The 70,829-nt window shown below is 48.7% G+C and overlaps 2 protein-coding genes and 1 long non-coding RNA gene across 4 annotated transcripts; 2 read left to right on the top strand and 1 right to left on the bottom strand.

The window, feature by feature from the left end:
- Positions 1 to 14,981: 14,981 nt before the first annotated feature.
- Positions 14,982 to 33,710, top strand: CXCR5 (C-X-C motif chemokine receptor 5). 2 transcript variants are annotated; one of them, XM_036747394.1, is made up of 2 exons: positions 14,982 to 15,071; positions 30,458 to 33,710. In XM_036747394.1, the coding sequence occupies exons 1-2, from the start codon at positions 14,988 to 14,990 to the stop codon at positions 31,535 to 31,537; spliced, it is 1,164 nt and encodes a 387-aa protein (XP_036603289.1). In that variant the 5' UTR covers positions 14,982 to 14,987; the 3' UTR covers positions 31,538 to 33,710. The 2 variants fall into 2 exon arrangements, with proteins under 2 accessions (XP_036603289.1, XP_036603290.1); XM_036747395.1 differs by lacking the exon at positions 14,982 to 15,071 and adding an exon at positions 29,748 to 30,080.
- Positions 33,711 to 36,053: 2,343 nt separating this feature from the next.
- Positions 36,054 to 68,381, bottom strand: BCL9L (BCL9 like). Its single transcript, XM_036747081.1, has 8 exons — positions 67,859 to 68,381; positions 45,787 to 46,163; positions 44,883 to 45,002; positions 41,772 to 41,976; positions 41,473 to 41,557; positions 39,001 to 41,314; positions 38,116 to 38,382; positions 36,054 to 37,244 (listed from the first exon to the last, which is right to left on the bottom strand). The coding sequence occupies exons 2-8, from the start codon at positions 46,085 to 46,087 to the stop codon at positions 36,136 to 36,138; spliced, it is 4,401 nt and encodes a 1,466-aa protein (XP_036602976.1). The 5' UTR covers positions 46,088 to 46,163; positions 67,859 to 68,381; the 3' UTR covers positions 36,054 to 36,135.
- A 130-nt stretch (positions 68,382 to 68,511) lies between these two features.
- Positions 68,512 to 69,438, top strand: LOC118839857. The gene is made up of 2 exons (XR_005009643.1): positions 68,512 to 68,678; positions 68,799 to 69,438. It is a non-coding gene; the product is annotated as an uncharacterized LOC118839857 (long non-coding RNA).
- Positions 69,439 to 70,829: the final 1,391 nt, after the last annotated feature.

Here is a 70,829-nt window from a genome sequence, read left to right as displayed (position 1 = left end):
AACATACTCCAAGTCTGCCTAGAGAGGCGCCTCAAACTCAATGTGTTCCAAAGTGAGTCGATTATCTTTCCCCCCTAAATGAGCTCCTCACTTGGCTATTTCTGTCTGCAGCACTGCCATTCACCTGGTTTCCTATGGTAGGAATCTTGGTATTTATTTTCTTGGGCTCTTCCCTCTCCTTTAATCGTTACATCTAGCAAAATGAGTGTGCCCTGACCACCTCTGCCAGAGCCAGACTTGCTGCTTTTTCCCTTTAGAGTTCTGGGGTACCCTTCAGAGTTGGGGTGTCCTTCCGGAACACTATCAGTTCAATCTCCCATCAGGTGCATTCCCCTTCTTTGTCAGGGAGACTGGTGTTCTCCAGGGAGACAGTCCCATTTAACCATTTAACATTAGGTGGCTTTGACAAAGGGATATTTACTTCTAAAATACAGCAAGAACAAATGTACAAACATCTCCACCAAACTCAACTGGATGTCCGGTAAACATCTTAAACCCAACTTGTCCGCAATTAAACTCACTATTTTTCTCCCTCTACCCTCCACACTTTCAGACTTCCCTTTTATTGTTAAGGTCACCACCACACCCCCAGTTCCATAGGTTTGTCCTTGACTCCTCACTATCGCTCACCTTCCAGATCCAATCTGTTGCCGAGTCCTGGACATTTTGACTTTCTAACATCTTGTGATTATTCCTCCTTTTCTCCTCTAATACAACCACTAATCTGATGCAAGCCCTCTTCACCTCCTGACTGGACCACTGCAACAGCCTACTAGTGGGTCTGCCTGCCATGAGTCTCTCTCCACTGCAATATTCATCTTCCATTCAGTCACTAAAATCATTTTCTTAAAGTGCCAGTCTGACCATGTCATCTCCATACGCAATAAACTCCAGTGGCTTCTTATCACCTCCAGGATCAAATATAAAATTCTCCACTTTGTATTCAAAGCCCTTCCTAACCTAGCCCTCTTCCCTCCCCCCATCTAGGCTTCTTACAACTTACTCCCCAGACATGTATTTTTTCCATGCAATGACACTGGCCTCTTTGCTCTTCCATGACCAAGGACACTTTATCTCTCTTCCTGGCATTTCCTCTGGCTGTCCCCCATACCTTTCTCCTCAACTCCTGGCCTCCCTGACTTCCTTCAAATCCCAACTAAAATCCCTCCTTCTACAGGTTCTCACCTTCCCTCTGTTAATGATTTCCTCTGTATCATGTATATAGTTTGTTTGCATATATTTGTTTACTTGTTGTCTCTCCCGTTAGATTTTGAGCTCCTTGAAGGCAGAGGCGGTCTCTTGTCTTTCTTTGTATCCCTAGCACGTAGCACAGTACCAGCCTAGTAAGTATTTAATAAGTGCTTATTGACTGACTACTCCCCTATACTACATTAGTTTCTGGGGGAGAAGGCTCAAAACTTGTCTCATTTCTTACGTAGCATTAGTCCCACCAAGTTCACATCCAAAGTTAACATCACTGATGGAAGAGTCCTCTGGGCTCCTAGTGGTCATTCCGGAAGACTTTTCCTTGTTCCTTAGGGCATCAATGCTGTACTAGCTCTGGAATTCCTGGGATGCTGGAACACACCCTCCTGATGACCTTTCAAAGTCACCTGGTCATGAGGCTCCACGACCTTCACCTAGAATAGAAAAGAACAAATGGAAAAGGCTAATGCTAAGGGCCACTTCCTCAGGGAATATGGCATCAGAGAGGGAGAAGGCCCTATGGCAGCCCCTTTACAACTTGCTTTATTACTGGATGCCATTAGCAAAGAAGTCATCAAATGAAGTGAAGAGAGGGGGAAAAAGGGAGTAGTTTCCAGGCTTTTTTTTTAATGTCACCAAGGCCAGTAACAGTGCCTTCACTCATTACCTCTTCTCTAAACCCCTCCTATTACTGTAGAAGACAATATTATCCTTCCAGGCCCTCAGACTCACAACCTAGGAATCATCCTAGATTCCTCACTATCCCTCATCCCCCTTACCCAATCTGTTGTCTGTTGATTTTACCTTAGCAACATCTTTCAAATATCCCCTCTTATCTCCTCTGACACTGCCACCACCCTGGTGCAGACCCTTATTACCTCACACTTGGACTATTACAATAGCCTGCCTCAAGTCTCTCCCCACCCCAAGTCTCCATTCAGCCACCAAAATTATTTTCCAAAACATAAATTACGTTATACCCCACCACATACCCAATAAACACCATTGGATGCCTATTGCCTCCAGGAGCAAATACAAAATATTCCATTTGGCATTTGTTCATAACCTAGTCCCCTCCTATCTTTCCCATGTTCTTACACCTCCCTCTCCAGCATGTTAATCTTCAGTACAGTGGCGCTGGCCTCCTGACTGTTCCCTGAATGAGACATTCCATTTCTCATCTCCAGGAATCCTCTCTGGTTATTCCCTATGTCTGGTATGTTCTCCCTTCTTCTGTTACAACTACCATTTCCTTTAAGTCCAAATTAAAATCCTACCTTTTATAGGAAATCTTTTTTTTTATCACCTCTTAATTCTGATACCTTTCCTCTTTTAATTATTTCCTATTAATACTGTATATACTTCGCTTTGTATTTGTTTGCATTTTGTCTCCCCCGTTAAATTGTAAGCTCCTTGAGGGCTATCTTTTGTCTCTTTTTGTATCCCCACCATTTAGCACAATTCCTGGCATATAGTAGGTGCATAATAAATGTTTATTGATTGGTTGATTGTAGGTTTGCAAACTGAAACCAGCTATAGAGTTTCCATACGTGCTACACGATCTCTCCAAGGTACTTCCCTGAATGTCATTGCGATTTCCCCAAAGTAAACTCCCTTGCATCCTCCATGCATCAGCCAAGCAAGTTAATGGAGTCTGCTCATGCACCACACCCCCCTTTACACTAGTTAATTAACAGGCCCTGTTTACTCCATCCCCACGTCTCTCCAGTCTGTCCCCTCCTCTCTAAAGCCACTACCACCTCCCTAATAAAGGCCCTCATCACCACCACAGTAGACAACTATAGCAGCCTCCTAGCACGCTGTCCTGCTTTCACTGCCATCCCTCTTCATCCTATCCTTCGCACAGCCAACAGACATTTTCCTTACACCCAGAAGTGTAACTAGGACAGGGCAATTGGAACTCTGTCCAGGACACCCTGGTATTGAGGGCACCTGATATTGGGGGGACATGCTTCCTCCTCTATCCCACAGACCTCTGCTGCCCCTATGACCACAGCCTTCCCTGCACCTATCTCACAACCCATTTTGTCCCCTTGCTTGGTCACCGGCCATTGCCCTCTGAAGGTTTGATCACTGTTTCCCACCTCTTCTGGGTCTTGACCACCTTTTTATACTGCATAAATCTCATCCCAGGATTGAGAAAAACAATTGCTGCTATATACCTCGCCCCACATCCACCAGCTCCTTCATCTGCCACACCTTCCACTCCACCTCTACTCAAGGGGTTGAGATTGGGTGGCATCAGTTGTTGCCAGCCAGATTCTACAGGCTACGAGCTGCTCATCCCCTACTCCCCTGGGTAACTGTACCTTACTATGAACTCTATACCCTGACCACAGGGGTGAAGCAGATCAAGAACCCCTGACACTGAAACTAAGTTCTTCCCCTAACCCAATCTGCCTCCCAGTAACCTCTGGGTATCCTGAGTCCTCCATCTTCCCCACCCTCCCCAACTAGAATTGCTAGTTATATTTCTGCTTATACATGTTTGATAGACTAGGCTCTTCTCAGCGATACAAGGTTCTAAGACAGCTCCAAAAGACTCGTGATGGAAAAAGCTATGCACATAGCTTTGCACAGAGAAATAATTACAGAGTCTGAATGCAGATTGAGGTAAACTATTTGCTCTCTCTTTTTTTCCTTTTTTGATTTTGTTTCTTCTTTCTCATGTTTCATTCCATTGGTTATAATTCTTCTGTACAACTTGACTATTGTGTAAATAAGTTTAATGCGAAGGTATATGTAGAAGACATATTGAATTACATGCCATCTTGGGAGGGAGCGGGGAGGAGAGAAAATTTGGAACTCAAAAACTTGTAGAACTGAGTGTTGTAAACTAAAAATAAAAAATGAAATTTTTTTAAAAAGGGAGGCACCAGCCTCAATAAAGTTCATACTCCTCTGTCTAGTATTTAAAACTCTCTGCCATGTAATGCCACCCTACCTTTCCAGTCTTAACTCATGCTCCCCTCCCTTCACATACTCTTCTGCTCCAGTCAAACTGGCTTCCACATACTCTCCATATTCTCCTTCCTCTAGCCCTTTGATAATGCCATTCTCTAGGCCTAGTAAGGGCAGCAAGGTGGTACAGTGGATAGAAGGCTGGAACCAAGAAGACCAGAATTCAAATATGGTCTCAGATAATTACTAGCTACGTGAACCTGGGCAAGTCATTTAACCCTGTTTGCCCAAAGACCTGAGTTCAAATCTGGTCTCAGATACTTCCTAGCTGTGTGACCGTGGGTGAGTCACTTAACCCTCTTTGCTTCCGTTTCCTCATCTATAAAATGAGCTGGAGAAGGAAAAGACAAACCGTTATGGTATCTCTACTAAAGAAAATCCCAAAAGGGGTTGTGAAGAGTCAGACACAACTGAAACAACAGAACAACAACCTACCTGTTGCTTCCTCTTGACTGTTGAATTGCTACGTAACTTATGAAGTCCAACTCAAATTATGTCTTCCCATTGTACCTCCCAGTTGGTAATGAACTTTTCTCCTTGGACATCACATACCACATATGCAAGAGCACGCTAGATTCAGGAGAGCTGATTATTAAATTTTCAGGGTGAGCATATACACCTCAGAAGTCAGCAAATACTACAGATCAGAGCCTTATTTCTTGTTTTGTTGATTGTATAGACTTAAGAAAATGATGGAGAAAACATTAATAATGCTGATTAAATTTAAAAGTGTGTTGTTCATTTTTTGGAGAGCGAATTGTTAAATATTTACCAGCATACCCCTACGTACCTCTCTGAACTATCACACTGACCCAGCCTATTGATCTCCCTGCCTCCGCCTCTGTCTTTTCTGATCCATACTCTACACAAATCCATCTACGTCCCCCCACTACTCCAAGAATCTTTAGTCTTTAAATCCTCCCTATTCCCTCTAGGATAAAATAGAGATTCTCCAGTCCAGCACTTAAATCCCTCCACAATCTAGGTCCCATCTAGCTTTCCAGTATTATTTCACATTATTCACATTCCTGACCTTTCAGTTCCAATCAAACAGACCTGGAGCCATTCCCTGTACTTGACCTCCTGTCTCCTACCTCTACCTTTTTTTTTGGAGGCAATTGGAGTTAAGTGACTTGCCAAAGGTCACACAACTAGTAAATTTGAACTCGGGTCCTCCTGACTCCAGGCCCAGTGCTATAGCCACTGTACCACCTAGCTACCCCTGCCTGCCTCTACCTTTTTGAAAACGTAGTTGGTCCCTTATGTCTGAAATTCGCCCTCAGCCTATAGAATCCCTCCCTTCCTTCAGGGTCAAGTTCGGGTGCTATCTCTTGATATCTTTCCTGATTTCCTCTCACCCCCTTGAAATTACTTTTTGTAGTCTTTGGATTTTGTAGAAGGTTTACTCTTTATCCCCAACACCAAACATGGTGAGTTGCAAATAGTCAGAATTTTGAAAAATAATTATTAATTTAAAAAAATTTTTATTAAAATGGATGGCTCTCTGGATGGGGGTAGAGGGAGTGGTATATTGGGAGAGAAAGGTGATATAAAATCAAAAGATACCAATAAAGATTTTAAATGGTTTTATGAACTTATATATTATTTTTATTATATCTATTTGTGCATGTATAATATATCTAAGTTCCATGAGGGGAGGTACAATGTGTTATCTAAACTGTATCTTATCCTGTGCCTAAAGTAGTGCTCAGAATACAGATGTTTAAATAAATGTTAAATTGAAATTTATCTCACAGGCCTCCAGGCAAATGCCCTGCTGCCTTCTAGGAAAACTAGTGTCTTTGATTTTCTTAGGGACCTGAGACAAGTTGTTTTTAGGCACACTTTGCAAATTTTCAGATAACATGAAACTAGAGTGACATTAGATGACAGAATTCAAATTTTGGACTTTTAATGATAGGATAAGGATTTAATCAATCAATCAACAAACATTTTTTAATTACCTACCATGCACCTGGCACCTAAGATAAGTAGAACAATTCCTACCATCAGGAACTTACAATTAAAGGGGCTAAGGGTGGGGAGAAGATAACATGTACATCTATAAGCATATACAAAATAGATAATTTGGTGAGGAGAGTACTAGCTTGGGGAATCAGGAAAGGCTCCATGTAGAAAGGGGCCCTGGACTGAACTTTGCAGAAAGCTGGGGATTTAGAGAGCCATTAAGTCAACAAGCTAGGATCTGTGCTAAGTGCCAAGGATAGAAAGGAAAGTCAAAACAGTCCTTGTACTCAGGGGACTTGAACCCTGATGGGGATGACACAATGCAAACAACTATGAACATACAAGATAGATACAGGATAAATTGGAGGTTAGCCCAGAGGGAAGGCATTAAGGAGGACTGGGAAAAACTCTGCTTGCAAAATGTAGGATTTGGGCTGACTTGAAAGAAGCCAAGAAGTTAGGAGGTGGAGATGTGTAGGTGGAAAGAATATTCCAGACACAGAGGACGGCCAGTGAGAATTCAGTGGAGTGGGAAAGAGTTGAAGGGTTTTGTCCAAGGAAAGGCAAAGGAAGCCAGTATCAATGGATCTCAGAGTATGTGGAAGGCAGGAAAGTGTAAGATTGGAAAGTTAAGAAGGGGCTAGGTTATGAAGGGCAAAAGAAATTCGAATAGAGGATTTTATATTTGATCCTGGAAGTAATAGGGAGCCATTGGAGAGTAACGAGTAGGGCTTTAGGAATATCTCTTTGGTAGGTGAATGGAGGATGGACTAGAGCATGGAGAGACTTGAAAAAGGGAGACCAGCCAACAGAGCCATTGCAATAGTCCAGGTGTCAGGTGATCAATACCTATGCCAGGGTCGTGGCAGTGTCAAATGAGAGGAGACATATGTAAGAGATATTCAGAAGGTAGAATCAAATGGACTTGGCAACCGATTGGATATGAGGGGTGAGAAAGCATGAAGAGTTGGAGGTGACTCATAGGTTTTGAGGATGGTAGTACCCTCAAAAGTAACAGGGAAGTTAGGAAGAAGGAAGTCTTTTGGGTAAAAGACGATGAATTCAGTTTTGGACATGTTGAATTTAAGATACCTTTGGGACATCTGGTTTGAGATGTGCAACAGGCAATTAGAGGTGTTACAGATGGATGTGAGTCATCTGCATAGAGAAGATAGTTGAATCTATAGGCATTGATAAGATCACCAAGGGAAGTAGCATAGAGGGAAAATACAAGAGGGCCCAAGAAGGAGCCTAAAGGGGACTCCCATGGCTATCAGATGCAACCTGGAAGAAGATCCAGTAAAGGGGACTGAGAAGGAGCTGTCAGACAAGTTGGAGGACCAGGAGACAGCAGTGTTGAAAACTTAGAGAAGAAGGTTTCAAGGAGAAGAAGGTGATAAAGAGTGTCAAAGTCTGCAGAGTGATCAAGAAAGATGAGGATTGAGAAAAAGCCATTCGATTTGGTAAATAAGAGATCACTACTAACTTTGAAAAGAGACATTTCAGTTGAATAATGAAACTGGAAGTCAGATGGAGATCGAGAGAAGTGAAGACAGTGAATATAAACAGTTTTCTCAAGGTATTTAGCCACAAGGGAGAGGAGAGATATAGGACCACAGCTAGTTGAGACGTATGGGTTTAAGGATGGGAGAGAGTTGGGTGTGTTTGTTTCTAGGCAACTGAGAAGCATCCAGTGGAGATTGAGTAATTAAAGATAAGTGAGTGGTGATTATAGAGGGGGCAATATGCTAAGAAAGACAGGATGGAATGGGATCATTTGTGCATGTAGAGGAGTTTGCCTTGCCAAGAAGAAGTGCCACCTCATCATGTGAAATAGGGGTGAAGCGATGTGTGATGAAGAGGAGGGGAGAAGAGAGAACTCTGGTGGATGACTTCAATTTTGACAGTGAAATGTGAGACAAGGTTTTCACTCTCTTGAAAAGCTGCCATGGTGAGAGGGATAGTGAATCGATTAGGGAGTGTATTAGGGGGTGGTCTTGCCAAGTAAGGGCCCAGTCAAGATTATGTAACACATATTTGTAGTTGGCCAAGTCTGCACAGTTTCGTTACTTTCTCCAGCTTCATTCAACAGCACAAAAATGTGAGCAGATGGTGGGAATAATTCCAGGTTGGAGCTTGGCAGGGCATGATCAACTATAAGAAAAGGGGAGAAGGGATCAGAGAGCGGAGGATAGTGTAGAGCTGAACCGGTTCACCAAGGGGTCAAAGTGGAGAAGGAGGGAGGGGAAAGCCAGTGCAAGAGTGATAGCCTGGAAAAGAACTGAGGACTGGAGGGATTAGAAGTCATGGTGAAGATAAAGAAGAGGGTTAGGAGTTATAAGGCTGAAGGAAAGATGGAATGGTTTAAAAAAACCTATCAGATAAAACAAGAAAAGAAGGAGACAAGAATTTATTAAGTACCTACTATGTGTTAGATGCTGTGTACAGGATTTTATTTGATCCTCACAATAACCTTAAGAGATAAGAGCTATTATTATCCCCATTTTTCAGTTGAGGAAACTGAGGCAAAGAGAGAATGAGTGACTTGCCTGGGGTCACAGATAGATAATGTCTGAGGCCAGATTTGAACTCAGCTCTCCCTGACTCCAGATCCAGTGCTTGGTCTGCTGCTCCAGGAATTTTAGAACTCATGAACATGGATGCTGTGGATGATAACAAGATCAAGGGTATGGCCATTTCTGACTGTAGCTAAGGTGGGGTAGAGGACTAGGTCATAGGGAATTAGTCAGTTTAGAAAGTTGGAGTTTGAGGGAGTATCCATACGTATGCTGAAATCCCCTCATATGAGGGCAGAAGTTAATAGGAGAGGGTGTGAGCTGGGCGCTGAACTCATTGAGGAAGGAAGGAGAATGTCCTGGGCTTCAGTAGTAATCTTGACTGGATGACGAGTAAAGGTTGAATGAACTTCAAAAGAGGAGAGGAGTGATGGTAATAGAGGGAGAGTCTGGAAGTGGCAATAGGAAAGAATGAGGGTTCTGACAGCCCCACCATGACCAGTGAGTCTGGGGGTAGGAGTGATCATGCAGCCAGAGCAGGAAAGCAGGGTCTTCCAGGGAGCTGGGTCTCAGTGAGTACAAAAGAATAGAGGGACCAAAAGGCTAATGTATGAGATGAAAGCAAGTTTCTTAACTATAGAGCAAGCATTCCAGAAGGCACAGTGGAGGGGGAGGAGAAGACACAGGTAAGGAAGGAGGGCCTTTCATGGATACCCTATGCAAAGGGATAGGGAAGGGAGATGGAATTATGTTGTGAGCCAAGAAGACCAGTTTAGTTGGAGGGCTAAAGCACAAAGAGAGGGAGCAGGGCACAGTAGATGGAGTGTTAGCCTTAGAGCCAGGAAGATAGGGGTCTTCAAGGCCCACCTCTGAGACCTCCTTACTATGTGATCCTCAGAGAACCATTTAATTCCTCAGTGCCCTAGACAATTTGCTACCACTATAAGTTGTTGAGGAGATGCTGACTTGTATTGGTAGATGGATTTTCTTCATCTGGGAGTTCTCTATATCAGTGAAATCACAGGTCTGATCCATCCCTAACCCCTCCCCTCACCAGAGTACATTAAGGGAAGTAATATTTTTCAACATTCACTTTTATAAGATTTTGGATTCTAAATTTCCTCTCTCCCTCCCCACGATGGCATGCAATTTGATATAGGCTATACATGTACAATCATGTTAAACATATTTAAGAGAAGTAATATATAATAAGGCTAAGATGTGTAACAGAGGAGTCCCAGGATATGTGTGTGCAGAGTGGAGGCATGTGGAGACCAACCAGAAAGATCAGTTTGAGGCACAGTAAAAAGGCTATTTTAGCAAGACCATAGTGTAGCTATGGGAAGAGGAGTAATGTGTGAGAAGGATAGAGGCTGAGGTAGCTTGTATAGGTTTTTTAACTAATATTTTTTCAAATATTTTTTCAAACAATGAAAATCTGTCTTCTCTCCTTTCTCCTTAAGAAGGAAAAATAAAACCCCTGTTATAACAATCATAGCTACTATTTATGGTTCTATTATCTATACTAGTAGATAAAATTCGCAAAGCACTTTACAGGTTATTTCATTTGATCCTCACAACAACCCTGGGAAGTAGGAGTTATTATTACCTCCCCATGTTGAGGAAACTGAGGCAGACCAAGAATAAGTGCCTAGGATCATTCATCTAGTAAGTGTCTGAGGTTGCATTTGAATTTAGGTCTTCTTTTTTTATAGTATTTTATTTTTCCCTCAGTTACATGTCAACAAAATTTTTAGCATTAATTTTTACAAAATTTTGAGTTTTAAATTTTTCTCCCTCCCTTCCCCTCTTCTGAAAATGATGGGCAGTTTGATATAGTTGATACATATACTGTCATGTAAAAAGTATTTCCATATTAGTCACAGTTGTGAAAGAAGTAACAGATCAAAAGGGGAAAAAGCCATGAGAAAGAATAAAGTAAGTCAAAAAAAAATATGCTTCAACATGCATTCAGAGTCTATCAGTTCTTTGTCTGAATGTGGATAGCATTTTCCTTCCTGAGTCATTTGTATTTGTCTTGGACCATTGTGTTGCTGAGAGCTGAGTCATTCATAGTTGATCATCACACAGCGTTGATGATTCTATGTACAGTGTTTTCCTGGTTCTGCTCATTTCACTTTGCATCCATTCATACAAGTCTTTCCAGGGTTTTCTGAAATCTGCCTGTTCATCGTTTCTTATTGCACAATAGTATTCTATTACATTCATATACCACAGCTTGTTCAGTCATTCCCCAATTGGTGAGCATCTCCTTAATTTCCAGTATTTTGCCACCACAAAAAGGACTATTATAAATATTTTTGCACGTGCAGGTCCTTTTTATGATCTTTTTAATGATCTCTTTGAGATGCAGTATAGTAGTGGTATTGCTGGATCAAAGGGTATGCACAGTTTGGCTGCCCTTTAGGCATATGAATTTAGGTCTTCTTGATTCCAGGTCTAGCTTTCTATCTACTATGCCATCTAACTCCTACCTGTTACGAAGACGTACAGTGAAGCAAAACAAATTCCCTTATTGGCACATCCTACATATGTACATGTATATGTGTGTACATCTGTCTGTCTGTCAGTCTATCTCTCTATCTATCTACACTCTGAATCCATTATCTTTCTACAAGAGGTGAGTGGCATGATTCATCATGAGTCCTCTGAAATAATGGTTGGTCATTATGATGATAAAAGTTCCTAAGTCTTTCAAAGCTGTTTGTCTTTACAGTATGTAAAGGGTTTTAAATGCCAAACAGGGAGTATGTATGTGCATATGTGTATATATGTATATATATACACACATACATACACACATATGTATATATGTATGTATGTGTGTGTCTAAAATTTTATAGGTAATAGAGAGCCATTGGAGTTTATAAAGTAGGAGAATGACACAGTCACATCTATACTTTAGGAAAACCACTTAGGCAGATGTGTGGAGGATAGTTCAGAGTGGGAATTCCAAAATATCTCTATAGGCTAAAACCAACAATATGAACTTTAAAAGTAAATTTTAAGCAGGGGTTAGATATCTACCTATTACATATGCATTAAGATTCCCAGACTAGATAACCTCTACAATCCCTTCCAACTCTAGTTTCTATGATTTTTTTCCAACTCACTCCACAAACATTTTTTCCATATTAGTCACATTGTGAAAGAAAACAGACAAAAAGAAAAAAGAAAAATGAAGAAAATTTAAAAGAAAAAAAAACATTATACTTTGATCTGCATTCAAACGCCATCAATTCTTTCCATGGAGATGGATAGCATTTTTCATCATAGGTCCTTCAGAATTGTCTTGGATCTCTGTATTGCTGAGAATTAGCTTCTCTGATGTGTGATAAAATATAAAGTCTTACATTGAGGTTCAAAAAATCAGTTATGCAAGTAAAGGTTAGCAAGATCTGATTTAGCAGTGAGAAAGACAAGGAGATTTTAATTGAGTATAAGTTCGATTGGAGCCAACAGTGGGCATGGCAGAATGATGTAGAGGGAAGGGCAGTGAATGTTGTAATCAGAAGGTAGCTAAACAAATTATGGTACATTAATGTAATGGTGCCTCCCCTCCTTGACTACCCCCAATTTATCCTGTATGTATTTAGTTTGTTGTTGTCTCCTCCATTAGGTTGTAAGCTCCTTGAAAGCAGGAACTGGTTTTTGTTTTCCTTTCTATCCCCAGGGCTTGGCACAGTGCCTACCACATAGAAAGCTATTACCTAAGGCTCATTGATTGATTGAGTGTGCCAGTATAGATCTTCCCTTCACCTGTGCAAATCATAGCTCTTCTACTCTGCCCACAGCAGGATCATAGTAAATATATGCATTGAATCCTCAACTCTCCAATGATACTTAAAGTTTTTGCTATATAATTTAGTTTTAAACACAGTTTTATCTTTTTCTCCAGGGTTTTAGGTGGCCTTGTCTCCCCTGTTAGACTACATGTAAACTCCTGAAGAGCAGAGATTGTGTGTCAATCAGATTTGTTTTCTGAAACACCCATTCTTTAGGATTCGATTATTTAGTTTCCAATTAATTTCTAATCTATGCTTCCAAGACCCCCATAGCAGAGTAACAGAGTGACCTGGTAGAGAGAGAGAGTCTGCTTCAGCATCAGGAAGACCTTACTTCAAGTTCCTGTCTCTGAACCATACTAGCTCAGTGACCCTGGATCAGTCACTTAATTTCTCAGTACTTCTGGCAATTTTCAAAAAATATAAGTAATTGAGAAAGTGTGCCTCTCTCTACATTGATGAAATCCCAGCTTGGGAGCAAAAATTCCCCAACTCGGGGCACCGAGCAATGTCAGGAAATATCATCTAGCGGGGAAAATGCTAAATTTTGACCCAGGGGACTAAGGTTTGAATACAGCTCTGACTCAGACTCACTATGTTTGGGTTCTAGTTTTGACATCTGTAGAATGGGGATAATAGTAATTTCACTACCTACCTCTTAAGCAAAATTGGCATAAAGAAAGTGCTTTGTCAAGCAGGGCGCCTTGCCTATAGTAAACACTTAATTTGTGGAACCGATTTGAACCTTATAGCACCATATAAATGTGGATTATGATTATTGAAGGCAAACATTCGCTGATTAACTGATGAAATGAAGAAGAAGAAATATCCCAGTCACTAACATACTTTCTAATCACTAACTTCCCCTCCCCTCTTTAGTCCCTTTCAGCTCAAGAAGGACCCAGAGTCAAATATAGCAAGTGAATCCGGTGATATATACCACTTCTCCAACATGCACCACTAACTGCCCCCAAATTATTCAGCCCTGACTGAATCAAAAGGCCACACTTAAGGGTCACATGTGGCCTGGAGACTGTAGGTTCCCCACCCCTGATGGGCCATTGGTTTCAAGATCTGCATGTTTGTTTTAAGTTTCTGTCACCAATCTATTTGCTCAACTACAACCTTAATGTGTATTTCTCTTTACCACCAACACTCATCATGGGGATGATCTGAGCAACTAAACAACCCAACAAAGAGCCATGAAGGGATTTTGAGATCTAGTAGATTAGAAGGTCATCCAGTAGACTGTAAGCTACTCAAAGACAGGGGTCCAGTCACTTTTTTAAAAAAATTTTTGTATCTCCATTACCTAGCTCAGTGTCTAACATACAGCAGGCATTTAATGTCAGATAAATTGAGATTTCTGGCCTAGGCTGTTTGGAAGTCAAGAACTTCCAAGGAAGCAGCAGCTGCCACGATGGAGACCTCCCATTCCACCCCTTCCCAGTCAGGTTCCAATATGAACCTAATTTCATGGCAGCTCCAATGGGAAAAGACCCAATATCTTCCTCAGAACCTTCCCAGCCTTTCACCTTCCTCTCGCCCCCTGGCTCATGCACATCCCTACAAATGAAACCTTGGGCCTATTTTCATCACAGGCCAATAAACACCAATAAATACCCCTGTAAACTCACTTCTAGCAATTCCCACTTTGTCAAATCTTCCTCAGAGGTACACATAGAAGGCCAACATTTGAACATCTGATAGTATCCTCTCCCCACCTCCCAGGCAAGGGATTGGGGTCTGGGGACAGGTAAGATTCATGCTTGCTAGGCTTGGGATATAGACTATGTCTAGGTTCAGACATCTGCCTTTGACAGAGGTTCAGTATTAGAGAGACTTTGTATGGGACCTCGGTCCCTATCTGGACCCCCAGAGCCTTCCTTGCCCAAGTTCAGCTTCTAGACATGTAAAAGCAGTGAATAAAGAAAGATGGAGGAAGAGAGGAAAAGAAAAAAGAAAGATGAGTCTGAACAGAGGGATCAGATTCAAGGCTAGAGAATCTTGTACAGCTGAGGTTTTAAAGCAAAGAGGAACTCTCCTCTCTGGGGTTTATACAAGAAGGTGCCAAAGTAGAGAGAAAGAAGACTAGGGAGGAAGAGTATCTTTGGCTTGCCTTGGAGTAAGGAGAGACAACAGAGTGAGGAGGATGAGGGCACCGGGTAAGAATGGGAGCGGGTTTTAGACAAGGGAGGGAGCTGACCCCCCAAGACCCATCATAAACTCCAAAGTACAACATTACCAGGAAAAAAAAAACACCTCAGTGCTTTGTTAGCACTGCTACTGTGGGGATTTTCCCTTTTAATTAAAAACACACACGTACACATACACACACACAAATACACGAGACCCATCGGAAAAAAAAGTGATGAGTTGTACAGGCAGAGTACTTTTCAACTCCAGGGACTGTGACCTGCTTGCTGATTTGTTTAAATTTGCAGCTCATTGCCACCACCTTTCTAGAGCCACCAGCCAGAGGAAAGCCACCCAGTATCCCAGGGTGGGGATGCAGCAGGTTCATATTCATGCTGCTATGAACTATCAATTCACCCTGGACATGGAGGCCATGAGCATAAACATGGGGGATCAGGTGAGTAGACCCAAGAGGGCAGAATTGATGGACTCTTTTTTTTATTTTAAAATTGTTTCTTGGGGAAGGGGTTGGGGAGGAGACAAAACTCAGAGGAGGATCTGATGGAAAGAGAAGAATCCCTGCTCTAGGGCTAGAATAAGGACTAGGTGGGAAAACACTTTCTAACATCCTTTAGTCTTTAGCATTAGATTCAGTTGCCCAGCATTATGTTAAACACCTCTTCTATAAAGCTACGTGGGCTACTCGAGAGGTCTTCATAGTTGATGTCAGAAGGCAGAACTGATACATGAAACAGGTGCTATAGTCCTGACTCTGAATAAGGGGAAGAAATGGGTATGCAATTCAATAAACATTTATTAAGCTTATTTTGTGCACAGAACCCTGTGTTAACGGCTGGGTACAATACAAAATTGAGATGACTCAGTCACTCCCTTCAAAGAGTATACTGTAGGGTAAGGAAGCATCAGCGTGAGCTGAAGAAGTAGAAACCCAGTGAAAGTGAGATTTTGAGACTTGAATTCCTGTATTTTTAGAGGAGTTTGCCTGAGCCTAGGGAAAAGATGCCCTGTCATCATTTTTCACTCCCTCTCCTCCACCCCAGAATCTCCCCCTCACTAGCATGTGGGCTGTTCAAGTGGCTTAGACCCAGAAATTGGGGCTCTATGCCTGGAAAAAGCGTTAATATCTGATTGTAGGGAGCAGAGCAACTCAGAATTGGACCACAAGACTCTCCAAGAGGGGAGAAGGGTGAAAGGGTGGGAGGAAGAAAGGTGAACCTCTCTTAAAAATCAATTCTTGGGTCTTATCTCCTTTCTTCTTCCAGGCAGGGAAGACTCTGTGTGTGTGTGTGTGTGTGTGTGTGTGTGTGTGTGTGTGTGTGTGTGTGTGTAGAATTAGCGCTGCACTGAAATTCGTCCCCCTTACCACCTTCAGATTATTCACAGTTCCTCACAATCCTCCAGGATTCTAGCATTTACATCGAACTTTCCAAGGTATAACAATTTGAGTTGTGGGTGGGGAGGTAAAGAGACGATATAGAAATATTGAAAAAAGATAAGACAGGCCAACCACCTAGGGATTCAGTCTATTTAACCTTTCCCTGGCCTCCCAAGGTTATAGAAAGTTCAGAAGTCTCAGTGTAATTAAAGTCCAGATGGGACACGGGAATGATAGCCAAACTCACATTGAATCATCCCTATCACCTTGATATTCAGTTCCCTGCTTCCACCCTATTTAGGTTACTTAAATTTGGTCTTTGCTCACAAAGACGGGCTAGCCACAGGAGCCCTGACCCAGTTGGATAACATCACACTCACCAACCTCTGGACTTGGTCTGTCCCCTGGTTTCTGAGAAGTCAAGGGTTTCCCCTGCGTTGTGTTTCTCAATACCCAGCACCAGTCTCCTGGGAGATAAGCAGTTGGCTGAGGAGGGCTCCACAGAGCCCCACAGAGGGGGAAAACCAGTGACTACCTCAAGCCACCCAGTGAAACCACCTCCCCCTCTATGCAATAGTCCCAACCCCATTTCCCAGTATCTAGAAGAGGGGTCCTAAACCTTTTGTGTGAGTGTCAGGGACTCCTTGGGTAGTCTGGTGAAGACTACGGACTCCTCAGAATAATGTTTTTAAATAACTGAAGGAAATGCTAAATTTCATTCAGAGGTTAAAGAAAAAAGAGGTGTGATTTTTTTTTCCCCATCCAAGTTCTAAAGTCTATCTAGAGGGTTTGTGGACTCCAGATAAGAAGGCCCTGGGAAACAGAGGTAGGAGGCTGGGTTGTGGAAAGTGGTAATAACTAGCCTTGAAAGCAAAGTCCGCTCTCTAGTTGGATTCCAGCTCAACAGAGCTTCTGGGGACAAGGAAGTAAAGGAGACCTCGAGATACAGCTACATCATCAGGTCAGGACAAATTCTCCAAATGCCAGACTCTAGGGCTGAGTTGGAGTTGGGCTTCTCTCTTGAAGGCTCTCTGAACATCTCCCTCTTTTTTTTTTTAAACTTTCCCCGCATCTCTCTCCACTCAACCTTGAGGGCAGATCTGAAGGGCTTTAGATCTTTCCAAGCCCTAGCAATGTCCTGGGAAGCTAGCCAGGACTAGGACCCAGGACTCCCATCTCTCTTCTTTCCCAGCTACCCATTTTTCTTGAAAGGGGGAAAAAATCTCTAGAAAGAGTAAAGGGGAGGAGGGAGAATGTAAAAAACTAGAATTTATTCTTTTGTTCTCTCTCCTCCCTTCTCAGGATTGGTTTCCCAACCCCACCCACCCCTAGGCTATTGTAGTCCTGGATGAGCAGATCCTTCCCCCTACACACAGCTGTGGCCACTGGGGTTTTCCAACTGAGGTACCAATTCCCTTGGTTGAGCACTCTGAGTGAGGTAGAAAGATGACCCCAAACTGAGCCTTGTGGTCACAGCTCCATTATGCTCTGTTAAGGCCTAGACTGATCTTTCTTGATTTTTAATGTTCTCTTATTTTCCCTGGCTCCTCTTTCCACTCAAACCAAGCATAGACTGGAAGAGAATTGCACTCTGTAACTGAGAATGAAGAAATTTGTCCTCTTTTGTTTCCTTCTCTCCTGTTTGAAGCCCCATTCCTGGCCTAAGAAAGTCCGGGAACATGAATAGATTTGATAAACGTTTATTAAATGCCTGCTGTGTGCAGGACACTTCGAGCGTGAGGTAGAGAGGGATAGAGATGGAAAATTTAAGTAAGATGTGATTGCTGCCTTCATAGAGCTCACAGTTTGGCAGAGGTGTTAGAAACAAGCATAGCTGGCTCACCATAATACAAAACATTACCTGACATTTAATTGTAGCAATGGCAGGATGGAAAGAGGCCCACCTGGATCTAGAGTTAGAAAACTCTGCCTTGGTCACTTAGCAGAGCCTTCTTCCTGGCTGTGTGCATCCCATGCCTGGAATACTCTCACTCTTCATCTCTGCCTTCTGTATTCCTTCAAGTTACAGCTAAAATCCTTCCTTCAACACAAGTCTTTCCTCATCCCTTTCATCGCCAGTGCCTTCTCTCTTCTGATGATCCCTGATTTGTCCTGCATATATCTTTGCATCGTTGCTTGTTGTCACATCCTCCATTAGACTGTGAGCTCCTTGAAAGCAGGGACTGTCTGTCTTTCCCTTTCTTTGTATCCCCAGCCGGACACACAGTCAGCACTGAATATCTGTTAACCTTGTTAACTTAAATTTGATGATGACCAAGTCATTAAATCTTTTACGGTCTCAATTTCCTCAACTGTTAAAAAACAAAAAAAGGAGGGAGTATTGGACTAGATAACCTCTAAGGTCCTTTCCAGCTCTAAATCTCTGCTACAATGAAAAGGGTTGCAAATCCAAGCGCTCTCTGAGGCCTAATAGGGGAAGATAATACCCAAAAGCAAGAAGGGGAGAACTCACTACAAACTCATTGAGTGACTCCAGCACTTAATTTCTCTGCCTCCTAAAATGAGAGACTATACATCAAGTGCTTTGCAAATCTTAAAGGGCTATACAAATGCCAGCAATAGTCACAATATTTATTTTTAAAATAATATTTTTTATTAGTAGTAGCATTGCCTTCACCTGTAAAATGAGAACTATAATCATGCTTACCCTGCCCACAGCACAAAGTTGCTGCCAAAGCAGTTTGCTGAGTATAAAGCACTTCCAAGTAGAAGGGTTATTTTTTTTAAATTAGCATTTCCCAGAACCCACCATTCTCCCCTTTGTCCTTACAGGGACAGCTTCTGGGACCCAGGCTGATGGTGGGACATAGATGGCCAGGGCTGGAAGCTAAACTTGTGGCCTCGGAGCTTTAAAAATTGTTCTACAGGGGTTTTTGTTGGTTTGTTTGTGCCTCAGCCCAGGAGCACAGAGAGAGAAAGGATGACTAGAGGATCAAAAAACCGGAGCTGAAGTGGCCAGAGGCAGAGGGGGTAGAGAGGAATGCGATCTCGCCCTGGGCACAGGGATGCCAAGGCAGGACTCAGCCCACAGGAATTCTGAGCTTGCCTGCTAAGAGCCCTCAGGCCTCTCCCAATTCAGTCTGAGCAAATGCCAGGGAAGGGCTGGGATTGGGGAGAGTCAAGGCTCCAGTTAGTTTCAGAGGTAAGTCTCCCTTCCCCTCCTCAATCATCATTGCCTCAGGTGGAGGGTCACACCCACATGTGAACTGATCATTGTATCTGAAATAGTGTTCAATTCTAGGTGACACAATAGTCAATAAACATTTATCAAGCACATACTATGTGCTAGGTACTGTGCTAGGCACTAGAGATAAAAATATGGAGGAAAAAAACAGTCCCTGCCCCCTAGGAGCTTACCATCTAATTTGTTGAGTCCCGCCAGACTCTTTGTGAGTCGATTTGGGGTTTTCTTGGCAAAGATAATGGAGCGGTTTGTCATTTCCTTCCCCAGCTCCGAAGCAAATGGGTTATACGCAGGGTTGTTGTACAGCTGAGGCAATTTGAACTCACAAAGAGGAGTCTTCCTGACTCCAGTCCCTGCCCTCTATCCACTGCACCACCCAGCTCTTAGGGGAAGATAATAAACAAAAGCAGGCACTGAGAAGGGGAAAGTGTCATAGAGGCACAGTGTGTGAAAGTCAGAGAAATACCAAAGTAACTCAGGCTAGGTGAGAAGTGAAGAGATGTTTTGACCTGGGCTACCTCCTTAAATGGAGGTTTTGGTGTTTGTGGCTCTGAGCTCCAGAGGGACAGAAGATGGTGATGAGGTAGAGTGTCAAGGCTGCCACCATCTTGCCGGATGATGAGGTTTTCCCAATAACGAATTTCCCGGGACGTGGCATAGAAATCCCAAAGTATTGGAGCCAAGTGAAAAAATTAAAGCAAGTTTTGAAAGTGCCCCCTCCAATGCAGGGTGACCAAGATCATGAAGAGAGAGATGAGTAAAGAACAGGCCACATGAAGATCTACTGAACGGCCTGGAGGTGGTAAACCTGGAGAAAAGATTTTGCTGATGTGCCAGGTTTAAGGATGGAAGGTTAAAGCGTTTCCAGAATTCCCAGCTGTTCTAAATTCAGCTACAAGAAATAAACATTTTCATAAATATTGAAGGTCACAGTTATCATCTTTGATGTTAGAAGGTGATGAGGCAGCATGGCCTTAGGAAGGGAATATGGGACTTGAAGCCATTTAGGCCCTACCTTGGGTCAGTTGTATGATTGTGTTCAACTTACTTCACCACTCTGAGACAATTATATTTGCACCATTTGCTTCACAGGGTCATTGTGAGGATCCAGTTAGATAATGGATGGAAAGTATTTTGCTAATCATAAGGAGCTATGTCAATAAAAGAAAAGATTTGGGGCAGACAAGATGGTTATGTTCCAAGTGTCTGAAGGGCTGTCCTATGGAATATTTACTCTTCTTGGCTTTCAGGGGTGGGGAGCTTCACAGAACAAATCCCTTAACAAAAGGATTTGTTCTGTAAAACTTGGACTAGCCAAAGGGCTGCACTTGAGGACCTAGGGGGCCATATGTGGCCTCAAGGTCATAGGTTCCCCACCCCTGGTAGACGATCTCCATATATCCTGCATGTATATTGTTTGTATGTAATTGTTGGCATTTTGTCTCTCTCTATTACCTTGCGATCTTGAGATCAGGGACTGCTTTTTGTCTTTCTTTTTAATTAATTAATTAATTAATGCTTGTTGACTTGATTAGAAGGAAGAACCAAAAGCAATGGGTAGAAATGACAGGTTATAGTAGATTTGGGCTTGATGTAAAGAAAAACTTTCCAGCAAATAGAGTTGTATAAGAATGAAACGGACTGTATTAGGAGATAACAAGTTTCCTATTGGCAGTTAGGTGGGCCAGGGGATGGAGCACTGGACCTGGAGTCAGGAAGACCAAAGTTCAAATTCAGCCTCAGACACTTACTAGCTATGTGACCCTGGGCAAGTCACTCAACCTCTCTCTGCCTCAGTTTCCTTGTCTGTAAAATGGGGATGATAATAGCTTCCAACTCCAATTGTTATTGTGGAAATAAAATGAGATAAAATTTGGATAGTTCTTTGAAAATATAGCACGTTTATTACTAACACACAATGCCTTTAGCTGAAGACTATATGACCACTTAAGGTTGAACTTAAGAAGGGGTATTCTCCTCCTCAGGGATAGGTCAGACTAGGTAAGCTCTGAGATTCCTTCCATCTTGGTGTTTCCATGATTCTGTAATTCTCAGTGAGGCCAGACCTGTTTACCTGAAGAGCTGATAGGCTGGTCCAATCTTCTGGACACCCATAACTGGTTAATTGGACACTCCTGACCACTCCTCATGGATCACTGAAGTGTAAAAAGGAAACCAAAACTGGTTCAGGTCGGATGCACATGGAGAACTTGGGGCCCAGTGAGGCATCTCCCAGCTGCAGGAGAGAAATAAAATCCCTTGTCTCACCATACAGACACAGGTGCCCTCCCAACATTGGGGGGCCAAAGGTCCAGAGGTCTAGGCAGATCAATCCCTAACTCTGCTGGAGTCATTGGGTATGTTTATTTCTGGACTATACTTACTTTATTCTTTATCAGTTCAGGTAAGTCTTCTCATCCTTCTCTGGATTCATCATTTCTTGGAAGGCAGCATAGTAGTCCATTCATTTATGTTACCACAGTTTAGGTAGTCATTCCCAGGAGATGAATATGGACTTTCCAGTTCTTTGGTACCACAAAATGAGCTACCAGAGATGTCAGAAATGAGCTAAGTTTTAGCATGCCTACAAACTACTATAGGGGCCAATATTCTTAAGTACTATAAAGCCCAGGAGCAGGAAAAGGGTGGTGGAAGAATTATCTCACCTGGGGCCCTATGTCAAAGAGAAAACCCTTAATTAAAACCAGGAGGACACAGTTGATTTCTAAGCAAATTGGGAGCTCCTCAGTGTCTCACGTGGGCAAGCATGAGTGCTGAAGGTACTTGCCTAGTGAAGACTGATGAGTCCCATTACTACTGACAGAGGGTGGAGAGACTGGACGGGTGGGCACTAAATTGGTGCAGACATTCCCACCAAGCAGGAGAGTTTAGGAGTCCACTGTTTAAAGCTTCCAAAATCTTCCAGCTGGAGCCAGGTTGCTTGCACAACCTTCTTCAAGACTGTGACCCATACTTTGTATATAGAGGCCTCCCCCAGACAAAATGACTCAGCACCCATGGGAATTCTGAGCTTCGGCCTGGATTGAGTCATGAGCCTAGTAGAGTGGGCAGCCGCCTACCCCACTGCCAGGCTGATGTTGGCTGATGGTGCCAGCCTGGCTGAGCCTTCTCACCTGCCACAGGGTGATCCAAATTGGTAAACCAGCTTCCCTGGTACTGAGCCTAGAAATAAAGGTCCTGGGGGAAACAGTGTAGCTATAGAGAATGACAAAATATTAGGATCTAAAAGGACTTTATAAGTCGTCTAGTCCAATCCCCTTGTTGAACAGACGAGGTAACAGACTCAGAGAAGTTGCAGCTTCCAAGGTCATATACAGAGTAAGTGGCAGAGATGGGTTTTGAACCCAGGTCCTCTGATTCCAAATCTGTTTCTCTTTTCACTGTCCTATGTTGGCTCCATTGAGACCATCATCCATCTTCCCCCCTCCCTCCTAATGCAGGATCCTCTTGACCCTCTACCAAGTCTTTAATACATAAACACTCAGCCTCTGGCCACTTCCAGTGACAGAGAGCTCACTACTTTTATTGAGATACCAGTTCTATATTTTTAACAACTCAAAATATTAATAAGTTCTTTATATTTAATTATTTATTTGATAATCATTAATTTAATATTTAATTCTTAATTTAATTTACTTAATTCTTTATGTTAAGTCTTTAATTCTATATGTTAAGTGAACATCTCCATCCCCCTAACTTCTACCCATTAGTCTTAGTTTTACCCTCTAGATCTATAGAGAATAGAGGTTTCTCTGATGTCACAGGACTTGGGTTCAATTTCCATCCCTGAAATTTGCTACCTTTGTGACCTTGGGGAAGCCACATAAACTCCTTGAGTCTCAGTTGCCTTATCTGTAAAATGAAAAGGTTGGACTAGATAGCCTCAGAGGTCTCTTCCTACTCCGGAGCCATGCCATGCACGGGAAAGCCTTTTAAAAAATGAAAGCTATTGCTAAATCTTCTCTTCTCCACGGTAACCATTCCTAGTTCTTTTAACCATCCTGGTGACGTGGTTTCCAAACTCCCCAACATCCTGGTCACTCTACAACATCCTTGATAAGCGCTCATTGTAGCCTCTGCCAGGGAATTCCCCAAGCCTAGGGGCTGCCTTGGAGTCAAGCGATGCCTAGAATCCCAGCTTCAACATTTAATAGCCATATGATCACCTGACCTCTCAGAATTTGTTTCCTCGCCTATAAAATGGGCACATCAACTACATACCTTAAGTATTGTTGTAGGGAAAGTGCTTTATAGATCTATAGAAATATTATAGGAATGTTAGCTATTATACTGCATCGTATCATATCATGACATTGTATTATGACGATATGAGACAATATCTGAAAAGGTGTTACAAAACTTAAAGAGCTATAAATGCTAGCTATTATTATAACATTATTTTTATTAATATTACGATTAAATACACTACAACTTTTTTAAAGTGTGATTCCCAACATGATGTATCTGAGCAGAATAGTTGAATTGACCTTGTTCTGGACACTGCTTGCCTGAATGCAGGCTAAGACATCCGGTCCCCGTGTCCCATTGTTAGTTCACACTGAACTTGCTAAAACCCTCTAGGTCTTTTTCATATGAATGGTTGTCTTGTCATATCTCTCCTGGCCTATGCTATGCTGCTGATTTTATTAACCTAAGTCAAGGACTTTCTATTTGGCCTTCATAAAACTTCTTTCAAGTCCCAAACTCTGTGACTGTGGCTACTCCTACTCAATCCTATCTTGTTGATTTTGAACCATCCTTCTAACTTGCCACGATCTTTCTGAATCCTGATTTTGTCCCCCAACAGAGTCATTCTCCCTCCTCCTCTACACCTTCAGTTTTGGACTCTCTGCAAATTTAACATGTATGTCATCTAGACCTTTATCCAAGTCATTGATCAAAAGACAGTGAACAGGGCAGGGCTGAAGACAAGAGTCCTGTGGCATATCACTAGGGACCCTATCCAAGTTGACATTAATTCATTAATCAATCAACAAACATTTATTAGGCACATACTAGATACCAAGCACTCTGCTAAGCCCTGAGAATACAAAAGAAAAAATGAAACAACCCAGCCTGCCACTTCCATTTTAATCAATATTCTTTGGGCAGGTGGAGGCGAGGCAGAGCTCAGAGACCCAACTCAGCAGCAGAGTCCTTTGGCCCTGGGATAAAGAAAGAGCTGAATTTAGTATCCTGATTTCATCCCACCACCCACATCTGCATGCCTATTGTGCTAATTCTTCTATCCAGAGATTTTCCATCTTTTCATTTCCTCAGGCTCATGATATTCCACTAACCAAGGTCAGATAGAACTTGGCTCAGTACTCTTGTATTCGGTTCCCTTGTTTTCTCTTCCTTCTGTGCCAAGGCATGCTGTGCGATTTTCCATGTAGAGTATACACGAAGCCAGCCCACGGACATATTTCTTTTGTGAACATGTGCCCATATTGGTGTTGCTACAACATATACATATGTATAACAGTGTTTAAGTTGCTCTATGTATGTGTATGTGTATGTGTATATATACATATATGTATGCATATATATATATATATACACATATATACACACACACACACACACACACACACACACACATATATATATATATATATATATATATATATACGTAGCTCATGTTTCTGTCCCCTAATGCCCACCCAGTAAGAGTCAAACTCTAGCCCGGCCAGATAGTCTCAGTCAGGGATTGAGAGAACAGCCTTCAGAGGTCATTCAGGTCAATCCCCTCTTTTTCCAGATAAAGAAACTGAGGCCCAGAGGGAGGAAGTGAATTGCTCCATGTCACACAAATAGAAAGTGGCAGAGTTGAGACCTGAACTAGACCCCTTGGCTCCCCACCCTGTATTCTTTGTACCGTACCACTTTGATGTCCAGGCCCCCTGTGATCTGGTGACCATCCCCACCTTTCTTCCTTCATTTTTTATTATTTCACGTCTCCTATGCTTCGCCAAAAAGAACTTCTCACCATCCCCAGTCCACATCCCACGTCTCCAATCCACGTGCCCTCATCGTTCTCTACACCTAGAATCCCCTTCCTTGGATCTCTGCCTGCCAAAGCTCGGTGCATCTGAAACAGTAAGACTCTGCCTCCTCCATGAAGCTATCCTTGTGCTTCCCGAGACTAAGAATTCTTCTCCGGCAGTGCTTGAGCACCTTCTTTGTTTTGTTCCTCTCTAATACTTTGAGCATGTGCAGTGGTATGTTATAGTCATTTCCACAGGTGTCAGCCTCCTCATTGGACTGTAAGCCCCATAAAGTCAATAATATCTGTCTCATTCAATATTTTGGTCAGCTGAGACGGTTCCTTGTTTCAACAATCCAGCTAGCAGCTACTGTGGGGGTGAAAAACCAACACGAGCCCAACAACAAGAACACTGCCAGCACAGATTCTTTTGATCTGCTTTACTAAGGAAAGCGATGTTAAGGGGTTAACAAGCTTATTTTAATCCAGCATACAAATATCACTCACTTAGTTCAGGGGAAAAAGCCAGCACCCTGAACTTCAGAGCAAATACAAACAAATTACAAACATTGACAGACAGACCTTGTCTGATTCAAATCCCAATTCATAGTTACCAGAGTTTAACAAAGTCCAGACATCCGGGTTTACAAGCTGGAGGGCTCTTAACTACAGCTGCCTGGAGTCTCCACATCAGCATACCACCAAGAGTGAGAGCCCTGAGCAAATAGCTCTGTCTTCTCTTCTTATACCATTTCAGACATCATCAAACATCATCTGAATGACCAGAACTTAGGCTGCTATGATTGGCTCTGGAGTTAGCGCCTCCCCTTAGGACCCTAGAAGCTTCACACCCACATAGGTTTAGCACCTAATTGGGGTTTGGGCCTGGGGCTTAGCACCTAGTAAGACTCAAAGACACTTAATTAATCATTTTAAAACAATAAGAAAGTCCCAACTTAATTGATATTACATTCCTGCCTGGTTTTCCATCTCCAGTGCTGAGTGGGAATATCTATGTCACACACCCGCATCCAAATTTGCCTGCAGTAAAGGAAAAACTTTCGCCATCCCTCAGGCTCTCCTAACATGGCCACCACTCCAGCTTGGGCCCTTATCATCTCTTGAATGGCCTTTGACAAATACCTCCTAATCACTCCTGTTGCCTTGTTTCTCTTTGTTCTGAGCAATCTTTCCCTTGGTTGTCAAAGCAATTTTTCCTAAAACACAGGTCCCGCTATGTCCCATCAATCTAAATAAACTCCAGTGGTTTTATTGCTTTTATAATAAAACATAAACTCACCTGTTTGGCACCTAAAGCTCTTTGAAACCTCACTTCAACCAACCTTTTCAACCTTCTTACGCATTATTCCCTGTCACGCACTCTATGGTCCCTCTCTTCACACATGACCTTCTCCATACTTTTGCATAGGCTGTCCCCCATGCCTGGAATACATCCGTTATTTAGAATCGTCTCTACTTTCTTTTGAGACTCAGCTCAAGCACCACCTTCTGTATGAAGCCTTTCTTTATTTCCATGCTGCTCAGTACCTTCCTCCTCAAATTGCCTGGTATTCATTTTTGTATATGTGTGTGTGTGTGTGTGTGTGTGTGTGTGTGTGTGTGTGTAACTTGCATATATTCTACATGCACCACTACTTGTAGTACTACATGTCTGTGTTGTTTCCCCCTATAGAATGTATGCTTCTGTGTCCTCTATATCCTCAGCACCTAGCACAGAGCCTAGTGCATCCAGACTATTTGTTCACACGGATTATTCTCGCCCAACCTGTGGCAGAGCCTCCCAAGCTCGTGTCAGTCTGATCAGTTACAGTCAGGCACAATAGCTTGACTCCAACATAGTGATAGCATTTCGGTCCTCTCTGAGAATGAAGGACAACAACCAACCACCCAATCAGTGAGAACCATCAAAGCTTGTTGATTGACTGACTGGTTCCCCTAGTACAGCACCTTGTACACAGTAAGCAGTTAATAAGTGTTTGTTGACTTGAGTTGCATTCCGCTGCTTTTTAATGCCAAAAGTTGCGTGTGAATAGCTCCTGACTGTGTTGCCTATTGTATGTGTGTGTTCATGTCCCTATAGCCTTTCTGCGGGGAGAAGGGATGGATTTCTTGGGACAGTGTCTTTGGTTCTTGCACCCACCACCTGAACGTCCTAGCTGGGTCAACATCAGCCTGTGTTTCTTCCTCAGAGAGTCATACTCTATGCCTCTCCTCAGGGTGTCTCCCAGAGCAGGGACCCCTCCTTCAACCGTTAGCTGAGGCTTTTACACTTGTCACTCCTCCTCATCCCCCAAATTGCAGTTTGACACCTCCTGCTGAGACATTATATCAACTCCTCTCCCCACAAACCAGCTTCCTTTCCTCCCCTCCCTCCTCACCCCCTCATTCTCCCAGGATGTCTTCCAAATCATAACTGTATGAACCAAAGAAATCCTTCCCTTTCCTCCCACCTTCAGGGAGTTAGGAGGGAACACAAACCTATCATCTCACCTTGCCCAATTTTCAGACACTTTGACATTAAATAAATTACCCACAAAATGTAAGATAAACCTGGAGCTGTAACTAGCACAGACTGAACATGGTTTTGTCCCAGAGTACTGACATCCAGGGGAGCTAATCTCTCTTTCAGAGACTTTCCCTGCCCCCAATCCCAATAGAGGAGAGGGCCAGATTCTCTGGGGACAGAACTGGCCCCTCTACTGAGCTCTCCTTGCCACTATCCCCATCCTCCCACAACTGAATTTGCTCCGATTATAGATGGATAGGACTTGTTAGGGCTCTAGGCAAATCAATATGGAAATGAGCCTTGATGATTTGTGGGTCAACACTTTGGGTGCAGATCATAACAGGGCCGCTGTACCAATCAGGAAGGCTAATCCCAGGTTCTCTTGAGGAGCAGCGGTACTCCACTCATTGTGAGACTTCTATCCCTTTCTGCCCCCACACTCTGCATCTTCCCTTTCTCCAATTTGTCCCCTCTTCCTCTGTTTCTGGTTTCCTCTTCCAAATTCTAGTAAGAGACACTGGCTATCAAATGGCAGTGTGGGTGAGGCTCCCTGTGCCCGACCCAAGAGAAAGAAACCCTAGGCCAAGGCACAAAGGAGAATGTTCCAGAGCTTCCAAGGTCATAGGCTATCACAGGACTGAGATTTTAGAAATCATAGACAAGGGCTGGAAGGGAAGTCCAACCCTCTCATTTTGCAGATGAGAAGATTAAGTCCCAAGGAGGCCAAGTAACTTGTCTGACATCCCAGAGGAAAGTAAGCATCCCCCCTGCTCATTTTACATATAAGGAAACTAAAGACGAGGGAAGTGAATTGGCTAGCAAAGTGCTATCTGGCCAAGATTAGAACCCATCTTCTGACTACTCTTCCCGTCTCTCCCATTCCCCTCCCCACATCCATCCTATTCTTCAGAGGGTAGAAAGACCATGGCCTAGCCATACCCCAAGGACCAGGAAAGAAGGAGGACCCAATCTGGGGGAGGGTTCCTGTTTAACAAGGTGAGACTATGTTCCGATGTCAGAGCTCAGAGATAAAGGGCACTTAGCCTCTGAGATAACTGGTAAGCAATAGAAGCCGGTAGTCAATCAATCGAGCAACACCCATTTATTAAGCACTTACTACATAGGCACCAGGCTCTTTGCTAAATTCTGGAGGTACAAAGAACAACTGAAAACAGTCCCTGCCCTTATGGAACTTACACTCTAATTTGGAAGACAGCAGGTACCTATGTGTTTATGTGAGATACATATGGAGTAAATACAAGGTAATCTTGGAAGGGCAGCAGGCACTAGCCTTTAGGGGAACCAGCAAAGGCTGTTTTCCCTCCACAGGATCAGATGGGAGCAACTCTCACATTGTGGGAAGACCATCTTTTGGGACACTGCCTTATAAGCAGGGGGAACGAAGGTACAACACATCCTTAGCTCTTGCTCCCTAGGGACTTGGTCATTTATAGAATTACCCTTTTCTCTAACACAGTTGGGTTATAATTAGTTATCAATTGCAAGGCGGGGTTGGGGAGGGAGAGGTAAGAAGGGGGCCATGAGGAACAGGTGCAGCTGAGGCAGCTGTGAGTGAAAGGTATGAAAACACTGATCAGGGCCTTCCTCTGTGGTTAGCTCCGTAAACAGCCCGAGTAAAGGGGGTGGGGGAAGGGGGAAAGAGGAGGTCTGAAACCACAGCTAACACTGCCCCTCCACTCACTCCTCTGCCTGCATCCACTCTTCCTCCTCTCTCATCAACTATCTCTTCCTCTTCTCTCTCCTCCCTGTTTTCTGAAGTCATTTGGCTACATTGAAGATGGAGCTTGGGAGGGAGGGAGTATTGATGGTGACAGTAAGGGGGGTAGGGTAGATCTATTTTATCTCCATCAACCAGAGAGGGAAACTGAGGCAGAGGAAGCAAGCCAGGATTGGGAAGAGGCTCAAGGACATCTAAGAGTGGGAAATAGAACAGGTGGGTGAGACTGCTGAGAGTCCCCTTTCCCTAAAGCAAAGTGGGACACCATCTCCAAGGAAGACTGGGTCAATGATCAGGATTCAAAGTGTCCAGGGATCAAGTCCTCCTCCCAACTGTAGAGATTCACTAAGCAAAAGGCACCTCGCCACATCTTTGCATTTACTTACTTGTGTACAGGTATGTCTTTCTCCAGGAGACCGTAAGCAACTAGAGGGGAGGAGCTGTGCTGTTTTGCATCTGCATCCCTGGCATCCAGCACGTTACCTTAGAGCTTTTTACTTTGAAAGGGAGAGATGGGTGTTTGTGGCAGTCCAGGACTCTCATTTCAACCATATAGGGAATTCCTGGTATGGAAATTCTCTCCACTGATGCAGGTCAGTACCTCACCAGTAACTTATAGCCTTAGCAATTTGCCTGAGGACAATGAGTTGCTAAGCGGCTAGCTGTGATCCCACAGCTATGATCTATGATCAGGGGCAGGGCTTGAACCTCAGTCCTTCCTATCACAAGGCCACCCTTCAGTCCACAATGTTATGCTGCCTCCCTATGAACAAATGACCAAATAAATAAATGAATGAACCCAGTTTTTTCAGTAAGATTTCTGGCTCTGCCCTGCTCCTCACAGGCATGCACAATGCTATCACAAGAGCAAAGGGAATCAATGAGGTAATGGAGTTCTCAGAAGCAAAGGCCCTGGTCCTCATCTCTCTCTCTCCTGTCTCTCCCTCCCCATCCCTCTTGTCCCTCACAGTTTACAGCTCTGGATTTCGGTAACTATAGCAACTATAGCAATGAGCTGCCTGGGTCCTGGGATGACTACATCTGCCCCGAGGTCCATGGCTGGGAAGACCAGCTGAGCTTCAAGGCGATTTTTCTGCTGGTGGCCTATAGTGCCATCTTCCTCCTGGGCATGATGGGCAATGCCTTGGTGCTGGTGATTCTCAAGAGCCATCAGACTGCCCGAAGTTCCACTGAGACCTTCCTGCTCCACCTGGCTGTAGCGGACCTCCTCCTCGTGCTCACCCTGCCTTTTGCTGTGACCGAGGGAGCCGTGGGCTGGGTGCTCGGGGCCTTCCTCTGTAAGGCCGTGAGTGCCCTTCACAAAATCAATTTCTACTGCAGCAGCCTACTCCTGGCTTGCATTGCTGTGGACCGCTACCTGGCCATCGTTCATGCTGTCCACACCTACCGCCATCGTCGCCTCTTCTTGGTCCATATCACCTGCGGTGTTGTTTGGCTGGCTAGCTTTCTCTGTGCCCTGCCTGAGCTCCTGTTTGTGACAGTCAGCAAAATTGGCATCAATGATTCTGCTGCCTGCAGTTTCTCTGGCCAAGGCCTGGCAGGCAGCAATGCATGGCTCACCTCACGTTTTCTATACCACGTAGGGGGCTTTCTCATCCCTCTGCTGGTGATGGCCTGGTGCTACACAGGGGTAGTGAGGCGCCTGTGCCAGGCCCAGCGACGACACCAGCGGCAGAAAGCAGTCAAGGTAGCCATTCTGGTGACAGGAGTTTTTTTTTTCTGCTGGTCCCCTTATAATGTGGTCATATTCCTGGACACACTAGTGATGCTAGATGCTGTGCCCAAGTCCTGCCAACTGGATGACCACTTGGCAACGGCTATCACCACATGTGAGTTCTTGGGCCTGGCTCACTGCTGTCTCAACCCTGTGCTTTATACCTTCGTGGGTGTAAAGTTCAGAAGTGACCTAATTCGCCTCCTGGGGAAGCTGGGCTGTGTGGGCCCTGCTGCCCTCCACCGATTCGTCCCCAGTTGGCGTAAGGGTAGCAGCTCAGAATCAGAGAATGCTACCTCTATCACCACCTTCTAGGGCTCAACCGTTTCTCTCCCCTTCCAAGAGTGGAAAGGGATCCCAGTCCCTTCTGGACCCTGTAGATAAGGATCTGCCTTGGAGTCTGATTATCACTCTGGACAAGTACCCCCGAAGATGATTTTTATGGGGATAAGAGATTTGGACAAACTGGACAAACCCTTCTCTTTAAGGGACATCTCCATCCGTTGCCCTTCCAGATCTGGGACTAAGGGCTGGGCCTGGGGTGGGGACATATGAACAGAGGCCAAAGCTTGAAAAGGCCTGGTTTGCTGAGCTTGGTGTGAGGGAAAGACCGTCACATAGCCTCCTAGGTCTTCAGGGATAAACTCTCCAGTGAAGCCTAGAAAAAGGCTCAGGATGATACTGTCACTTTTATTCTCTCCATCCTAGAATACTGTAGCCCTGGTCACACTCCACCTCCTAAGTGGAAAATAATTTTTAGTATTTTGGGGGAGTTCACCCTGGGTCTTGTCCCTGTGGATCACAAACTGGAGCCTGGAGACTATTGGGTTAAAGGTTCCAGTTGAGGTGAATCCACCTGTTATCTGGGCAGAGACTTTTCCACATCTGCCTTGCTTCTCCCCCACCCCCACCCTGTCCATCTGCTTAATTCCTTCAGCTCTACTCACTTTGGCCCGTTTCACAACCCTGCCATCTGAGGGCCCTACTCAAGCTAACAGGAAGCTCAGATTGACCCAGTTCAGGCACCTGGAGGCCTGGCTGAAGGCGCTTTTGGTCTTGACCACAGGCACCCCCAAATCCTCCCAGGCTCAGCTGAGTCCAGGCCCAGATAGTGCTTTGTGAAGGTTCAAGGTTAGGATCCTGATGTTGGCCAGAAAAACGAGGAATGTCTCAGGCCAGGTATGAGGGAGACAGTTCTGATAACCAGAATGCAACTGTTGTCTTTGTATCCGTGGAGGTGGGGATTGAGTCTAGGTTTAGACCCATGCTTGGGGCAGGGAGGGAAGTTGTTCAGGGGTCTTCCACAAACAGGAACAGACTTTGAATACCTGCTGCTCTCTACCCAAAGGACATATTCTGTTCCACGCTGCAATTTAGGGAAAACCCCTTACCTCCCAGAATAGGGACATATTCAGGAGACTGTCCTGACCTCAGAGAAGGGGATACAGCCCACCAGAGATGAGCAATACAACTCTGTAGGGCCCAGGAATTAGAGGCTCATCCAGAAGGGACAAGACCAGGAGAGAGAGTCCACTGGAAGGGCCTTCTGGAGGCATCTGATCAGACCAGTGTCTGACCAATCCCCTTCCCAAGCATCACAAAACTAGGGATCCTGAGTACCCAGCTGGGTGATTCTCTGAGTCACCCATTAGACTGTAAACTCCTTGAGGGCAGAGTGGTTTTTGCCTTCTTTTGTACCCCCAGTGATTAATGTAGTGCCCGGTATATAGCAGGCATGTAATAAATGTTTATGATGGATTGATATGCCTAACATGAAATAGTTCCTGGATTGGCATCTCCTCAAAGCACCATGCCCAGAGTTACTGGTATCTAGAAGGGAGATTCAAATTTCAAGTGGAGAATGAGGGCACAGAGTGCTCTAGCCCCCCAGGACCAAGTGTATCTCTGGTAAGGGAAGTGAGGTGGGGGAAGGGACAGGATGGGGCCCCAGCACCAAACTCTGGGAGGGAAGTCCCCAAACCCCTAAGGAAGCAGCAGTCCACTCTTCTCTGAGGGGCCTGCTCAGATGGAACCAGAGGAAGCTACTTCTCGCTCAGAGGGGCCCAGCTTGACCAGCCACCCCAAGGCCCTGCTCCAGCCCTCATACCCCTTCAGCCTTGGAGACAGGGGCTGGCAAGCCTGGATCTGTTGGACAACCCCAGATCAACACCCTCTACCTCTGGACAACCAAGACCCAATAAAAAAGCTACCCCTTCAGGACCTGACTGATGGGGCAGAAAAGGTCAGGGCTCCTTACCAGACCCAGCAGGAGGCCTCGAGCCATCCTTCCTAGCCCAAACAGCAGGGCAGAGAATGGATCCATCAGACACAAAGGCACAAGGCAAGAGGTTGGTTTTTGAAGTTTTTCTTTTTAATAAAAAGGCACCTATAAAACAGGTCAATACAGTACAGGCAGCACAGAGACCCCCGAAACAAGCCTAAAAATTGTTTCAAAATAAAAACCAAGAAGATGTCTTCACATATTGTATTTATATATTTATATTTATATATATATTTATATATATTTATATAATGATACAAAATGGCTGGGGGCAGGGGGTATGGCCATGAACTGGAAGGGGGAGTAGAGGCTGGTGGGTTGACTTCAGTGATGGTGTAGGGTGTGGAGAGGTGGAAAAATGCCTGTTGTGGGCAGTGGGGAAGGGGTCAGGTGTGGCTCCACTCCCCTAGGGGTCAGGAAACACTAAGAATCGCCAGGGCCTGGGAAGAGACAAAATGTTGGTAATCCTGGGGTGAGAAAGACAGGGTGTTGACTCAAGTTGAGCAAGACCCAGGATGGGCAGAGTACCCAATGGGAGTGGGAGGATGAGGAAGAGTCTGATGTGAATGGTGTTCAGAAACAAGAGAACTCTGTCCTGGACCCCCTGGGAGCTGTTTTGGGGGAAGGATGGGGAGAAAGAACTTGATTAGGCTGGCAATGGGCCAGGTGGACAGCACCAAATGCCAGGGACGAGGGTGGGGTGGAGGAGGCCATATCCCTCTGTATCATGGCTACTGACCTGGGGCCCTATCCCTAGAGGGACAGGAAAGCTGGCAGAGAGAGGGGCATGTATCCCAAGGGGAAGAGACACCTCTCCTTCTGGAATTGGCCCTCAGCACAAAATGCCTTCCCTGAAGGCAGGAAAGGAGAAAAAAAGGTTCCTTTTTTAGGGCGAATGGGAGACAAAACACACAGCTGTCTATGGCTTTTGATTCACTGTGCCTGTCCCCCCAACCTCCCAAGAGCTTTGCCCTGCTTGGGAGGATGGGGAGAGGTCACTTAGAAGAAAAGGGACAGGAGACTCTTTGGGGGTGGGGAAGGGAGAAGGGGGACTTTGAGCCTACAAAGGCTTCGGGTACAGGAGGGCCAATGGCCAATTAACTCAATGACTGGAAGGGACCCATGAGGCTTTTCCTGCTTAGACAGTCCCCATGGTGGGGGTGGGGTAGTGACTCAAAGACTTCCCCTCTTTTCCTTCCTCCTTTAGTAAGAGGAAGTGGGGGGTGGCTTCAGGAGGACATTGGTGTGTGGCACAGTCCCATGGTCTTAAGCAACAAGACCAGCTCCAGCAGGGGGCAGTTCTTGCTGGCACTATGACAACCTGTTCCATACCTAGGGTGGGGTGGGGGGGACTCAAGGATCCCAAGCCATCAGGATGGGGAGAGAAAAATCTTCCGTGATCCCAGATGGAACTTAGGAGGGACTCAATGGGAAGCCCAAGGGCCCTACTCTGGCATCTCCATTCTGGAGAAGCTTTAAGCTGGGGTTAAGATGTAGTGGGAGGAGAGGTAGCAGGGGCAGACACCCCGGATGTGTGACTTGGGGAAGGGGAGACACAAGGGAGACGCACACATTCCAATACATGTGGCCCCTGAATGTCTCAGCAGTGTAGTCAGGTTTCAGGACTCCCAGAATCCTCATCCAGCCTGCAGGGTGCCCCCAGGATGGAAGCCTGCCTGGAGAGCCTGAAGCACATTTGGAAAGCAGGAAGGTATGGGGCCACTATGCTCTTGGAGGGTGTGACCCCGCCCTAGAGACCTTTCTGCAAATGGTGAGTGTGGGTGTTTGCATGTCCCTGTGAGAGATGTCAGAGGGTTGGGTTTTCTTGGGGGTGGGCTGGGAGGGAGAACACAGGTTAGGGAAGGGGGGATTTCTTTTTTCCATTTTTTCCGAGTCGACTATTAAAATACAGAAATACAGCACACGCACACACCGGCACAAAGCGCAGGCCTTATTTACAGCGATGACGGCCAATGACATCCACCCACCTGTCTGCATGGGAGAATCGAAGGGGTGGAAGGAGAGAACAGAGGCATCAGCTACACCACTGGGGAATCTGAGGCAGTGGTGGGATGGGAAGACAGCAGGAAAAGGGGAGGGGGGCAGCAAGAGAGGAGAACCAAGAGACTTGAGAGAGACAGAGACCTAGAGGCGGCAAGTCAGAAAGACAAAGAGACCAAAGCAGAAAAGGAAGAAGACAAACCATATCTTCTCCTTCCTGGATAGCTCTCACCCTCCTCCCAGAACAGTTTGGGACCAACAAACACATGTTAACTCACTGATGCTGAGTAACCAACAAGGGGGGAGGAGAGTGAGACCAAAAAACTCCCAAGAAATTGGAATAGGGAAAAAAGGGGAGGAAGAAAGGGAGTCCTGGGGGCTGAAACCGAGTAAAAACCCAAACCAAAATTAACCATACCCCCCTCCCACCCCAACTATTTCACCCCAAGCCAACAGCATTATCTGGTTTCCACAGATGCCACTCCAACACACAAGGCCCCCCACCCCCCCACCCTATGACACTAGGCCATTCAAAAGTTGCAGGGGATGTTTTTAAAAGTTTGTAAAAATTTCCATACCAGATCCTCCCACCTCCTGTACCCATGTGCCCCACCTCCCTATCCCAAGCTGGCTAGAAGGGTAGGTTGGCCATGTTGCCAGGACCAGGGAGGTAGCCCATCTGGCTGTCCAGAGACACACTGCGCTGTCGCAGGGGGTGGGACACCATAAGGTTCTGCTGGGGTGGGGGGCCCATTAGGGAACCTTGGGGAGACAGCATATGGGGGGGTTGACTGTATACCTCCCCCCCTACACCCCTCTGTTTCATCAGCATGAAATTCTGCTGGGCCATGAGGCCTTGAGGGGGGGACATGACCCCCTGATGGAGGCCATGGGGCATCATGCCTTGCTGTGGGGGCACACCTGTCCTGCCCAATAAGGGCATCTGTCCGGGATGGCACATGGACATGTTGAGACCCCTCTGGACACCCTGCTGACCTGGGATGTTGGGGGGCCGGGAAGGGGTCTGCTCAGCCATCATGTTCTGAAGGTTCATGAGGTGAAGGTTGGGGGGCTGAGTTTTGGGAGGCTGGTTCTCGCTTTTGGGGAAGTATTGCAGGGTGCTGCTGGGTTTCTCCGAGGGAATAATCCGGGACAGGTCGAATTCAGGAATGCCTGTTGGGGTGGGTCGGATCACCTCACTCAGCTCAGGGTCATTCAGCACTGATGCCACACCTGGCAGTACTCCTGGAGGGTACGGCTCGCCCATTCGCCCTGCCAGCCCCTTTCCCATCAGATGCTGCTGGGGTGGCATGGGGCCCGACGGTTGACTAGGCAGGTCCTCGGGGGGCAGGGGCATCCCGGGTGGATAATGCTGCTGCATGCCGGGACCCCCACCCCCACCTCCCCCAGGGGGCATGGCACCATGGGGCTGCTGAAGCCGAGGGGGGAACACCAGCTGGTTAGAGGACATCATTTGGGATGCGTTGGGCATGGGGCCGCAAGGAGGGTTCAGGGAGTCTGGGGCACCAGGGGGCATCATCATGGAGTTCGGGGGGGGGCCACCAGGCCCCTGCGCATTGGGGTGCAGCGGAATGTTGGAGCCCATCGGGTTGGGTGACGGCAGCATGGCAGGCGGGGGCTCATGAGACAGGGGCTGTTGGCCAGGCAGGTTCATGCCTATGGGGCTCTGAGCAGCTGCCGAGTTCAGGTGCAACTGGTTAGGCTGGTTGGTGTTGATCCCTGAAAGGAAAGGACAAGGGGTCATAGACGCCTTCTGTGTTAGGAGAGGGAAACAGCCAACCCTTCCAGCCTCCATCCGCCATCTCTTCCCTCGTCCTCGATGAGACCCAGCACCCACTGGCCATCTCCCTCCAGATTGGTGTGGTTGGCTTTTAGGGTTCTGATTCTTATTCTCCCCAGGACAGCAGCAAGTAGCCTCTTTGGACCTCAAATATCCTGTCCATAATAGTGAGAAGAAACGGCCCTGTCCCTCCCTGATTGTCAGAGCTCTTCAAAGGTTCAAATGCATACATACATATGTATAAAATGTGTTACTTAATTTTATATTTTGGGCAACTAGGTGCCACAGTGGATAGAGTGCTGGCCCTGGAGTCAGGAGGACCTGAGTTCAAATCTGGCCTCAGATACTGCGTGACCCTGGGAAAGTCATTTAACTCTATTTGCCTCAGTTTCCTCATCCGTAAATTGAGCTGGAGAAGGAAATGGCCAACCACTCCGGTATCTTTGCCAAGAAGATCCCAAATGGGGTCACCAAGAGCTGTACACAAGTGAAATGACTCAACACAATGATTTTATACACATACACATACACACACGTATAATCATATATACATACAGATATCTATATCTACATCTCTCTATCTGTGCCTTTGGAGGGAAAAGCCCCATGTGAATTTTAAGGATTATTAATGGTTATTCCTGCATCGCCGTAATTCATAGCTCATCTGTACCCCATGTGGTAGGGGGCATTATCCTCTCCCAGCCCATTCACTCCATCTAAGGTTGTGAACAGCCAAAATTCCTTCCCTCCTATTCTGCCTCAGGGTGCCAGAGCCAAAAGGCCAAGGCTCCAAGACTGCTGGTTTCCCACCTGGCATGGTCCCTGGTGGAAGCATAGGCCTATCAGGCAGGAGCTCGTCATCCGAGGTGGCAATGGTCTTGATAGCGTTGTGGTATAGGGGGGTGGAGCTGGGCATGGCATATTTGGACATCTGAGACATCATCAGCGACAAAGGGTTCTGGGAGGGGGTAGGATCCGGGGAGGAAGTAAAAGGCAGGCTGGGATTCATGATGCCTCCGGGTGGATTGGCAGGTGGGGCAGAGGAGCTACTCCGAGGGCCGCTGGGAGGGAGGGCACCTACAGGAGAGAGGAGAGAAAGAGATGATGCCTCTGGAAGGCGTCCCAGAGATCGAGCAAGGATCACTTCCCTTCATCCCGCAGTACCAGCCTGACCACCGCTACCATCCCTACTGACTTGATATCTTCATGTACTCAACAATCTTACCCCACAGACACCCACTGTTGCTTTTCAAAGACGGATCCCAAGGTGTTATCTCAGAAGTTCTAAAAGGGCCAGGATTATGCTAATGTCTCCCCTTCAACAACCGGGAGATGAAGGTGCACATCCTTCCTACCTCCAGCCATTGGAAAATTAACAAGGTAGCAGAAGGGCCACTGGATCTGGAGTCAGGATTGAACCCTGGCTTTGCCATTTGCCACCTGTGTATAACTTTGGACAAACCTTCTAAATTCTCTGGGCCTCAATTTCCTCACACGTATGATGACAATTTACCAAGAGGCCTTCCAGCTCTAGGCTCCACGGTCCTATGCGTTTCTGGCTCTGAAGCAAATCAACCTCCCCTTTGGAATCTCTCCCTGTCTAGTGCTTCTAGGATAACCATCTCAGATCAGCCTCCAGACCCACGTGAGCAATGAGCAATGCCTCTCCCTGTCTGGGCCCTGACAACAACTCACCTTGCTCCAGATTGCTCATGGTATTGGAAGAGTTCAAGTTGAGAGGTGGCTGCTTATTCTGGTTGACTCCTGGACTTGGCATGGCTGTCTTAGGCGAAGGCACCCAGCCTGGGGAGGGCACCGCCATGGAGGGAGACTTGAGCCGGCTGGGTGAGCCGGTAGGTGAACGGACACTAAGGGAAGAGCTGAGGACCTGGGGAGATTTGAGGGGTCCTGGGGGGTTCGCAGAAGGCAGAGGCACCATCTGAGAGGGCGTCTGGGGCGACTTGAGGTTGGCAGAAGGTGAAGTGACCAAAGGTGAGTGCACCTGACTAAGCGTAGGTGATTTCAGGTGACCCATGCCCGGTGAGCCCATTTGGTTAATACTGATGGTGAGGTCTGAGGGCCGTCGGCCTAGCCCCCTAGCTGGGGCTGGGTGCATGGGTGCGGGAGGTGGAGGGTTCGGTGCTGGGGGAAGGGGCATGTGACTGAGCCTCGTGGTACCCAGGTTGCCCACTGGCATTGAGCCCTGATCAGGGCTGAACATGTCTGGGGCACTACCCATGTCCTGAGGCATGCCAGGGTAGGGTCCTTGCCCACCAGAGAAGCCCTGTTGGCCCTGGTTGGGGAACTGGGAGGGCATAAGCATCTTCTGGGGTGCCCCCATCATGCCACTACCATTCTGGGCCCGGACACGGGCCAGCTCCTCAGGAGCCAGGCCTTGAGGGCCCATCATGTCTGCAGGGCCCCGCATCTTCTGGGACATCAGCATCTGCTGCTGAGGGGTCATCTGCACATTGAGATTCATGTTCATGTTCATGTTGACATTCATGTTCATGTTTAAATTGCCAGGCCCCATGGGGGCATCCACATCCCTCAGGCCAGACTGCCCCATGGGAGGGCTCAGGAGACCCCGACTGCCCCCAAATTCCATGCTCATGGGGGCCCCCGCCAGGCCCTCTCCACCCGCCATCTGCCCAGGAAACATGGTCGGTTCCATCTGCCGGTGGGCCTGCATCATACGCTCCATCTCTATGCTCTGTCCCATGGAGCTGCCCGCCATGCCCAGAGGGCGCTGCATCCCCATCGTCCGCTTCTCCAGTAACTGGTGCCGCAACAGCTCCTCACGTGCCCTTGGGGTCATGAATCTTTCTGCCTCACTCTGCCCACCGGGATAGGGCACTGCCCCCTGCACAAAGTTGCCTGGCCCCCCCATCGGGGGCAAGTCTTCCGTCCAGCCCATGCCTGGCCTCACAGGCCTCTGCATGGCGTTCATCGGCACATCCATAGGCATGCTTTGCATACCTCCAAACCCGGATACCCGTTGCATCTGGTTGCCAGGGAAACGAGGTCCAGGGAATGGGTGCCCTCCTCGGAGCTGCATTGGGTCCTGGACATCCATGGGTCCCCGAAGCTGGGCCCCCATGCCTGGAGGCCACTGGTCCCCAGGTTTACTATGGTAAGGAGGTGGGGGGCCCCGGACCATCATGCCCCCCATGCCCTGGGACAGCATCATCTCCTGCAGGGGTCGTCCCCCATGGAGGCCAATCTGCTCCTCTTTCCGTCTCTTCTCCTCATAATATTCCTCCTGCAGCTTGCGCCAGGCCACCTGTTCAGGTGTCAGACTGTCCTGGCTCAGCCGCTGCATCATAATGTTCATCTGCTGCCCCATGTCACTGCCTGGGTGGTGACCTGGAACCTCATGCTCCAGCCCAGGGCCTCCTAGGCTCTGGGTCTGGGAAATCATAGACTGCAGGGGCTCTTCATACTTCTTCAGTCCCCCAGGGGGAGGTGCTGGGGGTTGCTGGGGTGCTGGGGGCACTGGTGCTGGAGGCCCCCCCTCACCTGCAGGCCCTGGTGGGCCCTTGAGAAAAGGCTCAGTCTCTCCGCTTCGAAGCAACAGCCGCTCAATGTCACGCAGCGTCTGTAACGAGCGCTCCCGGTGTTCCAGCTGTTCCTTTGAGAGGCCCTCTGAGCCAGTCAGGGCTCTCTGCCCATTGCCTGTGGGAGTGCCCTCCCCTAACAAGGTGGGACCTCCGGGGGCACCACCAGGGTCCCCTCCTGGGGCCATGGGGTTTGTGGCAGTGGCAGCCGTAGGGGTGTTGGGGTGGGTTCCCCCTGTCGCGTTGCTACTGGTGGCACCCACAGAATTGGGTGTTAGATCCCTGTGTGTATCCTCAGGTGGCCCCTCTGGAGGCAGGGAGGCAGGCAGAGCTGGGGGGGCACTGCCAGGGGGTGGTGGAGGCGGTGGTAGGGGAGGTGGCTGGGACTGGGGGGTGCCTGCTGAGGCTGTGCTCAAGGGAAGTGCTTCTGATGTTGGTGGCACCTTTGGAGCCTATGGGACAACAAAAGCAGAGTATGAGGTGAAAGGCAATAGGCAAAGGAACCCACCTCCCAGAGAGTATTAGGCTTTCCCCCGGTACTGTACCCTCATGCCCACCTCCTAGGAAAGGTTCTAGATTGGGCCCATCTCTAGGCCTTAAAAACACTCACCTGGTCAAGTTTGGCACGGGGTACATTTTGCTGGTGGTAGGCCAGAATGGAATCAACTCGGCCTTGCAACACTGCCTCAGCTGCCCTGGATTGTCATGGAGTGGGGGAGGGGGAGGGAGAAATGCCAAAAGAAAAGAGTGATGAGGGGCTAACTGTACCTAGAAGGAAAGCCCTGCCCTCCCCAAGCTGACCTTCCCATGTTGTCCATGCTAGTCCCAGTGACTAGCCCCCAAGTGACTCGCTAAGACATCAGCGCAGGGGCTGGACAGAACAGAAGCATTCCCCCCAGCAGCACTTACGTGTTTGCCAGGTGGGTGGTGAAGACATAGACAAACTGAGCAGCCGGCTTTCCCGGGCCTCCCAGGCCACTAGGGCCCTCTGGCCGAAGGCCAGCTGGAGGGCCATGGGGGGGCCCGGGAGCACTACTCTCACTGAGAGGTGGTGGTGGGGCTGGACCTGGGCCTAGCTGTGTAGTGGCCATGGCTGGGTCTGCTACATTACAATCTGCAACAGGACAAGAGGAGAAGAGAAAGAGGTGAGCAGGCTAGCAACCTCTGCCCCAGCAGCTCCACGAAGGGGGATAATGGGTACCCAGAAGTAAGGTACTAAGGGAGACTGGAGCTGGGGGAAGATCACTGCTTACTAATCAAAACCAGGCTGGACCTATGACAAGCGGTTAAGACGCCTTCTCCTAACTAGCTCATAGCAACAATCTGGCCACAAACACCCTAAGTGTTTACAATGCCGTTTGCTATTTCACCTGCTTTCTCTTGGCCAGTTTTTGATAAGTGGTCACCATGGTAGAGAGAGAAGGGATGGCGGCTTCAGCATGTGCTTATTTTTTTTTTGTTTCGGTTTGCTTTTTTTTGGAGGGGGGAAGGCAGGGCAACTGGGGTTAAGTGACTTGCCCAAGGTCACACAGCTAGTAAGTGTGTCAAATGTCTGAGGCCGGATTTGAACTCAGGTCCTCCTGACTCCAGGGCAGGTGCTCTACTCACTGCACCACCTAGCTGCCCCAACCACGTGTGTATTTATGTGTATATATACTGTACTCCAATCGATCAAGCCACAGATGACTAAGTGAGGAGAGAGGAAGCAAGAAAGAGCAAAGTGAGGCAGAGTAGGCAGAACCCTGATCTAGAACTCAGGAAAATGAAGTTCCAGGTCCAGTTCCTCTCTGTGATTTACTACGTGACCTTGAGGAAGTCATGTGAACTCTATATACTTTGGTTTTTCTCTTCTATACAACAGGGATAGTAATGCCTACTCTATGCTTTCTGGGAATATAGTGAGGATGAAACAAGTTAATAGCCCTGTGGGATATGAGGTGTTATTAGACTTTCATAGCCATGACATGGACTGAGAAAATTGGAGGGAGATCTGTGTTTGAACAATGCTAATGCAGTCGGGATCACAGTTTTTACTTCAACGTAGACCAGCAAAGAGAAAATGTCTGTTCCATAATTCTCTTAATTTCATTCAGTCACTTCACAAACAAGCTAATCACGAGCATTGTGGTGGTGAGGGGAAACATGAGAGTACGGATGGCTGGGTGCCAAACCACCCCAAGAGGAGAAGAACTGTTCAGAGTCTATCACCTCCTAACAGTGGTTCACAACAACATCCTTTAAATCAACAAACGTGTCCTAAATGGATGACATGCAAGGCGTTAAGCCAAATACTGGAGAAGGTACTGAGATAAATAAAAATATGGCACCTGCACTTAAGAAATATGAAGACGAGAGGGAGAGAGAGGGAGACAGAGGGGGAGAGGGAGACAGAGGGGGAGAGGGAGACAGAGGGGGAGAGGGAGAGAGAGAGAGAGAGAGAGAGAGAGAGAGAGAGAGAGAGAGAGAGAGAGAGAGAGAGAGAATGAATGATTAGGATCTGAATGAGAACTCTGTAGGTGCCAGGAGGGAAACAAGCACCTAGGAATATCCAAAGAGTGTGAGAGAGGAAGATTACTGCTGGCTGAGGCAAAAGGGAAACTATGGAAGGCATCATAGAAGTGAGCTTGAAGGATGGGAAGGCTTTTCATCTTTGTATATAACCTGGGATGTACAGGATCCCCACCTCCTCCTTTGTATCCATGCCAGATCCTGCACTGCAGCCTGGCCTGAGACTCATCTCCTCAAACAAGCCTGCCCACACTAACCATGGTGACCCTGCTGCCTGTACCACAAAGGTGTCAAACTTGGGTCCTAGCAGCTAGAACGAGATCAAAATGTAATTGGGAAATGTTTAACATAAGAAACACAATGAAACATCAATAATATTCCTTTGTGGCTTTCCAAGATGTTTCTATTTGTGTTTGACAACACGCACAGAAGTAGTCTCGTCTTCTGGTTCATTCATTCAGCAAACATTTGTTAAAATGCCTACTCTTCCGGGTGTTTAGAAAAAACCTGATCATGGACAGACATCACAGAGCTCACAGGCTAGCAGGGGACAAATGTTAATCATCTTTACATGTGAAAATCTTTTCTCCCCAACTCCTTTGTAAGGTCCTTGTCCTGAAGGAATGTCTTATCCATGCACTCAATATAGACTGAATGAACGATAGAGTCAATCAATAAATCATCAGGCATTTACTAAATGCCTATTATATATAACAGGCACTCTACAGTAATGAGGAAAAACAATTCTGTATTGGTCCTGCCACACAAACTGCAAGTATCCCTTGTGATTTTTAGGAGTCATCTCTGAGGTGGTTAGAAGAAAGCAATTGGTGCCCAGGAACACAGTGGAACTAAAGAGCCGAACCCCTGACTAGGGCTCTCAAACCAGTGGAACCAGCTTGTCCTATCTCGAAGAAAAGCATGAGCCAACACTGCCCTCCCTGACCAAACCAGCAGGTGGCAGCACAGGCCAAGAATCCAAGGTGGCTACTCAGGCTTTCCAGGGATAAGGGTGAGTCATCATCCCCAATGGGAAACTGAGGACTAGGGATGTGCAGGATGACAACCAGTGTGTTGGGGCAGCAGTAGGAGAGGGAGCTGGCATGCGGTTCTTCTGAGATGGGGTCTTTACTGGGAGAGGTGGGGGGAAGACTTGCCCCTTTGGGTACCTTGAAAGCCAGAAGGGGAGAACGTAGAAGGGGAGAGTCTTAGGGGAGTGTTGGTTCTGGGCATCTCTAGGTCTGACACCAAAGGGTTCTAGGTAAAGCTGGCCTGTCACCTACTCTTCCCAGCTCCAAGACTCGACGTGGTTGGATGGGGGATCCTCACGAGGGTCCTGGCCTCTATTTCTAATTAATACCTTAGCTGAAGATGAAGTCTCATCCCTTGTGGGAACAGATTGGGGGCCTCTTTTCCCCAAAGCCCCCTCCCCCACCCACACAGGGCAAAGGCTAAGGACCCTTTTTTTTCATCTATCTGAAGGTCCGCATCCTTGCCCAAATGGGAACTCACTATGGGTGGTCCCAATGGGCTTGTCCTCATCATCGCTGTCAGGCCCCGAACACCATTCGTCCCCACTGTATGGCTGCTTCCTCTCCAGCACACAGCGACGCTTACTCCTTGGTGCTACCTCTGTCCAGGGAAGCCAGAAGGGCAGCAGCAGTGGGTAGAAGGAAGGGAGAGATGTTAGCGTCTGTTTCTAAAGTCCTGGGCATTCACCCAGTTCACTCCCAATCTCTGTTCCCTTCTTCTCTACTCAAGTTTGTTGGCACTGCCCAGACTGTTGTGGGAACCATGCCAGTCTCCCACTCCGCCCCCATGCCACTGGCCCCCAACATACTACCATTTGTTTCTGATTTTTCTCCAAAGCTAAAGCCGCCCAGCGCCCCTCCCCCCCACCCAATACCAAGCATAGAATAATCCTGACCACAACTGTTTCCAATTAGGACTGGGGGGGAAGAAGGGGGAGGGGGGAGCAGCTACTCATCCAGGCCCCTGTGCCTTCCCCAAATGGCTCCCACCAGTTCAGGACACTCAAACTCCTGGGAGCTAGGACCTACCTGGATTTTACACTTTATCCTACAGGTTTTCTCTCCTACCCCTACTTCTCATATAAATACACTTCCCCTATCCTCCCCACAGGGTGGGCTGAGAAGGAAGAGACAGAACTAGAGACCCCTTTGTCTAAGATTCCATGGTCTACAACGTGCCCCATTGGTGATTGGTACTGCCTAGGTGGAGACACTACCTATAATACCACAAAATCCAGTTCCTAGCCCCTGCCTGATTCCACCCCAGCCCCCAAACCAGAGCAAAAAGAGGAGAAAATGCCCAATTCTCATAGTATGTGATGCTGGTGGCTGAGGGCAATAGGAAAGGTCAGAGAGGATCTTCTAGATCAGGACGTTGTAGGTACCTTTGGCCTCTGGGTCCAGGGATGGGGTCCCAGCTTCCCGCTGTTCCCCTGAGTCCACCGACACGCTCCTCTCCCTCTTCACCTTCCCCTTGAGTGAGCCAAAGGGAGGAACAGATGCCTGGGGGTTCTTCAGACTGGAGTTGCTGGGGGAGATCTGATTGGCCTTGGCCCCATGATTCCCTGCCCCCACGCCCTTGGAGCCCAGGTTACAAGCGGGCCCTTGGCTCACATTCTGGTGCTGCGACTGAGCCCCGCCATTCCCCGTCTTGCCATGACTGGTCAGTTTATTTTCTGGGTGCATTGGCTTGGCTGGGGCTGGAGGGCCTCGGAGGGATGGTGGCAGGATCCTGGGGGCTCCTGTCCTGAGGTGGAGGTGCCTAAGAGAAGGTGAAAGAAGGGATTGTTAATCTTGTAGGGAACCAGAGCCCAGGCAGCCCTTGGGCCAACTCGATTGTATAGTTCCTTGTTTCCATCAAGAAAACAAAATGTCTTGAGAAGGAACGAGCTAATCAATGGCCTTGATTTACTCGAGTGACCCATTAGACTGAGGAGGATCTCCTTTGGGTTGAGATCAGCCTCTGAGTGTGATGGGAACCAGATCCCCAGGTAGGTACCCACCTCGAGTCTCCAATCCACTGGCCCCCAGGACTTGCTGGTTTCTATGGCAACCCCTTCTTCATTGCCATAAATCCTTCATACAATCACCAATCACCCCAACCAGCTCTGGAAAGGGAATTCAAACCCAGGTCCTCATGTTGGCACCCCTCTTCCTGGACCTTTTCCCTTTCTCCCTCAAACCTTCCACATCCCAACTCGATCCCTAGCTCACTCCTGGTTTCCCCCAACCATCCCATCCCCTTCCCAGCCAAAAGGTGGAGAATGATGCAGGGGTACAAGAAGATCTGGGATCACTGATTTATGAAGGTCTCCCTAGGAAATGACCTAGAGGGCAAGGGTCCACCATCCCAGTCCCCCAGTGGGAAAGAGGCAGACCCACATCAGAAGGCAGGGGAGGGGCAGGGGTGGTATGGACAGCAAGCTTCCCAAAGCTAGAGCAGCGGAGCCATGAGCCAAGGATTCCTGCAGCCAGGGCTGTGGGCCCTTTAAGCCCCAGCCCCACTCCCCCAGCAGCCTCCCCCCCTCCCCATCCCTCTCCCCGGAGACCTATTAATAGCCGCTGGAAAGATCACATCACGGGGAGAGGATATTTATCCCCCCTCATTCCACACCAGCTCAGATTTATTTCAGCTCGGCTGTCCTCCTGCTGCTGCTGCTGCTGGCGGCTAGAGCCGCCACTGCTTCTGCCGCCGCCGCCTGGCCCTGTCTGCCTGCCTCTCCTGGGGAGGGGGAGGAGGCAGGTGCCCACCCGCCAGCAATATGCCCCTTAGCCAGACCGCACAAGCACTGTCTGGCACATGGCGGAGAGGGCAGTCTTTTCTCAGCCCACGCTACAGAGCTGGAGATCTTCAGAAAGGGGCAAAGCAGGAGGATTGGGGGGTGGGGAGGGGGCCCCACTGAAGAGAGCCAGCACCGAGTGCCCCTAAGACATGGACATTATCTGATCAGAATCACCTGCTTCCCTGAGTCCTTTGGGTTAATGCAACTAGCCTGCCCATTCCGATGGTAAGAAAAGAGGTTGCCTCTTTCTAAGGTCTCCCTACCCCAAATATATCCTATAAGTAACCCAGGGGTCCTCCACTCTCCAAGATGCGGACATTTCTCAGCCCTTTGGTAATCCAAGACGGTCCTCTCTTCCCCTCCCCCAATCTGGGACATACCACTGTCCCTCTCTAAGGTACACACACACACACACACACACACACATATATATATATAATTCCTGTTAGCTGAGGTTCCCTTTCACAGACTCCCATTAACTCCTACAACCTGATAGAGTTTCAAATGTCTATACCCTATGCCCAGTGATGGAGCTAACCGAAAGGATACCTCCTATAAAGTTAAGAGGGGGCTGGCTGGTGGCTCCAACAACCCAGAAGCCCTTAGGGTTATAGGAACTAGGTGGAGAGGAACCAAAAGGCAGGAAAGTTGGAGGAGGGAGGAGGGGGTGGTCTTAACTAGGGCCGTATTCATCATTATTTACAATTAAAAGCCTCAGCAGCCCCTCAGCGCCAACCCCCACCCCCACCCTGCGCCCCCCAGTGGAAGCCCCTGCCTTCAGGGAGTTTATAGTCTTAAAAAAATTCCCTTGAGAAGTTAACACCAGAGGCAACAAAGGCAACAGGTTGAGAGAGTGAAGGGTTTGTAGGCAGTGGACCTCAGTTTGAATATTGTTGTATGACCTCAGATAAATGTCTGAGCCCCTTCAGGCCAGTTTCCTGTCTGCAAAATGAAGCTGGACTAGACCTTCTCTTTCAGCTCTAAATCTGTGATCCAATGATCCGTCATATTTCCTGCTATCAAGGGCTTGCTCTGCTGAACCTTACTATATGCCCTTCAGTGATGGGGCTGAGGACAAATAATCCCACCCCACCCCAAGCCCAAGGCCTGGTCCCGGTCCTAGCCCATCCCCAGCAGGCCTGTGCCGGCAGAGAGAGTCTTGGCCTGGCGGGGCCCTGGGGCTGCAGCTGGGCTCCTCTGGAGACCAGTAATGTTGGCTCAGATTCCTCCCCAACCACAAGAATGCAGGAGCCTCCCCTCCCCTCCCCCCCCTCAGCCCCCCCTCATCCAGCAGCTAGAACCAAGAGCTGAGCTCTGGCTGTATAGAGAGACTGGCATGACTGCAGTATAATTTCTCAGGCCGCAGGCACGTGTGCATACACACATAGACACAGAGACACATACTGATGCTGAGAGACACACAGACAGAGATATTCCAAAGACAGACCCACACATGGCATCAAGAGACTACCAGATCCAGACAAACACAAGGGCACACATGGGAACAGAAACAAAGCCAGCTCAGGGACTGACAGGGCTCCGCCAACACAAACGACCAGGGAAACTAATCTATGAGGATAGAAGTCCACCGGTGGACAGAAGAGCCAATGGTTTAGGGGCACAGATGAATGCATATAGAGAAATAGAGGGGGAGCTTCAACCCAAGCACATGAAGATACACACAGTCACAAAAATATGGTAACAGACAGACACTCGAGTCCAGAGGCTTCCTCTCACATCATCTGTGTCATTTCTCATCTCTCCTCTGATACTCTGAGGAGACCACTTAGGCATACACTTCTCAATGGCCTTCAAGCAGGTTAGTGGGTGGAGACAGAGGAAGACCCTCCCTTCCCTCAATAAGCTGAGTCCAAACCATAGGTCTCCACTACTTTCTCCCATTTGGAAAAAGCACACCAATGTAATGTGGCTGCGCCCCCAAGACAGACACCCTCAAAACATGCTCAACTACTTTCTAGGGGAATCTCTTTCCAGAGTTCAGAATCAGGTGCCTTGAGCCTTGAAGGGAGATCCTAGCTTCAAAAAAGTCAAACAATATTTATTTATTAAGTAGCTGCTATGTGCCAGGTGCTGTGCTAGGTTCAAAGGTGCGACCGGCAGTTCATCTGAAACTATCCATTATCCAAATCACAGATACCAAATCTATGGTATCACTTCCAGTTCTCACATTGAGAACCTTAGAGAACACCAGTCCCCTTATTTTCAGAAGACGAAACTGTAGCCCAGATTAGGAGAATGACCATACCCCAAGTTAGATGCAAAACTTTCCCAGGAAACCAGGTCTCTGGACTCCTAACCCAGCACCACACTGCCTTCCTTGAGGATGTCTTCAAGAAAGAGCACCCTGTGTTTACTTTTTTCTGTTCTCCCTCTAGTGTGTCACAAAAGACTGCCCCCCCCAGATTCTCTTCACTACTACCCCCCCCCCTCACTTCAGACCTCAGAAATAGGGAAAGCAGTTGAGAAGGAAATAACATTAATAGCTGGAATGCATGCTATCTGCACTAGGCACATCCATTTCCCCACACTAGTACCTGGCTAACCACCACACCCTCTGCATAAGAATGCCATTCAGTGCCCCAGTGACTAGGACCTCCAAGACAAAGGGATGAGAAAACTGAGCTACAGGGCTATTTAACTTGTTCCCCTCAGCTAATACCCAACCAACCAAAAAATAAAAAATACACAGAGGAGCTGAGAAGCTGAGTGTGTTCTCCGAACCCTTCCTGAGCCCTCTTCCAGACAAAGCCCAAAGGTGTAGCCCCAGCCCCCTCTTCCCAAGCTCTATCCTCCTCCTCCTCCTCCTCACCTCCACCCGGTCATCAGGCAAGTTGATTCAAGAGCAGATGAGTCAGACCTTTTCTGTCTCCCCTCCCCTTCCCTTCTTTGCCCTCTCCAGGAGCCCATCCCCTCCCCTTCGGGCTCCTAGGGTCCACCCACCCCAACCCTAACACATAGGGTGAGGGATGAGGCGATGAGGAACTCTAGCACAACCACCATGGGTCAAGTTCTGAGCCCAGTTAAGTGGGAAGACTTCAACTCCAGTGCCTAAGAGGTGAGAAGCCTCTTCCATAGGTGGGGGGGAAAGGAGAAGGGATCAGATGTTCTAGGAAGAGAAGCATTGCCTCAGCAGTGGGGAAGGGAGCCAACGTGTGTACGTAAACTGGGTGCAGGTGTGAGTCACCTGCGCAGAGGGAAAGAGGAACAAGGCAGAGGAGTGGAGAGAAAGACAACAAGAAAGACAGAGTGAGCTTATCTACCTTTCCCTGAGTGGGGAGATCTCTTCCCAAAGTGCTATAGCTAGCCCGCTATCTGGATCCTCCTCACAGCCTGTTAGTCAAAGTGCAATGCAATGGAAACATCAGTGAATCTGAAGTCCAAAGACCTGAGTTCAAAATCTGGCCAAGTCACCTAACTTCTTTCTCTGGTCCACAGCTTTCTCATTTAAGAGGTGAGGAAAGTTAAACTAGAATCTATTATCTAATAAGATAATAAATAACTCCAGGCATTCTGTCTGGCTGTCCCCCATGCCTGGAATGCTCTCCCTCCTCCATCCCAACTACTGACCTCCCAGGCTTCCTTCAAGTCCCAACTAAAACCTCACCTTCTACAGGAAGCCTTCCCCAACCCCTCTTAATTTTAGTGCCTTCCCTCAGTTCAGGATTTTCTATTTATCCTTTATATAACTGTGTGTGTGTGTGTGTGTGTGTGTGTGTGTGTCTGTGTGTGTGTGTGTGTGTGTGTGTGTGTTTGCATGTTGTCTCCCTTGAAGGTAAGGACTGTCTTTTGTCTCTTTTTGTTTTGTATCCCCAGAGCTTAGCACAGTGCCTGGTACGTAGTAGGCGCTTAATAAGTGTATATTGAGTTGAATTAGTGGCTAAAGTCTCTTGCAGCTCTGGTTTTGTGATCCCATGAAAATTACTCTGCCTGTTTGCCCTATTAGGTGGCAAGATGACCCTTGGATATAGCTATTGTGCCCTTCCCCCACCTTCACTGACTACCCACCTTTTTTTCTAAGGACAGATATGAGTTGCAGGGATCAAGCCAAGTGTTCTAGGCAGCTCAATGTAATGGTGAACAGAGGCCTGTTCTTGGAGTCAGGGAGAAATGAATATGAATGCCACTCTAGCTGTGTGACTCTGGGCAAGTCACTCAACTCCTCTCAGCCTCAGTTTCATCATCTGTAAGATGGGGATAATGATAGCCCCTTTCTCACAGGATCAAAAGGCATTTGCCAAACTTGAAGCATTATATAATTGCTGGCTATTATTATTATCATTATTTATTACATTCAGCCCCCTTCCCAGGGCCTGTTCAAGAATGAACCAAATAAATTAGAGCAGAAATTTTTAACCATTTTTGGGTCACAGCATGAAAAGGCCCTTTGGTAGTCAGGTGAAATCCATGGACCCCTTCTCAGAATGTTTTTCAAATTCACAAAATAAAATACATTCAGTTACGAAGGAAGCAAAAGTTAGTGAAAATTAAGATGTAATTTATTTTCCATCTAAGTTTACAGAATCCCTGAAATCCAATCACAGGTCTGAGGTCCTCAGATTAAAAGTTCAGGTTAAAATTAGAGAGAGGAAATCGGGTCCTAAGACATAGCACCCAGGTGACCCCCACAGGATAGAACTAGTCACTAGTCATCGAGGAGAGGTCACCCTGATGGGGAGGGAGAGCAGCCACCAAAAACGGACTAAAGTGAGGCACTGCCCTAGCAAACAGTGGCTGCCAGGTCCACAGACCCCCAAGACAGCCAGGACTCCTGGGTCTTTGCTTCGTCCCTTGGGCTGGTAAGCAGTCCCATGAAAGCCCCAAAGCCGGAGGTCACTTCCTCTTCCTGAGCAGGTGATGACTCAGACAGGGGGTGGGGAGGTCAAAGGACAATTAGCACAGCAGGAAACTCCGCTGGGGAGCCTGGCTTGCTGTTCTGGGACCCAGGAACCTCTGCCTGGGGACTTCCAGGCTCTGGGGGCCTTCCCCTTCTCCCACTTCCCGGCAGCACTCCCTTCTTACACCTAAAGAAAGCCATGCAAATGAGGACTGTTTCCATGGGAAGGCCCAGGGTTCTTGACCATGAGGGGCAAAGCAAAGCTGTTATGGGGGTCCCAGCTGGGAAATGGAAATTCCTCCCTGGTCGGGGTACTTTTAGCCAGGAGGTTGGGGAAGAAGTGGCCAAGGGAAGTTCCCCAGCTGCCCCAGCCACCAATACCCATCAACCATTCAGAAGGCCCGGCATGAACTTGGGATTGCCTTGAAGTCACCTCCCCGCCCCCACCGGCTAGGCTGCTGTAGTGCCTTCCAGCCAGATTTGGTAGAGCCAGAAACTTGGGGGCCCAGGGATACCCCCTGCCATCAGGGATTCCCCAATATGAGAGTCATACAGTCTACAGCTTCCTCGTTTTCTCAAGGACCCTCAAAAGCCGCTGTCCAAATCCCTGCTAGCTCTTTCCCATGGGGCTTGGTAAGGGAAAGGGTGGGGGTGGGGAAGGGGACTGGGACGAGACAAGGAAACAAGACAAGGCAGGAAACCCAGGGGGAGCCGGGTACAGCGGGCACTTGGGGCCAGGCACAAACAACCAACACAGGAAACCACAGCCCACCCCCGCCCACCCCACCCGCCCAAAGGCTCTGGGACGGGGAGCTGGAGGAGACTGGTAACCCAACCTGAGACAGGGGGCCTAGGGGTGGGGGGAGGGGCTGGCTGGGCTAAGGGAGACCATGGGAGCCCAGAAGCTCCTTCCTGTTCCTCCCCAGTGATGTCTAAGCTAGTTGACTATGTGCCTAGGCTCTAGCCTTCCCACCACCTTCGAGTGAGTGGGGAGTGGGGGGCCGAATGGGGGAGATGGGGAGGAGGGAGGAGGATTTCCTCCAGCCTAAGGGTGGGGAAAGGGGCTAGCAGAAATGTACGGTCCCTTTAAATCCACCGAAATCCTGAGCTAGGCCCAACCCAGCTCTGGTTACACAGGAAGGAAGGGAGCTCAAGATCCAGTAGGGCAAGCAGTGGTAGCTGGAATGAATGCCCCAACCACCCAAATATATCTGGCCCCCACCCGAATGCCCCACTGGCACTTCCTGCCCTTGGCACCTTTGCCAAGATAGTGGTAGGGTGGGGAGGGGAGAGCTGCCCCCAGGAGCTCCCTATTCTACAGCAGAAGGCAATGCCCCGTGGAATGGGGAGACAGGCGAGAAGGCATGACCCGGTCACCCCAGCCCTGCTGGTCACAGGACAAATGAGGAAGGCCAAGTAGCCTCCTCCAGTCTGAATGCAGAGATGATGTAGGGCCAGGTAGCAACATCAACTCAGATTCCTAGAAAAGGAAGTGGAGGGAAGAGTAGAGGCAGCTCCCTTTGGCTCTCCTTCCCAGTTCCTAGCCCCTAAAGGGTTAAGCTTGCCCTGGTTTTGGGATGGGGGGGATCGCCAAGGAGCCTCCTTCAAGCTGCTTGCCTGCTTGGAACAATGGAGCCATTGTGGGAGGAGAGGAGTTTGGGTAGACCGCTGGCACAGGCTGCCCGCCACAGGCCAGAATCTCACCCAACACCCGCTCTTTCCCCAGGTACTGCCCAAGATGGGGAAGCCCCCCAGCAGGGTAGCATGCCCTGCCAGCACTAATGGTCTACCTCTCCTACCACATCCCAGACCCAGGGCATCTAGGGTTCCCACAGGGGCCTGCATGTCCTCACACACTTTGGCATCCAGACTGCCATGACCCCTTGTTGAAGGTGAGAAGCATATGGGCTGGTACAGGGAGAGCTGAGCAGGGTGGAGACCTGGGTCTCTTCTATAAGGAGGATAGAAAACCCAGCAATGGCACATCCTGGAAAACTGAAGTTTGGTATTCAAAGTCCACTGACCCTAAAGTCCATCTCTCCTCCAACTCTGCCCAGTTCAGCAACCTCATGTTCCCTGCCCTTCTAAATTCCCAGGAGGGGAAACAAATCATAGGGAGAACTACATGAGCCAGAAGACCTTCTCTTACTTCTACTTACATGCCATCTTTACTGGCCAGCTCCTCAAACTGAGTGCAAAGCCCTTCTGTACCTCTCCTTCTATACATACACTGCTGTTATCAGTGGCTCTTGGCCTCCAGGAATTCCCCCATAGTCTTTAGACTTAATCATGGACATCCCTCTTTCTTTCCCCTAGTATACTTGAGAAAGAGGTTGGGATTTCCAAAAGGATTTTACTAGCCCCCAAATATAACATCGAATGACTCACAAAAGCTCTAGAATGTAGGCATCCTATCATGATGGAGACAGTGAAAAAATGCAAGGATTTGGGGGTCAGAGAACCTAACTTCAAATTCCGTCTCGTCTCTTGCTACCTTGGACAAATCACTTACATTTTCTGGACTTAAGGTCCCTCATCTAGGTAATGTGGGGGTTGGAATAGATAGCTATTAAGGCCCTTCCATGTTGAGAGCTATGATCCTATGCCTTTAACCCAGTCACCAGTAACAGGTACTTTTCTGGGCTAGCCCCTCTCTCCCATCTACCCAGTATCGGGGCTGACCCTGCCAGCAGCATCTGAAGTCGATTTTCTTTACAGCTTACTTCCAAGCAATAGGATTCAGGATACCTGGTACTCAAACAGAGTGGGGGTCTGACACATTGGCAGGTAGGCCCCCACTAGGGCCTAACACCTTTCCTGACATTATACTCAGGCTCTCATCAAGGTGCTAAAATGTGTAGAACCTACCCGGTTCCACTACCCAGGCAGTAATGAGGTACCTGGGAAATGTATGGAAAGGCATGGCTCACATGATGATGACAATGGTGGTAGTGGTGGTGATGATGATGATAGCCAATATTTATGTAGCATTTACTATGTACCAGGCACTATGCTAAGCGCTTTACAATTATTATCTCATCTAATCTTTACAACCACCCTGGGATGTAGGAGGCTACTATCCTCATTTTAGATATGAGGAAACTGAGGCAGACAGAGGTTAGGTGACTTGCCCCAGGTCACACAGTTAGTAAATGTCTGAGGCTGGATGCACTCTATCCACTGTGCCACCCAGCTGCCCGTAAATATATGAATGAGGATGGGGAGACAAACACAGCCAATCACATTCATGTAGCATTTTAAGGTTAAAGTAAATCACTGTCTCACAACCACCCTGTGAGATACTGCAGGTGAGGGTCCCATCTGACAGTGGAGAAACAAGACTGAGAAGTTCAGTAACTTGCCCGGGGTCACACAGCTACCTAGCAGGATTGGAACTCGGGTCTCTGGAAGTCCAGGGACAGTTTGCTGATTCCACTGAATCTCTATCGGTTGCAGGATAAAGGTAAAGGAGAGGTCCAACACATCCTTTCTTAAAGGTTCCCACCCTCCACTTTGTGTTATGACTGCCTATCCTCCTTTAGTTATTATCATGGCCAATTACTACTACCCTGGGTCTCCTTAATCTCCTGTGACAGGTCCTCTCCCATCTTCAATGCTGTTTCTTAAAGTTCTGGGTGGCGAGAAATTGTTCTCTGCAGCTCTTTTCATGCTTCCTCTGCCCCTTGGAGTAAGGTGGCCATTCGGAGGATAGAAGTGCCTGGGTGGGTGAGGGGCTCCACCCTCTACTTCCCCCAGGTTTCACTACTCAGTCTTGGAGAAGAGATGTGGCCTGAGGGAGTTTTGGTAGGAAAGGTGGAAGCAGAGAGCTGGGACAGGGCATCTGGGGGAAGGACCTGGCCTCCCCTAACCAGGGAACCCTATTTCAGGGTGGCTCCAGCCAGCCCCCCAAGGGTTAATGAGGTCCTATAAATAAACTGCTCCAGGGCCGATGATGATATGAACCTTCTAGCCATCTGTTCCCATTTTCTCCCGCTAACATTGGAACATCTGAAACCAGCCCCAGTGCCCCAGCAGGCTACCAAAAATAGCCCTAGCCTGCCCGGTGAGAAAGCCTTGGGAGACAGGCGCAGATGGGCATGACCAGCCCAGTAGGGAGCAGCGGTCGGTAGGAGGCAAGCCAAGACCCTGGCACCAAGCCAGATCTCTGTGTCCATTCTCACTCTCACCCCATAGTGCCTTAGGGTTAGGGGAGGCACATGATCAGGTAAATCGCCTGCCCTCTCAGCCTTCTAGGCTGAGTCAGGGGTCTCTATGCCATTCTCATGGCATCTGGCCAGAGAGGGCAATGGCAGGGCCTAGTCTTGGACAGCAGACCCAGGTGTCCTGGCATCCCAGGCGTTTCCGCCACATCCTAATCAGCTTAATCCTGAAATAGGGACACCAAGTCCTAGGGATGGGGGAGGGGCTCAGAGCTCCAAGACCAGACCACCTGTCTCAACCTAGTTCAGCTCACCTGGATTGACCCACCCTCCTAGGCCCTTGCCCCAAAGAACGCAACCCTAGAGGAATCCAGAAACCCACAGAGAACAGAATCCTAGGATTTGGAACTGGAAGAAGCCATAGACACAACGCAGTTCAACACTTCCATTTTATGGATGAAGAAAAGTGAGTTCAGAAGGGTTGGAGGAATGACTTGCCCAAGGCTACATAAGAGGCAAACAGCAGGGCTTGAACCCAAGTCTTCTCACTCCAAATCAGGCTCTTTCCCCATACTTTACAATTTCCAAAGCACTTTACACTTAGCTGAGGGAGCATTATTTCATTCAATCCTCACAATATCCTTATGAGGCTGGTGGTGCAGGTATGATTATCACTCTTATCTTCATCTTACAGAACAGAGATTAATCAAACAATCAATAAACATTTATTAAGCACCTACTAAGCAATCTACTCCAGGCCACACTGAGGTGTGGGCACACAAATTTCAGGGCTCTTTCCACTACAATCTATTTTGTGGACTTCCCATCCCCATCCAGCCCTTGCCAGAGACCCCTCTCTTCACTCTCCTTCTACCTCCAATACCATTTGGAATTCGGGGAGCTATGCCTAGGTTTGCTCAGTTTTCTTCCTACCCCAGAGTCCCAACTTTCATTCACTCACTTGAACCCATACCCCATTGCCCTAAACTTCACCCCTGGCCGTGAAGTGCTGGTGACTGTGTGGACATCCTCCAGAATTTCCCTACCAATGGCTGGCACCCAGTCGTGATCATCTTGGGCCTCCCCAAGGAAATTAGGAGAAGTGGGAGGTGACCCCAAATCCCTCATTCAGTGTTGCTACAGAGCAGCGTCTAGGCCGAGAGGCTGGGGGAGTTGTCAATCAATGCCCTAGAATGTGTGTGGTCCCGGTTCCTGGAAAGGGACAGTGCCCTGACAGTTCCTAACTGGTACCATCACTCCCTCCACCCTACCTCCCACCCTTCCAGGAAAGGCTAGAAGGGATTTTACAGATCATCTATCCAACCTACTCACTTTAGAAATGACAAAATTTCACTCAGAAAAGTAAGCTGACTCGCCCAAGGTCACACAGCTGGTGGCAGAGCCAGGTCTAATAATAACCCCCATTTCTATAATTCTTTAAGGTTTACAAGCCCTCTTCCCCACAACAACCCTCTAAAGTAGCATCTACTTTACAAATGAGGAAACCGAGGATCAGAGAGGTAGAATGACGTCTGTGGTCAGACAACTGCTAAACACCATTTCTATATTCAACCTGAGACTTCCCACTCTCAAGCCACCATGCTTTGCACTTCCCCAGGTTGCCTGTCTCAGGTTTAAGGTCATGTGTAACTATATAGACCATGCTTCCCAGGACCATCTTGGGAGAAGTGGAGAAGGGCAGGATGTAGCAACAGGTAGGAAATGGGGGCCGTGTACTTTAGATTTTCTGGGATAGTTCTGAATCTGAGTAATGTAAAGAGATCTTTTAAAAAAGAATGTCTTTTGTCAAACCATACATCCACGATTTTTGGTTCAAGCCTAAGGAAAGTCAATATAGAAAAGAGTACAGTAGAGTCCTAACTCAAGAAGCAGGCCCTGAGTTCAAATCCCAGTTCTTCCTTACTTTAGTCAACTTAATTACCCTCACTGGTCAAAAATGTTGGAGTGTGGGGGGTGTTGAACCACATGGCCTCTGAGGTCCCTTCTGGCTCTGACATCTGCTCCTATGAGGAACTAGGAACTTCAGAAAAGTATTTCAAAAATGTTATCTAAAGTAACCCTGAAGAGTGCTACTCTGCAGAAGGAAGGGATGTTACGGGACAAGATTTCAGGCCTTTTGGGATGCTGGCCACTCTGGGCATTTGACAATAAAGATGTCACCAACCAAACTGGTAGGAAAACTGAGGTGTGAAGGAGAGAGAGGGAGAGAGGGAGGGAGGGAGAGAGAGAGAGAGAGAGAGAGAGAGAGAGAGAGAGAGAGAGAGAGAGAGACAGAGAGAGAGAGAGAGAGAGTATGTGTGTGTATGTGTGTGTTGATGTAGAAGTGGAAGGTATAAGCATCCAAAAACTTGAGTTTCCTAGAAATCTATATTCAAGTCTTCCCTTCCCTCGCCACCCCCCTCCCACCTATTAACTCTTTCCCTGCTGGGATGACTGGCCCACAGAGCCAACATGTCAAATCAGCATAAATGTCCAGCAGCCATAATAATGGGGTGGGAGAGAAGAAAGATAAAAGTAAAAAAAAGAAGACAGGTCGGCCTCATGGGAGCAAATGAGACCAGGAAAGAAATCGAAACAAGGCAGGCTGTCCCCATTCCTTCCTTCATTGCTCTCCCCACCCCCAACGCAGAGGCCAGGGAGGACAGTGCTCTGAGGGCAAAGTCCCTCTCTGCCTCTTCTCCTCCAGCTCTTACCACCACCCCCATCCCCTTCTACCCACACATTCAGCCTCCTTCACCTCGGCCTCAGGTGTGGGGGTAGAGCAGGGAGGAAGGAGAAAGAGGTTACTCAGGCAACACCAAATAGGCTTTCACTGGGAAAGGAGACCAACAGGGTGAGAGAGGAGCAAGGTGTTCCTCCCCCGTCCCCCTACCCCACCCACTGGGGGTGGGGGTGGGTCAAGGGTCAGGCCAGGGCTAGCTAAGAGAAGCATTCCAGCCCCTACCCTGCCCCTTCCCAGGGGCTTGCCCTGCGTATTGCCCAATACCAACTGTTCGTCCATCCTTCCAGTCCACCTGTCCCAACCCACACCTCGCTTCCTGGGCTCTCCCGCAGCCCAGGTCCCTCGCTCCCTCGCCCGCTGCCCCTTCTCTTCCAGGCAGTCATCTTCTGACCAGCCAAGGCGAGGGGGGTCACAACCTCACTCTTGGGGACAGCTTGGGGGATGCATTTGCCTTCCTGCTCCTTTCCCCCTCCCCCTCCAAAGCTCCCTCCAGCTTTTCCTAGTCAGACCAGGAGCCCACAGGAGTGTTTGTTGTGAATTCAGGGAGCTGTTGCTAAGTAAGGAAGAAGGGGAGAGGGAGGGAGAGGGAAAGTAAAGGGGGGTGGGGCGGGGGCAGGGGCAGAAACCACGTTATCATGGCTGGTTGCCATCCAGGCTTTGATTCAGCCAGCTTGGGCCTGGGCCAGGAGAATGAGGGGTGGAGGGAGGATTGGGGTAACCAGGGAGGTGACACTTTTGCCCCCACATGAGATGGGATTGTAGCTCTCTCCCACCTCCCACCTTGCAAGTAGAAAAAGGAACAGGTATGGGCAGGGAGCTGTGAGGGCAGTGTGGTATCTATGCTTCTTTGACCCTGCCCCCTCTTCCCTCGGTGACCCCTTTCCAGCTGTCTCCTGGACCTCAGTCTGAGCTGCTCAGAGCCAAAGCTGGGGCCTTCCACCGGCTGCCATGAAGTTGAGGGAGAGTGAGGAAAGGAGGCAGAGATTTGGACACCCAAGGAGAACAGACACTCGACACTCGGAGAAAGGGAAAGACTACCAACCACAGAGACTCAAAGACAGAGACACATTTACACAGACTCTCCAACTCTGGAATCTATGTCAGGGGCTGGGGCTAGAGGGTGTGGATTCTGGGGTGGGGCAGAGCACCCGGCCACACCCTGACATGCCCCCTGTGGTCTCCCCCTAGGAAAGAAGGGAAACCTAAACACTTTCCTTGGAATCTGGGATTTACTGCTGCTGCCCCTCCACCACCCCCAGCCCCCAGTGTCAGACACTAGAGGGTTCCTGGGTTCCCTGCCCTCTTCTAAACACTCCATTTTCATCCTGCTCTCCCCTTCTGCATCCCCCCAACTTCCCCACCCCACCCCCACACACCCTACAGCTCCAGGAAGTCTCTGAGCTGCACAGAACCCCCTTCCCCCCCAGGGCCTCTGTGGATTGGCTGGGGGCCAGGCCTGAGTCGGCCTCCTTGCCACACCACTCTTCCCCCCTGTTCCCCCCACCCCCATCCTGGAAGCAGGGAAGGAGGCAATGAAAATAAGCCTTAGTGCCGTTCTCTACTGAGAGACTGAGATGAGGGAGGCCTCTTACGGTCTGACCCAATCCAAGAAAATTGGTTGGGGGTGGGGGGCAAGGGGAGGAGGAGGAGAAGGCTGGATTGGTAGATATCAAGACACTGTGATCTCTAGGGGAAGCAACCAGGAGTTCCAGCCAGGGGACCCTCCAGGGGTGGCTATCTCACGCCCTGCCCAAGGATAGAAAACAGAGGGGAGGGGATAGGGTATGGACCCTTGAAGAGGAGTAAGGAAGGGACCCAAGAATCCCAGGTCCCAATAGTTTCCCTTAAGGACCTCAGGCAGAGAATGGGCAGATGCCTGACCAAAGAGATGCTCCTCAAAGCCCCCTGGGATGCACATTGGCAGGGATGGAATGTTGCCCTAACAGTGCTTCAGTGGCCATGGGGAGGGAAAACATGGCGTAGGATCAGGATTGAGATGGGAGGGATCTGGGTGAAGCCCAGAGCAGGCGGCTGGGCAGGCAGTCCTCCCTCCTCCCCTCTGGCGGCTGGGCTCAGTTTGTACTGGGGGTCAAAGGGGAGTTCTTTTCCGAAGCATTCTGGGAGAGACGCCAACTAGAGCAAGCTGCTAACCACCCCTCCCGGCACCAATCCTGGGGGTGGGGGGTGGGGGGGTGGGAAGAGAACCAGGGTCCCAGCCAACCAGACTTAACCCTTTCAAGGACACACTGCTCCCAGTGGACTCTAGAAAGGGGGTGGGGAAGGGGACAGGGAAGAGGAGTAGGAATGAAGACCCTTGGCAAGCCTATTTTTCCATGCCAGGTAGGAAGACAAGGGACAGAAGGCTTGGCAAAAAGGGATTCTCTATATCTTAATTTGGCACCACTTGTCAGAATGCCAACCCCAATACCACTGTAGTGACTTTTCTGGGATCAGCTCCTGAAGGTTTATGAGGGTGATATATATGAGTGTCTCAGAACTAGAGGCTGAAAAAGAGACCCTCCTTTGAGGTTACCCCATTTCCCCCTTCCTCCCCCATTCTCCTCCTAAGTCACAGGAGATGGAAAGCTCTGAGCTCAGAGGGTGGTGGGGACAGTTTTCCCTCAACTCTAAAACATCTTTAGTGTAGTCTTGCCCTCCCAACTGTCCTCCCATCCCTACTCTTTGGATGAACGAGGCCACAAGATTTGTCCAGAGGTCAGAGGGGAAAATCAGCTACAGAACGGAGCAAGATTCCTGGTATCTAAGCCCCAATCCTTCCCCCACCTATCTGAGTTATCACCACATAGTCCTTATCAGAGAAGCTCCCACCCACCCTCAATCCTCCCCATTTTTCTCAGCATACTCCAGCATTACTTTCTAACTGTAACAAGAAGGAATGAGATTAAACTGGAAGAAGGACTTCCCCTCCCCAGGGCTGAAAGACACTAGAAATCCGGGAAATCTTTCATTGGGAGACTGCCCCCTCCTTCCCCCCTGCTAGCTAGCCCTAAGGCGTTTCTTAATGAGGGGGGTGGGGGAAGGAGACTGTGAACTTGGATGAGGAAAAAATTATATCCGAGTGAAACTTAGCATTTTCTTCAATTATTTAAAAACACTATTCTCCTCGAGGTGTCCATAAGTGACACCAGACCACCTGATGGGTCCATGACACACAAAAAAGGTATGTCCCTCTCAATATTTCAGGATACCCTCTTGCTATGCAGTCTGGGAATCAGAGTGCCTAGCACTTTGTTCGGCTTTGCTCTATGACCTTGGCCAAGTCACTGCTTCTCTTTAGGCCCTGATTTTGCCATCGGTTTATGGATCTGAGGCTGGTATAGTCCCCCGTTCTAAAGTTGTCCAGAATTTAGTAAAGGTATCCAATTCCAGAACCAGCAGGCAACCTAGTAGTTCTCTAATTGCCCCTTGCCTTTTCCCTCATCCCTCTCCCTCAGGAGATGTGACCACGGCTCTGGAGCTGTTGGAAGGGTGCTCCACAGATTGACATCTATAAATCACAGGATGGGCTAGGGAGGGCCCCAAGAGAGGGTGATAGAGACCAGAACTATGGGGCTTGAGAAGCCACAAGAGGGAGGGCACTCCCCAAGGAATAGGCTCTATTATGACCAAGAATCCGGGGCTTGGGAACAGTTCATCCCCAAATTTCACCACTCCCCGCTAGGGACCGCAGCATGAACAGGCACCTCAGCCCTGTTCTGGGAACCTTTCCTTCCAAAAAACAAAAGGACTCCGTGTCCAGAGAGTGCCAGGGAGACATGTGACAAAATAGCTACCAACCTCCCCCACCACACACACCCCAGACATAATCCACACACATACTCTCCCCTCTAAGAAATGCACTCACCTACCTCAGCACATATATACCAGACAAGTGCCTCAACACATGCACACACTAGGCGAGCTCGAGAGAACACACACACACACACACACACACACACACACACACACACACACACCCCTATGTATACATACAAAGTAGTTCCCACCTCAAAAGAGATATACACACTAGGGACATGAACTCACAGTAACCCCCAACATACAGAGACAGGCATCCCCCCAGAGACACATACAACCAAGAACTACACTGCCCCTGTCCCCTCCCCCATATGCACTCACAAATAATACACAAAGACAGTCTCTCAGTTACACAAGCATACCAAAGAAACACTCATACTGATACATACATTCACACTCAGAAGTTGTATACAAGCAGCCACATGCTCATGCTCATGTTTCTCTCTCTTTCTCTCTCTCTCTCTCTCACACACACACACACACACACACACACACACACACACAACCTTGCAATCCACAGTGGTGAAGTCAGATTGGAGGACAATACTCCTGCAGCCCCACTGGGGGGGTGGGGTGGGAGATTGGGGTGGGGGGGGAGGAGAAGTACTCACAGATTTCAAAACAATCCTGGTTTCGAAATCTTGGATTCAGGGCTATTCCCAGCTAGGGAAGGGGGCTGGGGAGGGAAGGATGGAAAGCATGGGGCATAGTGAAGAGCAGAGAGAGACTAGTCTAAGCCCATCCCCATCACCAGGCAGCTTGGAAGGAGAATGGACTGAGGGGGTGGCATTAGGAGAGGGGGTGCCCTGGAGAGCCAAGGTTAAAGGCTGAGCCTGGGGTAGGTGGGGCAGTAGGCAAGGTGCCAGGCAGGGAGGGGCCAGGCAGGGAGAGGAAAAATCAAAAGGAGCAAAGAGGCCTGGAGACAGGAAAAGTGAGAGTGGGGGGAGGTTGGGCCCCTAAGAGCCACAACTCAGAGGAAGGAGGAAAGGAACAGAAGGGAATAAAACATGCTGTCCCTCTGCTCTTGTCCTGCTGGTTGCTGCCAAGCATTTCAGGTTTCCCTCTTATTTTGTAGGCATCTAAGTATGCCCCCCATACTGCCATCTTTCTGTCACCACCCCTTTTGTGGCCCTCCCTGAATGACCCCAGATTGCACAGGAATCTTGGACCCAGTAGGGGGAGAATCCTGGTCTATTCTCTCCCATGCAGAGGACATGATTGAAGGGAAAGAGGCTTCACCAGCATGTGAAAGGAGGAGCTGTCTGAGGAACCCAGGACCCAGGCCTCCCCTCCTCTTGGGGATATGACTATCTTGGGCAGCTGCTGCTCAGGCCTTGGAAAGGTTCCCCTCCCACAGTCTGAGCCTCCTCTTTCTCCCCACCCCCTCCCCAGCTCCAGTCTGTCCCAACTTCCCCCCACCCTCCCTCCAACCTCCAAGGAAAGGCAGCCTGAGGAAGGGAGGGGAGGTCAGTCAGGCCAGGCTGGGGGTGGAGCTACGGGCACTCGGCAAAGGAAATTCCAGGCTGTTACTCCAGGCAGGGCCTGGCACCCAGTAGCTCCAGGGCGGCCAGTCAGACAGCTCAGCATTTCAGGAACCCTCATCTCCATCACCTTACCCCTTACTCCACAACCCCGTAGCTCCTTCCCTTGGTCCCCAGGCTTCTAAAACGGCCCAACTCCAAGGGACAGCAGGGAGGGTGCCAAGCCAAAGAACTGGGCTCAACAAAGTGAACTCCTATTGGATCAAAGACAGACCCACTTCTTTTTTGCCTCATCCCCACCTCCACCCATGGGCTCTGAAGTAACTTTTCTCATAACCAAGAAGCAGCCCTCTATGATCTGGAAATGAGCAGCCATCAATCAGAGATGGGGGATAGAGGGATGGGGGTGTATCTGTTGGGGGGGGATAGGTGCCAGGGCCAGAGAAGGCAAGTGTTCAACAGGTTGAGCCAGTCTCAGAAACAACCCAGCCCCACCCCGAGGAGAGCAGAGCCTGGCGGAGGCTCCCCTGCCTGGGGCGCCCGGCCCGTACCAGCCCAGCTCCCACGGCTTCCCGCTTTCCCACGGTGCCATCCCCCACTTCTACCCCCACCCCCACCCCCATGGGGTCAACAGCCAGGCCAAGGTACTGGGCTTGGGGCAGAGAGAGGAGGAGGAGAGTGACTTCTGAGTCACCTTTGGTGCCCTGCCTCCTACTACCTAGAGTATACACATCACAGCTGGTACTAGCAGAGGTACTTGGGTTGGCAAAAGTAGATATGCCCCTCCACCACACACACACACACACACACACACACAAAACCTTGCCAGACAGCAAACCGTCCCCCATCCTACGCTGCTTTGATGGCCCCAGGATGAGCAGGGACAGGAGGTTGGGACTATAGAAAAGGTTCTTTCCCACGTAGGAGCAAGAGGGAAGTGCTCAGTATGTCCCAGGCTCTACTGATCCCTCTAAAGACCGTAGTACCTTTTTCATAGTTCCCCTCCCTCTCCCTCTGCCAGTGCCCCATGCCTCTCCCTCCACCTATTCTGAACTTCCCCACCTCCCCTCAGTGGAACCATGCCCTCTAATATCTGGGATTTCCTAGCTTCCCTTCCGTTCTCCCCAGGGCCAGCTGGGAAGTAAGAGGTTATGGTTTCTTCAGTCCGTGAACCACCCCACCCCACTTCATCCAACATGAGCCCCTGGGCCTATGGATTATGCAGTCTCCCCAAACCCTGGCCTTGCCCCTTCTTCCTCCTCCCTCCCTCCTTCCCTCCCTCCCTCTCACAGACTCCATGCAGCTCCCTCCATCCCAGCCACTCCGCCTGCTGGCAGGCAGCCCCCTTTACGTGGCGTCTCCTTTAATCTAAAGCAGGTGCCAGGCGTCCTGGCCTTTGCTCCTGCCATCACCACCACCCTCCAGGCCCAGGCCCAGGGGCATAATGCCCAGTTCTGACATAGGCTTTAAAGCTTCAGGAGAAGGGGAACCCCCATTCCCCATCCGGACCACACTACAACTCCAATCCAGCTCTCCTTAGCCCTGGAGTCCCTATGGGTGTCAGGGCCCAGGAGCCAATGGGAACTAAAACCAAGGAATAGCCACAGCAAGGTCCTGGACCTCTTCTTAGTCACCATACTTCTGACCCTAGGTTTCCTTGTTATCACCAGATTCCTTCATCAGGATCACAAACCCTAGATGTCTGGACCCTATCCCCCACCCTTCTTCCACCATTATCAGATGCCTGTGCCTCGTCCCAGGATCACCAGAAAGCAGCTGTGGCATCATCTTACAACCCCCAAGTCGAGGAGTCCCTTTAGACCCCTGAGCATCCCTATCCCTCCTCTACTACTTCCCCAGAACTGCCCTCCCCCACCTCCACTCCCACCCCCAAACCAAGAGCAATCTCACATTCAAGTAGTGGAGGCCAGCTCAAGCAGGGATGGCCAGGCTGCCCACTTTCATCAACCAGAACACCTGAGGCCAGGGGGTAGGACCCCATATGAGAATGAATACCTCCTTCCTGGGAGCCAAGGCACTCTATCCCTTCCCCACCTTTCCCCTGCCTACCTACTCATATCCTTATCAACACCACTATGCCAACTACATGGCAGCAAGTTCATTCAGTCCTACCACACAGAAAGCATCCTACCACCTTACCCCTAGTACCAGGGCAAAGAGCCTAGAGCATCCCTTCCCCTAGACACCAGGTGGTAAGGGTCATTGAGTCCTGAGCACCAGCATTACCCTCAGAAATGCTGGTTGTGTGGTTAGGGGGCACTGATCAGCAACATGAGAGACAGCTCTGTCCAGGAAAACGGAGGCCACTTCCTAGGGGTCTCCTGACTCTGGTTGAGTCAGAGGGAAACCAAAGGGAACCCTGGCTCAGCCACCCCAGGGATCTCTGACCTCCATCTGGCAGGGATAACTGAACAAACTGTCTATGACAAAAGTAAATGAGAGTTTTTCTAAGTAAAGAAGCCCAAAGACAGAGAGAAGGCAAAAGTAAGAGGACTAGAAATACCTCAGAACTCCCTTCTGAGGGCACCAGGTCTATGCCACAAATTCCTCCCACCCTCCAATATCTTTCCCTACCAATCTGAAATCCTCTACCTCAAAACCAGCCTTAGACTGACAAGACAGAAGCAGGGGGATGGAGGGTGCATCAGAGAGACCCCAAAGGAAGGAAGCTGGATAGACAGAGACAGACACCTTCCATACTCCCAAGGAGAGAGCCTGCTGCCTGGAATATGCCTCCTCCTTCTACTTCCCAAGACTGGATGGAAAGGAAAAGGAGAAATTTCCCTAAGAATTGACCATTCCAAGTGTCCCAGGATAGGCAACACCTCTCAAGAATGCTCAACACCAGGCACCATGACCAAGGGTGTCCTGTGTCCCAAGCCTATCCAACCCATCATTCAATTCCCAGTGTCCCAGGGAACCCAAGGGGAGGGCAGTGAGTACATCCCTTGTGATAGTGGGGCAGGCAGGAATAAGGCAATAGGAACCTCATAGCACCAACCTGCACAAGTGTCTCACACTTCTGCCAGGTGGGACAAGAGTGCAAATTATGAGTGGTGAACAAATAGAGGTTACATGCCTCTATGGACACCACAGGTTGCAGATGTTGGGCAGGGCCCAGGGGTGGAGGGAGGACCCAAGCTGTGCACAAGTCAAATCCATTTTCTCAAAGAGATTCTCTAGTCATCAGATATAGGGGTATGGAGTATAGAGACCGGGGTACAGCGAAGTATATGTATGCTGGGGGGTGGGGGGGTGAGAAAAAGACTACATCTCCCAGAAGCCCCCAGGGCAGGGTTAGCCAGCCCTCGGGCTGGCCCCAGGCCGGCCTTGTTCTCTGTGTTAAGGTTGCAGCTCCCCCCCCACCCCTTCCCAAACTCCCCCCACGCCAGACCACCAACCTGCCAACTGGCCTGGTGGGGGCCCAAGGAGGGCGGTAGCATAGTAGCTCCATTTGGGGTTGGAGGACACAGATGCCCCATAATAGACCGGAGGGCAACCACTAGGGTGCACGACAACAATCATGTTGCCCCCGTCTCTCTCTCTCTCTCTGGAGCCCGTTCAAACTAGTGACCCCGCTCGCCGGCGCCTCGCTTACCTGGATCCTGGGGTCGAGGGAAATCTTCACGCCAGGCCGACGGTGCAGTCCATGGTCGGGTCTTGGGGCGGTGGGTTTTTCTCTCGTTTTTGGATCCGGGGTACGGTGGTGTACACCAGCAGGAATGGGGGGTGGGTGTTGGTCCTTTTTCGCTCCTGGGCGCTTGGATCTCAGCACTGGCCGGGCCCCGAGGCGAGGCTCCGGGGGGCGCACCGAGCCTGGCTTCTCGCCTCCGAGCCCCGGGGCATGGTCGTGGGCACGGGGCGCCGGGAGGGGCCTGGGCTGGGGCAGACGTGGGCTGCTGGGGAGTCTCCGCGCCCGGGCTCGGCTCGTCCTTTCACTTTCTTCTGCGATCCGAGGGGACGGCTGCGCTCCCGGAGGGCTGGGGCGCCTGGGCTTCTGGACGCGCAGTGTCGGTCAAACGCCCAAAGTCCCGGTCGCGGCTCTCCAGCGCTGGGCCAGCGGGGGGACCCTGGCGTCCGGGCGTCCGGCGGGGGTCCAGCGGGACCGGGTCCTGGGCATGTCCGGCTCCCTCCTCTGCCTCTCTCCGCCTCCTCCTCTTCCTCCTCCACCACCGCTTCTTCCTCCTCTTCCTCCTCCTCCTCGTCCTCCACCCCTTCTCCTTCTCCTCCTTCTTTCCCGGTCCCTCTCCTCTCCGCTCCGCTCCTCTCCCCAGCCTGAATAAGCATCGGGGCTCTGGCTGCCTCCTTCTGCCTTCATACCAGAGCCCGGAGAGGCCCCTGTCAAAATAAGAGCTCCACCATCTCGCTCGCCTTCTCGCCCAGGCCGGCTCCCCCAAGCCTCCCAGTGGTCTGACTCGGTAAGGCGCCCAAGGTGGATGGCAGCTGGCTGGGAAGAGATGGGGGGGGGGTGGAGTAGGGGGCTTTTCTCCTCCCTCTCCTCCTCTTCTCATCCCTTCCCCCTCCTCCTTCCTTCACAGGCTGAGCTGGAAAGGATGGAAGGTGGGGAAGAGGAGAAACACTAACCATGTCCTAAACTATGCCGGGATCGAAGAAGAACTTTGACTAGAGGCCTCCTTAATCTATTCCCCCAAAAGCAACCTCCCTCAACTTGCTGTGAAGCCAAGAAGGGGGCAGTGATCCTCAAGGAGACAGAACCTAGCAAAAGATGCAAGCGGGGGTGATATTTAAGCACAGAAGATTCTGCTGGGGTCACACGGACTTATCTCTGCCCACTACCACCATGGGCATCACTACTTACCCAACCTTATTTTCACAAACTGTCCGATCCAGCCTACACTCAGAGTGTTAATCTGTATGGCAGTTCACTGTCTCCAGCACATTATGCTCACTCTTGACTGCTGTGTACCAGGCTTGCCTCCCTCCCAACCCCCAATCTCCTTCAAGGCCCACTTCAAATTCTGCTTCCCCCATGAAGCTTTCCCAGACTTCCGCAATTCTCACCGATCTCCCTCTTTAAAATCCCAACAGCTCCAAAAGTCAGTATCACTCAACTCCACACTTAATTTTATAATATTCTGTACCATCCTTTCAAGTCTTGGCCTTGTCTCCTCATGTAGAAGATAAGTTACCTGAGGGCAATAAAGGTGCCTCACACTTTTAATTGCCTCTCACCTCCTCCTGTACCACAGTGCTGGGCACAAACTAGACACTCAATACATGTTGTTGTTTGGTTGATAGAACGGGTCAGTTGGTGGGCACAGGGCAGGGAAGGAAGGCTTCAACTGTTTTCAGCCCCTAGCTGGGAGACAGAAATGGTGACTGAGGTTGGAAATAGAAAGAAGCCGATCTCTGATAGGAAGTAGGGAGTCCAGAAAATGCTGAGGTCTAGGTAAGATTTCTGGGTTGCCACATCCAGGGAAGTTCACCATCTCCAGTCCCACAGTTGGGTCTACAGAACATAAAGGTGGGGTTAATGTACATAAAAGGGGACCCTTATCAATGCATTGTGAGACTTACATGAGTTTGTGCATTATATGATGTAGTACAAGGCTAGATGGCAAATATTATAGGAGTCCTTGGCATGGTCTATGAAACCATGTGCCTGTTCCCCAGGGTGGGGCTGTGACTCATTCCCCCAGTACTGTGGGTTCCAGGTTGGAATACAGAACAAATCTCATGGAGCAAGTAGAGCATATAGGTGGGCTGAGAAAGAAGAGAAGATTGAGGGGAGACTGAGTGAGAGAGAGCAAGAGAGGAAAAAATGTGAGAGGAGAGAGGGGACAGGAGGGAGAGAGAAAGAGAGACAGAGACAGAGAGAATGAGAAAAATAGAGAGAAAGAGGGAGAGAGAGAAAAGGGGGAGAGAGAAAGAGAGAAAAAATAGAAAGAGGGGGAGAGAGAGAAAGGGGAAGAGAGGGGGGAGAAAGAAGGGAGAGAGAAAGAAAGAAAGAGGGGGAGAGGGAGAGAGACAGAGACAGACAGTGAGAAAGAATGAGAGAAAAAAAGAGAGAAAGAAAGGGAGAGAGAAAAAGAGAAAAACAGAGCAGGGAGAGAGGGGGAGAGAGAGAAAGAGGGGAGAGGGGGTGAGAAAGAGGGAGAGGGGGGGAGGGAGGGGAAAAGAGAGACAGAGGGGGAGAGAGGGAGGGAGTGGAGGGGGGAGGGGGAGAGAGAGGGAGAGGGGAAGGGAGAGAGAGGGAGAGGGAGGGGGGGAGAGAGGGAGAGGGGAAGGGAGAGAGAGAGGGAGAGGGAGGGGGGAGAGAGGGGGAGAGAGGGGGAGGGAGGGAGGAAGAGAGAGAGATGGAAAGATGGGGGGGGATGTCTGTGAATGGCCATTGCTGGAATGGAGTAACCCCCTCTACTGGCTAACATGGGTCGTGTTTTCATGCATGTTAGTGTTCGAATGTGTCATTGTGTACCTAACTGTGTCACTGTGTATCTGTGTCAGTGTTTAATACTGTGTTTCTGCCTGTCTTGGTGCATGTGTGACATCATAGCCTAAAGTCCTTTCCTGTCCCATGATTGTGGAATACACAAGATAGGGCAATACAC

Source organism: Trichosurus vulpecula, chromosome 2 (assembly GCF_011100635.1).
Source record: "Trichosurus vulpecula isolate mTriVul1 chromosome 2, mTriVul1.pri, whole genome shotgun sequence".
In the NCBI taxonomy this organism is placed as follows: domain Eukaryota; kingdom Metazoa; phylum Chordata; class Mammalia; order Diprotodontia; family Phalangeridae; genus Trichosurus; species Trichosurus vulpecula.
This window is presented reverse-complemented; position numbering and strand designations above follow the sequence as displayed.

Bases quoted from the DNA above. Each gene is read 5' to 3' on its own strand.
- BCL9L (XM_036747081.1), bottom strand. From the start codon at position 46,087: ATGCACCCAGAAAATAAACTGACCAGTCATGGCAAGACGGGGAATGGC. The intron at 41,977-44,882 runs GTGAGTTCCCAT...GTCCTGTTGCAG, and splicing joins GCCCATTGGGACCACCCATA to ATTGTAATGTAGCAGACCCA. The intron at 37,245-38,115 runs GTGGGAAACCAG...CTTTCCTTTCAG, and splicing joins TCCACCAGGGACCATGCCAG to GGATCAACACCAACCAGCCT.
- CXCR5 (XM_036747394.1), top strand. From the start codon at position 14,988: ATGCAGCAGGTTCATATTCATGCTGCTATGAACTATCAATTCACCCTG. The intron at 15,072-30,457 runs GTGAGTAGACCC...TGTCCCTCACAG, and splicing joins GCATAAACATGGGGGATCAG to TTTACAGCTCTGGATTTCGG.